Source organism: Corapipo altera, unplaced genomic scaffold (genome assembly GCF_003945725.1).
Source record: "Corapipo altera isolate COAL_440 unplaced genomic scaffold, ASM394572v1 56, whole genome shotgun sequence".
Lineage (NCBI taxonomy): Eukaryota > Metazoa > Chordata > Aves > Passeriformes > Pipridae > Corapipo > Corapipo altera.
In genome coordinates, this window is record NW_020884896.1 from 5,833,632 (window position 1) to 5,904,410 (window position 70,779).

General features: G+C 51.9%; 2 protein-coding genes across 3 annotated transcripts in view; both read right to left on the reverse strand.

Annotated features, from left to right (window-relative positions):
• Window positions 1-24,863: 24,863 nt before the first annotated feature.
• On the reverse strand, window positions 24,864-30,836 carry TLX1 (T cell leukemia homeobox 1). Its single transcript, XM_027648254.1, has 3 exons — window positions 30,368-30,836; window positions 28,556-28,757; window positions 24,864-25,086 (listed from the first exon to the last, which is right to left on the reverse strand). Exons 1-3 carry the CDS (start codon window positions 30,834-30,836, stop codon window positions 24,864-24,866), a joined length of 894 nt encoding a protein of 297 aa, XP_027504055.1.
• Window positions 30,837-68,853: 38,017 nt separating this feature from the next.
• Window positions 68,854-70,779, reverse strand: part of KAZALD1 (Kazal type serine peptidase inhibitor domain 1) — a 6,189-nt gene continuing 4,263 nt past the window's right edge. For both annotated transcript variants that reach the window (XM_027648078.1, XM_027648080.1), the window contains 2 exons: window positions 70,410-70,557; window positions 68,854-70,195 (listed from right to left, as the gene is read on the reverse strand). In XM_027648078.1, coding sequence (XP_027503879.1) covers window positions 70,110-70,195; window positions 70,410-70,557 — 234 coding nt within the window. In that variant the 3' untranslated portion in view covers window positions 68,854-70,109. The remainder of the gene's footprint in view (window positions 70,196-70,409; window positions 70,558-70,779) is intronic.

Sequence of the window (70,779 nt, forward strand, 5' to 3'; positions counted from 1 at the left end):
GTTTGTCAGGGTTGAGCCTGTCCCAGTGGGACCTGTCCCTTCATCTGCCCCCATCCCGGGCCCGGTTTCCCTACGGGAACGTCCCCACTGCTGTGGGAAGGGGCCCAGGCACCCAGGGGAATTGCTCGTAGCCCTGTTGTATGGGTCATACGCAGAGACGGCAGCGGGAGGTATGACGTCATCAGCGCTCACAGTGACTTCATCATCCCTCCCACTAAAGGCAAGTGGCTGTCGAAGCGGAGCCCTCGAGGGGGCTGCCGTCAGCGCCGAGACAAGCGGACCGGGGGGTGTGAGGGGGGGTCCTATCCCTCCCGGCACTGGACGTTCAAGGTGATGCCTTAACTGCGGGGAAGCAAAAGATGCCCGAGGTCTGCCCGCTGCCGCGAGTCCTCCCACGGCAGCGCTCCGGTCCCTGCCCTCGGGCCCTTCCTCGGGCCCTTCCTTCCTCCCGCCTTTGCCCATTGCCCCGCAGCCCCTCCGCAGCTCTGCTCGCGGCGCGCATCGCTGCGCGGGGCCGGACCTGGGACGGGGCGGGGTGCGCGGGGGTGTAAACACGTGTAGGGGCCATACCGGTAACACGTGTGAGGCTGTATCCGTACTCCCACCCTCACAGCTACAGACTGCACACCTTCCCCTCACTTTTTTCCCCCCCATGCTAGCCCAGCGTATCTCGGGGAGGAAGAGCCGGCCGCGCTGCCCGCTCGGCGCAGTGAGAGCAGCCGCACCCGAGGCGGGAGCAGCATCTCTGCACCGCTCGGAGGGGACATCGAGGAGTCGCGCGCCGGCGGGCCCGGCCAGTGTTAAATCAGCCCATTTGGGCTGAGGAAGGGAGAAGCAAACAGGAAGAGGAGAGAAAAATAATTGCATATTTAACGAGCAGCTCGGCGAAAGGTGGTTTTCCCGGGATGGCACGGGCGGCAGGTTGGGTCGTGGGGCCGCCGTGGGGCCGCACATCCACCCGCGTCCGCTGGCTCACACGCAGGAACCACCGTGTGCTGGAGTCGTTATCATTTTTGTTAACTTTTTATCGACTGTTTGCTAGATGGCATGTCACTAAAGTGTATGATTTGAGATGAAAAATTAGACAGATTAACCCGAGGGGAGAGCCTGATTGATTACTAAATAGGATCAATTTGAAAGTTTTAGTCATAACGTTTCTGTAGAGCCCCTTAATACTTCAAACTTCAATTTTACGGGCTATTGAACTAAGCATGTTCCTGACAAAATTGATATATGTATTAATTTGCTTTAACTGTTGATTAATTACTCTCCACTGAAAGAATTATATGGAGCTGTTTGCCTCAGATTTGCATATTAATCAAATTCTAGTTGATAATTCAGTTGGTGCGATGGATTTGGAGATGGGAGGGGGCCGAGGGCAGGGCTTGCAGGAGACAGAGAGAGAGAGAAAAAAAAAAAATATATATCGCTAACCTCTGCTTCCTCCCCAGGTTTTCCATCTCGAGTCCCCTCTCTCCCCACCCCTTTGCTCCCCTCACTGCTTAGCTGCCAGTTAGTGCATTAAAATCAAAGATGCAGAACGCGTTACCCTGGCTATTTGGTGAAAACAGAAATTGCCTGTCCGGTTTTTATGATGTTCTCAGCCTGAGAAGGCTGCACTTTAATGTGTCCTGTCAACATGTCTGGGATTTAAAGGGAAAACGGCACAATTTAGCGCTGGGTAATTAATGACAAAGCGCCCCAGCCGTTAGGATGGCACCGACTCCCCCAGCCCCTCCGAGTGATGCCCGGTCCGGGAGGAGCATCCCTGGCTGCCGGCGCCCAGCCTCGGCGGGATGAGAGGCGCTGTATTTCTTGCTCGGTGTAAGGCAGCGGGCTATAGGACCGCTGTTCTTAAATGGCGAGCAAATTAACAAGAAAATAAAATTAATTGGAGAGGCTCCGGCTCGCTATGCGCTGAGGAAGGATAACGATGTGGGAAGTGGGGAGGTGTCCGGGCGGTTACTTCTCACGGATGGGGTTGCGCCCTGAGCCTGCCCGACCCAGTTCTCCTGCTCCCTCCCTGCGCATCCCGCCCGGTACCGGCCCGGTTCGGGCTGCGACCGGCAGCCGAGAGGGGGCTGCGGACGGACACGGGGACATAAATATTTCCTGGTGTGCGCCCAGCTATACACGCCCGGAGATTCCGCTTCCTCCCACCTCTGCTTCCACCCCACCCCTGCGTCCATCCGTCCATCCTTCCAGCCGGAGCATCCCTGCAACTCTCGCACTCCCTGTCCGAAACTCTGCCTCTTCAGAAGCCTTAAACATCGACACACCCTCCCTGCGGATCGTGATGGTCTGGTTATAGAAACTTTTCCGCCCCCCCAAATATACGGATTCAAAGGGTAACAGTGTAATTAAAACCAGATAATTAATGAGACAATATTCCTACGACTTACATCTTTAATGAACAAAACCCTTCAGGGCCAACGTGCTCTTCCAGGCTCATTAAAGAGAATAAAGTTGTGGAGCTTATGTACTTCCCAGTGTGTTAATAATAAACCAGCAGTGTACGCTTTTTAAAAGCATAAGAGCTGATGCTTTCCACACCTTGAAAGAGCCTCGCAGAGCCTTCTGCGGCGCTTTAAATATTTTTAATGCAAAGTAAGGTACGACGAATGCTACGAATCTCCCTTCCCGTTGTTTTTGACGGTCTACACAGCAAAGCACTCTGCTGATTCCACGCCTTTAAAGCAGACCCAAAATACAGAGAAAGAAGGAAAAAAACCAGCAACTGTATCTTGCAAACTTTCTAGAACTCTTATTCGTTTTCTCTCTCTTTCTCTACCTCTCTCCCTCCTCTCCTCGGTGTTGTTTGGCTTCGGGAACACGCAGCCACCCAGGCACGTACGGAACCCCTTTGTTTATTTCCAAATATATTTAAGAAAATAACAGCCCTGGGTTTAATGCTGAGAATATACAGCCTGTATTTGCTGCGCGCTTCTATACATTTAAGCTTCTTGTTTCCTCCCAGATCCTTCCTGTGGAAGCTCCCGAGGTAATATTTCCATTTTAGTACTTTGCAAGCTTCTAACTCAAATTGTTATTGCTTCACATTTTTAAAGTTTACTTAGCAAAAGGCCCGGATAACGTGAGCTGCTTGCAAGCTCGGAGAGAGACGAAAGGGCCTTGCCTTCAGCTACACTCTGCAAATGTGTAGGGATAGGGGCTTTTAGGGATGAGTTATACAGCAATCAGCTTAGTAAATCTGCATGCAGAAAGGATGCTAATTAGTCTTAATAGTCTACCAATATGCCCCAAGACTGGAGACACAACAACGTAAATCTGCTACCGATAAATATTTTTAATTGTTAAATTTACTGGAAAGAAAAGAGTATTTTTCCGTAGCGAAAGCGGAGGACGCGGCGGGGCCGGGCTGCAGCACGACACGCTTCGCTCCTCGGCGAGGCCGAGGCGGAGGCAGAGCCACCCCGCTCCCCCTGGCAGGGGCCCCGGGCCGCCCCGACCCCCAACGCCTCCCCTGCCACCCCCCCGTAGCCTTGCCCCCCGGGAGGGAGGGGGAGCGCCTGCTTAGATTGTGCTTGGTGAAATTAGTGATGTATCACGTTAATTACCACTGTGATCTTAAAATGGTTGCAGGCCCAAGGAAAATTAATGGAAATCCAAATTCTAATTATGTGGCTGGTGTTAAAGAGTTGAACTAAATACCCAGGAAGGGAAATTGGATGATAATGTGGAAATATGCTACATTTTCTGGCTGCTTGTGGTTATTGCATCATGAAGCCTAATAAACGCATTATCAGAGATACTGCTGGAGGATAATCTTGGGGATATAAATGGGGAGGGGGGTATGGTGGTGCCTGGGATAACTGCAAAAACCAATGAAGAAATTCAGAGATCCGCTAATTTTGCTCCATCCTTGACCGACGAGTGCGGGCCCAGCCCTGTGTGCCGGGGTTTGCAAGGAGAGAGACGGGAGCCCCGAGAGGGGTGGGTATGGGGGGCGTTCCCCGAGTGGGTTTGCAGCAACATCGCCCGGGCCGGTTCCCCCCGTCACACCTCACTTGCAGGTGGGGAAACTGAGGGACGGGGGCACATCCCTCCAGGTTGCACCTCCCCGATCCCTCTGCATCTGCCCCGGAGTCACCCAGCAATCGCATATGGAGAACTAATTAATTAACACAATTAAGCTTTCGGAACCCGGGGCTGAAACCCGGGGGGTTGCAGAGAAAAGCCGGGGGGGACACGACACTGAGTGCGGAAATGTGTGTTGCGTTCGACCCACGCGTGTCCGCGGGGAAGGGGGGAAAAAACACCTTCCCAGGGGCTTAACCCTTCCCTCGCCAGCGGTCTCGGGGTCCTGGGTTTCAGCGCTAAGATCTCAGCCTCATCCATCACCGAGTTAAAAAAAAAAAAATCAAGAGGGAAACCAATACAGACAAACACATCAAGACTCAGGAGTGGCGACCCTTGGAAAAGGCAGGGTCCAACCAGATATGAATCATTTTTCTTTGCATAGTTTAAAGGAATTACTAGTGATATGCACGGCTGTCACTGCAAACTACATTTATGGATTTGCAAGTCATTTCCATAAATCAGCTGCATTGGATCCATCAGAAGAGCAGAGCCCGGCGTCGGTGCGAAGATGATGGAGCTCTCTTTGAACGTATAATGAAGTGTTCCAAGGGCTGCAGTTATTTTTCTGCTTGTTAAGGATTTTTTTTTGAAGGGGGAGGGGGTCCTTTTCGAATTTGATTTTAAATTAAAACGTCGCCAAGAGATGTTTTATTGGTGATCACCCTTATGATAAATTTATGCTTCAATAATTACTTTTCACAGGATATCGATTTCCTCTGGCAAAAGCCTTTCTCCCTCTTCCCCAACCTCTGTCTCCCATTTCCCGAACAAGACAGTGCTCCCCCACCGACTGCCCTGGGGACGGCTCCGCAGGCAGAAACACGGATGGGACAGAGGGAACCGAGTGGCCATGGCAAGGAAGGGGACAATGAGGTGACCAGAGTCATGAGCAGCTTGACGGACAGGGAAGCTCCCGGGGTCCCCCAGGCCCTCCCCAGGTTCAGTGGGCCCATAGACGGTGAGAGAAGCTCCCCCCGACTTGGTGGGGGTCCCTCAGAGGGATGGAGGCAACCTCTGAGGCTGTAGCCAAGCCCCACACTCTGAGTTGTTCTGACTGCTGGGGAGATGGGCTGCTGCTCCACAGCACCCCTTACTTCCACCTCCATCTAAATCCGGGGCAAACCTCGTGGTTAGAGAGTGCAGTCAGTCTGCATACAGCCTGCAAAACAGGTGAGTCCCTGTGCCCCCTTCCTCTGACACAGGAGAGAGTGACTGCTCTGTCCCGCTGTGCCCCACAGAGTTCACACTTGCCTCAGCTGCCTGGGAGCCCCCACGTACCCTCCTGGTACCTGGCCTGGGAGGGAGCACAGAGGGCAGCACATGGCAAAGAGAAGATCTCGCTTCACTGGGGCCATAAAGCCCAGGATTAGAAGTGCTCTGAACGGCGTCCCAACCTGCAAAAACATCCCCTGTCAGGCACCCAGCTGCCCCCTCCACACTATTCACAGCAAGCCCACCCTCAGCAACAGTCCTATTGCTCTTTTCTTGCAGACCCACTAAGCCACTGTTGGGAACATGTTTAGGGGATTCAAGCATGGGCATTCAGGGCATTCAGGGCATTCAGTGCGTTCAAGGCAGAGGGCCCATGATGGGTTCATAGCCCAAAGTAGTTTCAAGGCCACACCAAACCACGACAAGTTTATTGCACAAATGCTCCTCACCTTCAAAAACACTAATATTACAACCAAACTGGAGTTTTCCAAGATGTTGAAATTATCACAATATATCACTCCCAATCTGTCCTTTTCTGACAAAGCCAATATTCCTCTCAGCTCCCCCCTACTCCATTTCACTCCATTTATTATGGAAATAACTTTTCCCTTGGAAGGGACTCACACCTTGCTCAGACAACAGAGCAGCAAGAACAGAAGAGCATAGGGCCAGTCACCACAGAAAATCTGAGCCTGTACCAACTCCCCCAGGGACCCAATCACAGGTTTTCTTCCCTTTACACTATCAACTGGCTGCTATTCTCCTTTCCATTTCAAAAAACAAAAACAAAATAAAAATCAAAAGATCCTTTCCTTAGGAGAAGGAACATGATATTTGGTGGAAAAGTGATGTGACTGTGAACATGAGACTTGCTGGCTGCAGGGAGGGCACTTGTCCCTAAAAGATGACCTGTGCCCAGGAGTTTATGCGTGTTGGCAGCTCACGTCCTATCCCCCACAGTAAAAATTGCAGGTACTGGCATGTGGGTGGATGGATTATCTTGTCTCCTATTTGTTGGGGGGTGGTTATTGTAAAGCAGGGGATAAGAAGGCTGTGAAGCACTGTCCCCACCCGCAAACCCCAGACATCAAACCAAAGCACTCCAGCAGCCGCTCAGGGCAGGGTTACCACTGCCCATGCACCGAGGGCAAGGGGAGCATTAACAGAAAAGCTGTGGTGGGGACCCAGGGCAGCCTGCACACCCCTGACTTGGCTGGACAGGCTTTGCAGTGAGGCCAGAGGTTAGCAGCATGTACCCTGCAGGGGTACAGCCTTGGCCAGGCATGGAGGTCCCTTCCAGCTGCTTGTAGTACTACTGCTTTTGCTGCCACTGAGCAAAGGAATGCTTTGTTTCCTCCGGTGTGTCTCCGATAGGTACTACTTTTTCATGCAGCTGGGGCCGCTCATTGCTCCCCAAAATCCTATACACTGCCAAAGATGGAGCAGCCACAGTACTGACATGGGCACAAACTGGAGAGCTCCAAATCCACCACAGAGCAAAAGCTGGATCCATGAACAGTTGGAGAGGAGACATGGGCTGCCCGGTCCTGCTGCCTCTCTCCTCAGCGCTGCCAAGGGTTGGCCTCTTTGGTAAGATCCAAAGAGCCGCTGTCCTGCTCCAGGTGCCTCCTCGGCAGGGCAGACCGAACTGCAAGACCCCTAGTTCCGGCTGCAATTACGGTGTATTAGCCCAGGCTGCTAATTGTCCTGCCTTCCCGGGGTCCCACTTCGAGGCCACCGCTTCTCCGAGCTCACCTCACCCACACACCCGTGGGCATCCCACCCCTTCCTTGCCCTGGACGGAGGATGAGGGAGCCAGGTCGAGGGGTGCGAGAGGGGTCACTGTCCTGCCCGAGACTCCGGAGCCACCTCCTCGCCCGGCGCTGCCGCCCGGCGCTCAAAGCTTAGGCGAGGGGGACCTCTGCAGGCAGCACCGCCGCCCGGCCCCCCAAACTCAAGAGGGACTCAGCAGGGCGTGCTGCCTCCTGACAAGCATTTTTAGTAAGGGGAAAACTCCTTGCAAAGGTTAAAAGCTGAAAAGAAGAAGGGTTTCATGAGCAAAACCTCCCATGGCATTCCTTCCCCTGTAATGTGAGCAGCTACTTTGCACCTCGCAGAGAAATCAAGTCATATTTTCCCAGGGCTTGGGAAACTACTAATATCAGACTCCATTTGAAGAAGCTCCGTACCAAGAGCTGAGGAAGCAGTATGCTACCACAGCAGTGCAGTCAGAAAGGTGAAACTCATCCCCTGCTTCACAGTGATTTCAGAGAGGATTGCCACAGATCTCAGGGAGAGGAGGGGAGGTCAGGATTAAACATGACCTCACCCATCTCAGAAATAGTGAGGTGGCAGGGAAGCAACACGCAGCTCTTCCTAGTTGATCCTGCGAGCACATCATGTATGACTCTCACTCTCTCTCCTCCCCAATTTAAATGTCTTGTTGCATTTCAGCCAGTATGTGACAAGAGACACAACAAGTAAATTCAGTCCTTGGGTGTTTCAAATACTGCTGCCCTTAGGAGCTGATCTTTGGAGCACTCCCTGCTGCATTTATACAGCTCCGTTGCAGCCAGGGTCACCTCCATCAGAAACTCTCCTGCCTCCTGCTTCATCCCCAGAACCAGCTGCTGAGAGGGCTGCAGAGTCCCTGTGTCACTGCCTGTCAACTGACAGGACTTCACAGCCAGAATGAGCCTTCCCTTGTATATGGCCTGTCCCAAAACCTGCCAGCTGCTTGAGCCAGTGTCATGGGATCCTCTGCGCCCTGTTCTGAGGGTAGTGGAGCTGCCAGCATGAAGTGCTACACCTGTGCTGATGGACAGTCCCCAGGTTATTTTTTGCTCTCACTTTCATGGGCAACGATCACTCCCTAGGTATGAGCTCTGCCTCTGGATCACACAAATGAGCATTATGGCCACTTTACTTCCCATGAAGAGTTTCAGAAAAATAATAACTTGAAGGAAAATATTGCAATTCACGGCAGGATTGCTTTGTTTGTTTTTTTCCTGTGGAAGTATTTAAGCTTTGAGAGTAGAGAGTATCACAAGTCACATTCCTTTATGCTCATGCTGACAGCTCCCCCCACTGTCTTGTACTTGCACATTGTTTTCACAAACACCCTCATCCATGCCAGGGGTGCTTGGTGGGGTGTTAGAGAAGGTGGACCCAGACTCTGCTTGGAGTACAGGGAAAGACCAAGGGGCAATGGACACAAAGAACAACAAACACAAATTGAATCAAGGAAAACAACTAGTTGTAAGAAAAAGAAACTTTCCACATGAAGGGTAGTCAAATACTGGACCAAAGACCTTACTTTGGGGTCACCAATTGTAGAAACATTCAAAGGGTTACTGAACTAAGAAACCTGACCTAGCAGCATTGAGCCTTATTCAGAGAGAGGGCTGGATCAGAGACTTCCTGAGGTCACTGCCAACCTGAATTATGCTATGATTCAACGAAGAAGCAAAAAAATCCCCAGCTGCTGCTCTTGTATCCCCTTCATCCATCAGTGCTTTCCAGCACAGCAAAATGAACTGGAGCAGCCAGGCAACTTCCAAGTCCATCAGCACAAACAACAATATAAAGCTGGTGTCACACAACCTGTAATCAGATGCTATTTCTCATTTCTTAAAAAGATATTATTTTATTATCCACTAATGTTTTTCCCAAATAGTCTCTAATTCAACCACAGCCCTTAATTGTTTGATACTAATAGCTTTCATTTCTCTCACTTCCTTCTCTCTTTTTTTGCCCTGCAGGGGGAATCAGCTATGACACTCATGAGCAAAGTTGCAAAACAGCTTCTGCCCTCATTCCTTGTGCTCTGCCCAGCCCAGGCTACAGACACCATGGCCAAGGGCAGAGGGAATCTGCCCTATTTGATCTATGAACTTTTCAAGGGAAAGCAAAAGGATAATTAGCACTGTCAGATGTAAAGACACAGATAGAAACACCACAATGTGAGAAGAAATAATAATCAACTGATAACTTGGGGCTGCCACCAGGACCACTTATGTTACGTAAATGATGTCTGGAGTGAGACAGTCAGGCCTTGGCTCTGAAGCACCTCACTTTGGATTGGTGACAAGTCTCCTCCTCAAAACTCTTTTGCAATGGGTTTGGTGGTTAGAAAATTGAAGAAGTGGTGATAGACTCCCTGAGGACTTCCCAGCCCTCCTGCCCTCTTTCTGCTGTGCTGCAGCCCTTGATTTTGGTACCTTCTCTAGGTTCCCATCTACAGCAGGAAGGATGATAATTATGTTCCAGAGACACGTCTGGAAAGAAAGGCGTTGGACAAGAAAACTTTGGGGAGGAAAAGGAAGCAGGTATTCCACTACCTGCAGGCATGATTGGAGCCTGTGTGCACAGTATGGGCTAAGCCTTGCTGCTCTCTTAGCTGGCATCCCCAAAGCAAGGCATGAGATCTCAGGCAAATGACTACCTAGGGCTTTGGTTTTTTTACAAGTCTTGACCCTTATCCAAGTTAGGAATCTCCCTTCAAAGGAATAATGCCCCCTCAATAATTTCTCAGCCAGCAATGCAGAAGGCAAATAGCTCATGGCAGCCCCAGAGCTCATGCAGCTCACTCCCTGCATCTCATATTTTTCTTCATCTGCAATGCTTTAAAAAAAAGCAAAACTCTGATGATCTGATTTTGATGAAGTACTCCCTATGATTGCTAATTGTTTTCCCATTAATCTTTGTTTTTGAAAGCAGAGCTGGATTTTAGCTGAAATAGCTCTGAAAGTCTATCAGGGTCAAGAGGTGTGGCTCACTAGGAGCAGGAAGGTGCAGAGGAACAGATGACAGGTATATGCTAACTTTTTGTGCTCTTGGAAAATGTCCCAGCGAAGTTATTTCTCACCTGCCTCTTGTCCCTGCTGCAGACACAGGCTCTGAATATTGTTTGTCCCTGCCTGGCAACAAGAGAGAGCAGCAGCAGCATCTGTTGGCAGTAGAGGGGATGCAACTGGGAGAGATGCCTGCTTACTGTCTCATGGACCTTCTCATTCAGTTTTGTTAGTATAAGCCTAAAATTATCCAGTTCTAATTGATGGGAAGAGCAGAGAGTTTTGAAATCTGTGTCTTAATGAGAAAGTTTATTCTCATTTTCTTAAAGTTGAGGAGCTTCTTGCCCTAGCCAGGGCAGGTGAAGAAAGGTTTCTATGAGAAGAGAGACAAAAGGGTCTGTCAGAAGAGGATTAGCTGGAGCAGAGCCTGCCTCCGAGCAAGATAGAGGGCGAGGCAACCTTGCAAAGCCTGTCTGGGCTATTTTCTAGAGCTCTGGAAAGAAGACTGTAAAGCCAGTAGTGACAGAGGAGAGCTGCGTTCAGAGAGGAAATTAATTTTGCTGTAATGCCTGCTGTTCCCTCTGCTTATGCAGCGATGAACAAGGGCTGCCTCTAGCCCTAAAATCCTAAAATCCCCAGCTGTCCCCATCCCCATGGAGCACGAGCAAGTCAAATGGAGACTTTTCCGTACCAGGAGGGCCCTTACCCTTGCTCTGTGGCCTACTGGGAAGTGTAGTTCAGTGCCTGCATGGCCATTTCGGAGCAGCCTCTGCTCCCTCTGCTTTGCAGAGCCTGAGGTTTGAGAGCAAGGAATTCTGGGGGGCAAGGTTGGGATGGCTCCTTAGGTCCATTTGTTCCTTGCATCTGTTGACCATCCCTCTCTGGAGCGTGGGACCATGATATGTTCACTCTTTGCTGGGGCATCTGAGGGGAAGAGCTGCAGGATGCCCTTTCTGGGATGTTGTTCTGGATCCTCAGCAGAGAAACACAGTCTTGGTAGTGAGGGGCTTGCTAAATCCCACCTCCCAAGCAAACAGGAGACATGGATGGAAATTAGGCATGTAGACAAAGGCTGTCCTGAATAGGGATGAGTGTCCAGGGCTGCTATGGTGTAGGGTCACCCTGAGCTTGTGTTTGAACATCCCACTGAGTCAGGGCCAGTGTCATGGAGCTAACCCAGCCTTCACCAGGGAAGGGCTCATGCCGATATCATCCACAGAAACAAAGTGAGCACAGTACTTCAAACCCTTCATACTGGGCTGGTGAGGGGCAGAGCAAGTAGGGAGTATTTGGGGTTCAAACGACACAGAGAAGCTCAAAAAGCTGCAAGAGAATAGATGGGAAGGAAGGGTTTGGCATCCACAGATGCTGGATGTGACCAGGTATGTAATCATGGCAAACCCAGCAAACTCCCATCATCTGGCCGAAAAAGAGGTGGGTTTTATGCTCTAGAGTCTGGGGCACATCTTGAAGAATGTGAGACTGGATGGATTTCAGGGTAATTCATCCAAAATGGAAAATCTGAACTGTTTGCATTTCTTCCCGTATTTTTTTTTTATTTCCACTAAAGTTTTCTTTCTTTCGGTAAGTAGATATGAGTTGCATCCAGACTGTGCCTCTCCATTTTCCTCCTCAAAATAATAACAGCCTCATTTGCTAAAGGCACTGTAAGGGTATTAAGTGAAAATGAATTAAGTTTAATTCAATTGTTATTTTAGGAGCTTTGCCTCGTCAGGGTTTTGCAAAGCTTCATTCTTCCACTCGCTGGAGACCGGCTTTAACACGCCCCTGCTGAGATGTTGCTGCAAGCCACAAAATCATCACACTGCAAGTTTTACTTAATGCTAAGGGTTGGATTTTATTTTGCTTAAATGTCAGAGTCTGTCTGCCACGCTGCTGGGGGAAAGGGGAGAAGCAGAGACTGATTAGATAAAGTCCATCATACTCAGCTTAGAAATTATGGTGACTGTCTGACTGGTGATTTCTCAGGCAAACCCCCAGTGCTTATTTATCCAGAAAGCACCACATCACTACTCCCCTGCTTCAGAGAAGCTTTACCTGCTCATTGCATCGGGTCTCATCTGGATCTTCTCCATCTGTTGTGGTACACTTTGGACCACCAGCACATGAAGGTGGATGCTGCCAGTGCTGGGAAAAGCTGGCGAAGGATTAGCCTTCACCTGCAGAGCCCTCATCTTACCTGTGCTTTGTTCTTTGGATTGACTTCAAACGCAATGGAATAGCCCCACTGAACACCAGGGCCTGCCCTGGTCAGAAACCATTCCCCATTCCTAGGGAGGCATCACCTCCACCCAAGCCATGGAGAAACTTCAAAAAGGAGAAAAGAGGAGAGAAGGAGAGAAAGCAGTGAGCAAGGGACCTGGACTGTCTTGGGACTGATGACCATGCCTTTGCTTTGTGGGCAGGCAGGTTACTGAGTGCCCTTAACCACAAATTTTCTCCAGATGTCCATGCCCCTGCACAGGGCAGGGGGAGGTGGGAGAATGTGACCCAGAGGGGTAAGAAGAGGGGCTCAGAACTGTAAGATCCAGCACACCTCCTTTCCCTTCCCCCTCTGGTTCCTATAGCAGAGGGGGAGAAGGCAGGACAAGACCCCAAAGATAAATGCCTACACACAGCTGGGTGTCAGCGACAGCAAGCAGGAGGAAGGAGCACTCGGACCAGGGCTCTCCCAGCCCCTAACCTTGCTGAGAGCCAGCTCCCGGGATTTATGGAAGAAAAGCTTGGCAGTGACCTCTGATCCACTCCAGCACCAAGCGTGGACTCGGATGGCGTTACAGCGTGATGTACGGCCAGCGGGTCTGGCGGGCAGTCTCTTGTGAGCGATGGCTTGCGATATTTCTGGAGTTTATACCTAGCTCTCCAGCTCAACGGGCTTTCTGGGTATGATTTGTGCCATGTGTAGCTCTATAAATATTGAGCTCAGAGAATTATATATGGTGACAGCCCTACAGCACTCCCGGTGATATATCCCTGCATTTGTGGTTGTAGGCGAATAATTTTAGTTTGAGTGGTGTGGCAATGAGAACAAGGAGGAAGTAAAATAAAAGGGTAATTTGAGCCCAAGTGAACAGCAGGGAGCATGCGTGAGGCTTGGCTGATCATTCAAAGCCTCTCCCACCAATCACTCAGGGAATTGACGACCAGGATAATTTCCCAAATTAGTTACCTTAAGATAAGGTACCTCAAGATTAAGATAAGTTACCATTTTCCTGAGACAATGTGTTATAGCAGGGCAGGGAAGGAGCAGAGGACAAGGCGGGCACTCCAAGGACAGGGTCAGACCCTCCCTGCCAGGACATTCCTCAGGTTGGAACATGGGGAGAACCTAGGCTTTTATCACCAGCCTCTCGCCACCTGGAAAGCTGCAGCAGAAATGTCCTGGGAAATCATCATGACAAGCAGCTTGCAGGCCAACATGTAGGTGTAGAGAAGGGACCAGGGCTTTTCCCAGATGTAAACACAGATACTGCTTAACCAATTAAGGATTGCTGCAGTCCAGGTGTTGCTTCCTTACCTGTATAGCCCACAGCATTCCCTCCCTCTAGCCAGGAGATGGGCAAAGGGGGCTCAGATCTGGGCAGCCACTTATGCCATTTAGGCAGACATCATCAGGGCCTCAGAACAAACTCCTTAGAGGGATGCAGAAATGACCAGATGCCCAACTCCAGGGGGAAATAGAGGCCAGGTTTCATGTGCCTCATCCCATTCACTATGATGTGCTTCAAGATGTTCAGGTGCTCATATCCATGTCACACAGGTGAGTTCTCCGAACCAGACTGACAGGTTCAGAAAACCCACTTCAGCCCACTAAAATGAATAATTCTAACCAAAGTCGGTGCCCTTGTACAGATAAAAAGACCAGGCTTTCTTGATTGCATCCCTGAACACTTCTTTGCAATGCTGGTGCCTGCTTTGATGGAGCAACTTCATCCTGCTGCAGGGGTAGTGTTCCCTGGGCTCCTATTGCAGGCACATGAGGAGTCTCCCATGAACAACAGCCAGCAGAGCACCAGAGAGCCAGTGGCTTTGCACCAGCATCCCACGGAGGAGACTGTCCTGCTGCTGCTGTTGGAGCCAGCTCAGCTCCATGATCCCATGGCTGATGAGGGATGCAGACAGACAAAGGCACCCTGCAGCACCATCTCACTCATCCTCCAGGTTCCCTACTTGTTAGTACACATCTCTTCCTTTCTATCAGCAGGAAGGGTTGGAGACATCATGCTGAGACCGTCTCTTTAGCCCATTAACAGAAGTTTTATGCCAGAAACAGCCTGATTCTTTAACTACTGAGCCCGCTCTCTTGCACCTCTTGTTGTTTGTGCTGATGATATTTCTCTCCAAGAAATACAGATTGGTCACTGCTGAGCTGCCACTGTCCCCCTTGGTCCTCAGACTGCTCTAGTAATTCATGTGTGAGACTTCATTTTACCCTCACCTGAAGCAGCCAAGTACACCTGTGAGAAGAAATTAGCTGCTTCAGTGACAGAGCTCAGTTGCTTAGGAGATTCCCAGTGCCTCCAGCACAATGGGTAAATGAAGTAGCTCACTCAGCAAGTGTCTTCCCAGAGGAGCATGGCTCAGTGCTCTGCCTCTCCAGCCTTCCTACTAGAACTGAGGACTGTGTCAAGCGGGGCTCACTGGGGCTTTATCTCACAGTATTAATGCTTTCTCCTCACTGCAGGAAACGGTGCACTACAGCAGGTTTGATGTGCATTCCCCTTGCCTCCTTCCTACCAAACTCAGACTGTTTCTGACTCTTCCCAGCTTTTTTTTCCATTTTGTACATTAGTGAGCAGTCTCAGCATCAGCCCAACATCCGGGGAGACCACTCCTTGTCTACCCCAGCTGTGGTTGGAGTGTGGGGTGGAAATGGAACCTGGCTCCTGCTGTGCTCCTGTATGCTTACCTAGCCCCCAAAACAGTCCTTTTCTCCACAACACTGAGAGGTCTTTGTGGGACTAGGAGAGCAGGGTCACCTCTGAGGATCCACTCAGGGCATCTGCCACTCAAGTCTTGTCAGGTGTGAAACTCACCTTTAGATCCCCATCCCAGTCTGGCAGGGACTGCTGTCAGCTCTCTTCTAACCCAGGAAATCCCATGTGGGGCAGGGCCATGAGGAGAACACAGGCAAGGAGGAGAGAGCTCCACCTGATCTTGAGGAGGGCCAAGAGAGTGGCCAAAACTGCACCAGAGAGGACAGAACTTATTAGGCAAAGAAGGGAAAGTTCACAGCTGGCAGACCATCCAGAAGATGTTTATCCCAAATTTCAACATATCACTTTAGATCACATTTTGGCCTCTGCCCTCTGGGCACCATTTCACTATTAAATGCTCCATAGAACAAATGCCAAGTGATGGTGGAACACAAATAATCCCTTCTTGAAGAGAATTATTTTTTTGGTAAATACTGGGGAATAAATGCAGCTTTAAAAAGCAGTAACTTGTTAAACCAACACACACAGACACACAGAAGCAGATCCCATTAAAGTCATTTGATGTGAGCCAGGGAGAAGTGCCTCTAAATCACATAATTATTTTAAGAGACAAAGACACATTTGCTTAAACTGGTTCAAATCACCTTTGGGGAGGAAGGAGAGAGGGTTTTTGTCTGCACCATTAAGTGCTTTGATTTCCTGCAGCTCACCCCAGACTCTTGTTTTAATAGCATTAAACATATGAATATGTGATAATAAAATACAGGTGGTTTCCTTGAGCTTTATTGACTTTGTATGCCATGAAGAGAAAAATCATTGCTTCCTTATTTATCTCCTTTAGCATTTCATGGGTTTATATTTTTTCTCTTTTGATTAATGCAAGCAGTCTCTTGGCTGTCCTCGAGAGCTGCTGCAGCTGCCTGCTTTGATCAAAGCTCATCCCTCAGTGCTTAAAAATCCCAGCTGCTTGCCCCGACTTACTGCATCCCATGAGCCATGAGGTAGGGGTGCATAGCCAGGAGAGGGATGGAGCCAGATCTCCATGCCCTGCTGGAGTCATGGAGTCTGGGGCCTCACCTTTGTCTTCTTGGTGTGGCTGCAGCCCCCCAGGCAGTGGCCTGGCACAATTCACACACACCATCCTGACACTGTCCAGTGCACCCAGACATTGTGTAACTTATCCATCACATGAAGCATCAGCAGATGGGATATCCCATGGAAAGTCTTACTTTCTAATCCCAGTGGGAAATACTGAATTCAGGGGAATCCACCCCTTGAATTTCTCAGGGCTGGCTTTATCCAATAAAAAAGCATGTAGATGTGGTTCTTATGGACAAGGTTTAGTGGTGGAGCTGGTAGTGTTATATTAATGGTTTGACTATATGACCTTTGAGGTCTTTTCCAACCTTAATTATTCTATGAGCCCCTTCATGGACAGGCTGTATCCCGAAGGACGAGCTCGGGACTGGGCTTCGCTGCCTCTCATCCTGAGTGCTCCCGGTCTGAGGCACTCTCCGGTTAGCCTGGAGCTTGGCGGCCCGTGGGCATCCCCACCCGTGGCGGTGGGCGGGAGGACCGGCGTGTGGCCGGTGCCGGTGGGGACATGTGGAGCGGGCGCCAGGCGCTCCCTGGCCCCTAGATGGAGCTCGGTGCCCACCGATCGCTCCCGGTCGGCCCAAGGGCTGTAGCTGCGCCGTGGGCAGGGATGATCCCCTCCAGCGCAGCACACGGGCGAGCAGAAGGGCAGGGTGTCCATCTCGGTCCCGCCTATCTAATTCGCCCATGGATACTGATCTCTGGCCGGAGAGGTGGCCACCGGCACAGTGTTTCACATTTGCAGCTCTGGCCAGCTCTGTGGGTCACAGTGCACGAGGGTCATCCATGAAGGGGCAGTGCCATGCATTTTGGGGAGAACACCCATAGCTTTGACCTCTGTTTGCCTCAAGGCACTTGTGCTAGGGGTTATCTTGCCCTAGACTCCATCATGTGGGGGAAACCAGATAGCCAAGAGTTCCTCTCCATCTGCTGCAGGTCCATCTGCCTGAGGTCCCCTAGCTCCCACCCAGAAAACATCCATAGGCCCTTAAAATAATAGCAAATTAGGGGAGGTTGCTGGGGCTGAAAGGGGAGTGAAGCACAAGGAAGGAAAGAAGGACCATGGGGCCAGTGCCACACAAGGCAGCATCTATAGCAGTGCTAGGCAATATTCACCCAGTTCCCCTCACCCCATGTCTCGTGTGCGGGGCTCTCCACTTCCCATATCAAACCAGAGTCACTTTGGGTCAAGCTGTCAGCCACAGTCGGGGTTTCCTCCAGGAAGGTGACCGAGGCTGGAGTTAGGACTTGCCTTCTGCAATCCCACTTGTTGGCAGGCATGGAGGAGAAAACAGCTCCTGAGACACAGATGTTCAGCAACAGGACACCACTCCTCACTCCTCGCCTCTTTTGGCAGCGTCTGTGGCCACAAGGGCTCTCAGGAAATCCTTTCTGCTGTATAACATTACAGGTGTGTCTCTGCCTGTCTCCTCGGTTTCTCTGCCACAGCCGTGGTGTGTTTCCCCAGGGGCTGGCACACACACATGCACCCTGGGATCCCAGCATAGGATCTGCATTTCCTCACTTGACTGCTGCAAGTCTAGCTTCTGCCTGTGGTGTGTGAGTTGGCTCTGCTCAGATCCTCGGATCCTGAAAGACTCTCAGATCCTCGGATCCTGAAAGACTCTCAGATCCTCAAAGGACCAGGTCTGGAGGGAAACTGCATGGGAGCAGTGGTGGGTCCACCAAAAAATGTCTGATACCTTGCTCCATGGAGAGCACACTCCACTCTGTGTCCCACCTCCCACCTCTGGATGTGGTGGTATGAGCCATAGCCAAGGTTGGTTTCAGACCTGTCATAACAACTGATAAGGTTTAAATGTTTGTTTTCACTCCATCCCACAATGAAAGACAGATCTTTTCAAGCATTTCTGTGCGAATGGGGGGGTGGTGGGAAATAACCCTGCCACAGCTCTCTCATTTGCCTCTGTGAATGTCTATGTCAGTGAGCAGGGTGCCTGGGACACAACCCTCTGCGGTTGCAGGTGTTCCTCCAATGGCAGGGGAGCACAGCCTGGCAGTGGCAGAAACCCAACAGTGCTGTAAAATGCATAAAAAACTTTCTGGAGCTTAATCTTGGAAAGAGGGAAGTGCCCTGGATACAGCTCAGCAACTACTGTGTGACTCTGTCACTACGGGATGCTGTAGATAGGACCTACATTTCAGCAGCAGTCCCATGATGTGACATCTCCAGATCTGGCATGCCACTGGCACAGGGCCAGGTAGGCTGGGTATAGTCCTGGCTGGGGAACAACCCTCCTCTGCCCAACCCAGGTTTCCACTGGACCAGGAGCCCAAGACCCAGGTGCCTCTCACCACTTACCCTCAAACCCCACTGGCCTGCCGAGAGTTGGTGCCTTTTTCATACAACTCTCAAAAGAGCATCCTACCAGAACTTCATGGCTCCCCAGGACCTGCTAGCCTTTATCCACTTCTCCCCCAGCCTGACTGTGGAGGACATTCCCTTCTCCCCAGGCTCTCAGGGCTCTCCTGCGAAAACAGCTGGGAAAGCTCTTACCTCTGAGAGAGGGAGAGCTGTGCAGAGGCCTGGCCACAACTCAGTGCACTTGTGATCGCTTCCTCACCACAACCCTGAGCAAACCTCATTTCCACCTATACCTTTTTTTTTTCCCCTTTGCCACCTTACATAGGTCAAGCCCTGACTTCCAGCACATTTACATCCAACATACCTGGTAGCTAAGGCTCAGTCTAACTCCTGCTGAGCACTGGCATCACAAACTAGATGCATTCTAGATGAAAACCCAGAGAGGAAGAGCCTGGTAAGCCCTGGCACATGTCTAAAAGCTGAGTATTGACAACAGCAGGTACCAACCACCAAACATTCCAAAAATTTCCGCTTGCTGAGACAGGAAGTACCCTGGGAAACGAAGCTTTTCTTCATGTTTTCATCTATCTCCGCCTTTGTACCGCTTCCCAACTGTAGTTAAAAAAAGTATATATTGATTGATACCTTTTAATCACTGCTTTGTTATTTTTAGGCAGTTGGAGTCTAGGAAAGACAGACACTTAACCGCAGCTCTCAGACCAGCGGGTTCACATTCTTTTCAGGCAATGAGAAAACGGGTTTTCTCAAGCTTTGCTTGTTCCTACTCAAAAATCAGAGCAGGGACTCCCCATTTCTGCTCATTCCATTTTTGCCTCAGAAGTAGAAAGGAAAAGGGCGGCTGAGCTGAGGGTAAGTACTGAACTTCCAGCACCGAGGAAGTGCAGAGCAGGGGTTTGCAGCTCTCTGCAATAGGGGATCACACACCTTCAGTGTGCAGGGTTTTGGCTGCAGGCTGCTGTGTGACCTGGAGTCTGAGAGCTGCCAGACCTGGCCCCATGCTTACCACAACTAGATGTAACAACAAAAAAACCCAAAAAACCAAACCAAACCAACAAAAACCCAAACAAACAAACAAAACAAAACCACAAACAAATAAAACAAACAAACAAACAAAAAATATGCCAGAGGGAAGACAAAAATTAATTTCTAGACTTGGAAAAATCAAGGTTTTTCCAGTGCTTTCAGAAAAGAAACCTAACACAACTCTTTGAATACAGTTTTAGTTTTTACTTGTATAAATTTATAGAATTAATTTAAAACTATCAATAATAAAGAGTTTCTGACTAATGGAAAGGAACAGGGGCAAAAAACCTTTGTCCTAATTGTGGGCAAGCACTGACACATCAAATAAATTTCCTACTGTAATGGAGACAATGATAATAACAATAATTAAAAAAAAATCAAAGTCCCAGCTAGCTGCACAAACAAAAGATCTCAAAAAAACAGACAATCTGGTTTGACTCCAGCAGAGATTTGTTGTGATAATCTAAAGCTTGGTGTGCTTTTTTCTTCCCTTAATACTTATTTTTTTAAAAAATAAATCTAACCTTTTTCACAAATTAAGACCTTTTCATTTAGAAAATTTCCACCTGGGATAATTTGATAATTCCAAATGTTATTTCACAAATGTTTTTCAAACAAGTGGCCATCAAAGCTGACTGTTGCACAAAAAAATCAGTGTCACTCAGCCAGTCTGCTTCTGGTAGGGGAGAAAAAAAAGATTAATTCAAAAAATTCCAGCTGTCCCAGAACCCCAGAGAGGGATGGCTTTTTACTGTAACCCAAACAGTTTTCAGCAAAGCCATTTTCAGTTTTGTCAGTAAATTGGTTTGGGTTTTCTACCCCATTTAGCCCCCCAGTGTGTGTAAGCTGGCCTTGGCTGCCTCCCACAGGGATGGGCTCCCACTGCCCCCGTGCTGAGGCACCAGCCCCAGTTTTAAGCTTTCTTTTGGTGTGTTGGTTAATCGGGAGCACATTCAAAAATACTGATCAAGTCCCAGTGAGATAATTAAAATGATCCTATATATGGTGTTCCTGGGGTCAGAGCCTCCTTTCATTACCATTTATAGAAACCATGTTAGAGGACACATACACTCGCCTGGGTCTTCCTCCAGCAAATGCTACAAAGAGGTGACTTTCACTGATGCTGCTGCAGGAAAAATAACTTTAAATATATAAAAAATGCCCCATAGATGGGATAATGCAGCCCAAGAAAAGCTATATGTGGTCTTTACAAGTTTGGGGCAGGGACCAAACACGCTGGCCTGCACCCAGGAAAAAGCACAAATACAGGCTCTGCTCAAGGCACAAGGCTCCAGCAAAGACCCTTCAGCCTTTCCCTGGGCCATCCCTCAGCAGAGATAAACCAACTGATCCTCATTTGGATGACTCATGTGCTCAACTAATTGACTAAATGGGGGCCATACCTCTGGTTCCCTCCTGCCTACATAGTTTGCTGAGCTGGGACCAAACCCAGACAACCGCAGCCCATACAGCTGGGCTTCGTCTCTTCCAGCTCCACACAGATGTTTAATGCTCTGCTTGTTCTTGCAAAGACTGCTTTTTCTCCCCCTGGATTTTGCCTTCAAAAGCTCGCACATCCATAGCCAACCCAACATGAATGATAGCTCTTAATCCCTGGCAGTGTTGCGGGTGACAGAGGCGTGGATGACCACAGTGCACTTCCCTACGATGCCCACAGCTCTCAGCTGCAGGCATCACACAGGCTTTTCCCCTTCAGACCAAGGTCACTCTATCTTGATCCATATTTCCTAGATACAGACAAACAGTGGAAAAACATTTCTCCCTGACTGCCATTTCACGTTTGGGATTTGCTTTATTTTGAGAGCAAGAGAAGGGGGAAATGACTTTCAAGGCATCTTAATGCAATTTTATTCCTGTTCCCAAACAAGTATAATACAAAAAATTAAATCAGCCTTCAGTGTGGTATGGATGGCCCCAGGATATGGCTGAGGTGATGTCAGCCTACAAAACATAACATTACATGTCAGTGTTTCATGTCATTACTTATTGATTTAATTCCACCATATTTCAGGCAACTTTTATTGTCTAGGTACAGATCATCATACTAATAACTGGAAGCACATATGCAGATATCAAAAACACCTCCTGCCACTAAACCAATTTGAAAAATGAATCCAACAGAAATATTTTAAGAGAAACCTCCTCCAGAAAAAATCGTTCCAGGGACAAGAAAGACCAGGCAACTATTTTTCTGGTTCCAGTGTTACATATAATGTCATTTCATACCAAGATTTCTTTTTTCTTTTGGTCTCGTTTTTTTTTTAATTGGGAAAGATTGATAAGAAAAGGAGGAAGTCAACAGTTTTAAGAACAAGGTGTAGCTAGTCTACCTAAACACATGCCCTTGAATGTGCATTATCATACATTTGACTTTGCTGGGGAACATTTTGGATTATGAACTGAATAATGTGGATATTATAAAATGGCTGTCTTGGAATTAAATTTTACAATATTGATGTGTCATAATAATAAAATAGAAAACACTTTTAATATCAACAGTGAGTTTTATCATCCTTTTTTATTATTATTTTGTGGTTAGCATTTTTCCTCTGCAGAAAGCCTGAAAACAAAAGTGCACACTGCAATGAACTGTAAACCATTAAAAATTTGTACACAGCAATGCCTCCTAAAGGAGTAAGCCCTAACCCCAGCATTACCTTTGTAGATGAAGTTAGGCATATGTTAAATAATCAGCTTAATCAGTATCTAAAAATCTGTCTGTAGCATAAAACAAAATTCAAACAAAAGACTTCTCTGAAATTTATGCTGGGAAAAAATACAAATTATTTTATTTTAGTAGTTTTCTGGGGGTAATCAATATCTTTTAAAGATACCTCCAAAAATGCCTGTTCTCTGTAGTTACTTATTTTACTGTGTTTTATCTTTTTTTATAGTTTTTTTCTTTTTTGGCTTCTTGTCTCTCCATTGCTGCAAATGCTTCTCTGTGTTTGCTAGCACACAGGACTGCAGAGTGGGAAAATTGTGCAGCATGATAAATTCTTAGCCCACTACAGTAGTAGATTTTAGATAAAGCAGACTATTCATACGCTCCCTTAACAAATTCTGAGAAACGCTGTGCTGCACCCAGAGGACTCAGCTTCCAGGAGCACTATCAACCACCAGGTATCAAAGGCTTGGGGTATTTCGTCACAGATGTCTCACAGGCAGCCTGGACCCCAGGACCACATCAGGGAGTCCCTGCCACTCATGGCTTGCGACCCTTTTCAGTCCTATCCTGCAACATCCTTTACTCAGTAATTCCCAGTGCTGGAAGGAAACAACAGGCTGAAGTCAGTCCAGCTTTCCTGGCCACTGGGCTTGGAGTCTCCCCCAAGGAAGCTGATGAGAGTTTTCCCACCAGTTTGATTTTCCTCTGAGAAAGGCTTGCCAAGCTGGGAATGATGTCCTGCAGCAAGGCTGAGCATAAATGGAAAACAGTGTCCCTAGAATAATTCCCTGCAAGATTGTCTCCAGAATGTACTCTTGCACATTTCTTTATATTGAAATCCCCCTTTCCATATACATATCCATATTTCAGACATGAATGTCTCTAGACCCCCCTCAGCCCAGGTGAGACCTCACTCCAAGGTCTTATTCAAGATATTATTCCACATGAGTTTAAGGCCAAGAACCCTGCGCAGTCTCTGCCACCCCCAGCAAGCCTCCCAGAAGGGCTTCAATTAAAGCACATGCTAAATGCACTGCTGGGTTGAAGCCTGAAAATGTTTACAGGATCAGGGTTTAAAACACAGCATATTATATCTGGAGCCTCCAAAGCCAATTAGACCCGAGCAAAGTCAAATGGAAACACTAACTCTATTTTCATTAAAAAAAAAAAAAAAAAACAACTGCACAGGCTTCAGCAGTAGTTGTGATATGCTGTCTCCTCTTGCAGAACTAATAGACAGGGAACAGCAAGGCTTTAAATGATTTATTCAGTACCCTGGAAATTTTTTATTTTCTTTTTCGTTTCCACATAAATTACACAAGCACTTTATAAAGTGAATACACGTAAAACACCTTGTAAGTGCATAACTTAAAAAACTAAAACAAAACAAAACAAAAAAAAACCCGGAAAAAAACAGCGCCCAAACCAAACAAACCAATGCCTTTAAAAATTTCACTGAAAATAGGTTTTCTGGTTGCTTGTTTGTACTAACTGCTTAAACTGGCAGTGCTGTTTTAGATTATAAGTAACTGGAAAATATATACTGTATATATATATACCTATATATTCCTGGCATTTGCTAGAAGTGCTTTGTTTAATTGTGTCTCATTCTCTTGGTACAATTAAAAGAACAACTAAGTTAAACAGCTGAGAGTGAAATCGATTTTTTGCTATCAGAAACTGCCTTCTAAAGGAAAACAGGTAAAATAAAACACTGGACAACATTTTGGAAATTATATGGAAATAATCCATGGAAAGAAACTGCATTACCCCCGCAAAATGCCACCCAGGTCTTCTCATTATTAAAATACACTGATGGGCACACAGTCCGTGGCAGCCAGAGACAATTTGGGCTCTTCATACAATTGAGATATCACATTTACCATCCTCAGGAGTCTGTCAGATCCTTCTCTTGTTCCCCCCTTGCAAGAAAAAATTAATGAAAAAGGGGAGGAGAGACAGCGAGGTGAGATCTGAAGGGTTCCCATCTGGCACAAGCAGAAATTGCTGCTGTTTCCTCCATTTGTTGCATCCCCGAACGTCTCCACTGTAGACAACCCGAGAAGGCTCAGAGCAGAGCAGTGCTTTCCAGGGAGCCTTCTCCTTTTGTTTTAAGCCATCAGTCCAATGTGTGTATATATATGTGTGTGTGTATATATATATATACTTTTTTTATATATATACACACACATACACACACATATGAACATACAAGGGTGACCTCAGGCTTTGTACTGCCACCAGTAGAATCCAAAGGAAGTTTTCCTCTCCCCTAGCTGGGTGAACGCCGGCGGCGGCTGTGTCTGTCAGGGCTGGGCTTTTGTCTGGCAGCACGTCAGCAAGTTCAGGGTCGACACTGGAGACTTTCAAGAGAACAAAAGGGTTGGGGGGAGGTGAGATAGTACTGCTGCTCCAGCAACCCCACGGCTGGGAAGAGATTTTGTGGTGGCTTCCCTTCCTTTCAGTCCTTCTGGTGGGTTTCCCCAGCTGGACAAGTGGGTTGCACATGTGGCTGGATGACAGGGGGGTGCCAGCCTTCCCTGGGGAGAAACAGAGTGACTACATGTCCCATCAAGGATGCCATGTGTCCCTGTGGAGACAGCCCTGCTAGTAGAAGGTGTACGTGCCACTGGTGGCCACCAGGCTTATTCACAAGCGGAGGCGACAGTGGTGACACTGGTGATCTTGGTGGAGTCGTCAGACCAAGGCTGGAGGTTCTGGAGGGCGAAGAGAGAGGAGTTGTGGACACAGATAGGGTCTGCTTGGATGGGCTGGTTGATGGTTTTTTGGAAGGCCTCCTGCTGCAACTGCATGAGGATGCGGTTTGCTTGCTGCCGCTCAGCCTCCCGCTCCTCCGCTGTCTGCCTCCTAGGAGAGAGGGAGCGTTAGAGGTGCCGGGGAAGAAAAGGAGGGGTATTTTCCAAGAGAATAACTTGTGCTGGGTGCTCAGGACTCGGGGGTGGGGGTAAGGAAAAGAAGATCCCTAGCCATGGCGTGGCCCTACATCCCCTGCACAAACTGCGAGTAAATCCCATAATCTGGGGACTCGGTCTATCTTACTGGCCTCAAAAAAAATTGCTCTGATGCAAGAGAGCTGGGAGCTCTCTCTAGATTATTCTCTGTCCACGGCAAAAAAAACCAAGCAGAGACAAAACATGGAAAGGGTCACACAACAGCATTGCAAAAGCTGCAATCCCCTGCAAACATGCCCTGGGACCAACAGCGAGAACCAAGCATACAGTGTCCCAGTGAGGAGCATGGAGCAGGATGAGGCAGAACAGTGATTGGCAGTGCCACACAGCTGGGAGATGGGCAGCATCACCTTGGGCATCTCCTTCCAGCAGCCAGGTCTGCCACCTCATCCGCTGAGCTGTAGTGACCAGCTATTGAAAGTCTGGATGAAGGCAAAAACACGCCCACGGCAGGCACGACAAAAATCAGCAAGATGTCAGCTAAACACTAGAAACACATTTTTTAGCAGTGAGAAAAATCAAAGCACAAAATATACCACATGGACAGGGTGAAGGACAATATTTTTAAGAACAATTTGGACATGTGTCTGCCTGGAATGACACCAGCAGAGTTGATCCTGCTGAGGAAGGGGGGTTAGGGGGCCAGCAGGGGTTCTTTCCAGTGTTGATAGGGTCCTGGTTCTGGGCTACCTGGGAGGCAAAAACAGGATAGGTAGAAATGGCCTGAATGCACTTATAGCCACAACAAAAATCCCACTCCCACTTGTTTGGATGGCAGATCAGTCTGGAGTCTGCAGCCTGCAACCACCTTCGAACATCACCTGGCACCGCCATTGATACTGCTGGGAAAACCCGGGAGCAACTCACAGTGCTGGTCTCAGGATGATTCCCAAATCATGCCCTCCCCCCCTCACACCCCCAGGCCCAGCTGACACTCTCCCAGCAGCTTCAGTGGACTTATGACACAGGAAATGGCAGTTTTTAATTTAGCAACTCAGGGGGGATGTGAGATGTCTCATTCTCTTTGGCTGCGAGGATTGGAAGTGGCAGCTCTGATCTCCATAGTGACATCTTAGAGCACAGGGCAGGGGGCCCCTGGCTCCCAGTGGGGAAGCAGGCCAGGGCTGGATGCCAGCGATGGGCCTCTGGGCACCCAAGCCTCCAGGTGTGTGGCCACTGCTCCCGCCTGGGAGCAGGTAGTTCGGGGCTCAGTCTCTATTTTAATCACTGTGTCAACATCTCATGTGAGACATCCCGGGGAGAGGAGACTCAAAGCAGCACCAGCCATCCCCATGCAACCCCACAGCAGTTCTATCCCTGCTTCAATGAATATTTAATGACTCCCTGCACAATGAAGAGATTCTCAGGGAGGAGGGAGGGAGCCCCACATCCAGGGTGGTCAGGAGAACTGTGGCTGTAAGCACCTGGCTCCCAAGCATCTCCCTGCTGCAAGCAGCTGGCCTAGTCATGCATTCATTCCAGGCTGGGATTTGCAGGTTCAAATCTGCCTGGAAGTAACTGTGTATAAAACAAGAGCACAAATCTGAGGAGGGGATCACACAGCCACCTTGCTCCAGCAGAGACATCTAGGCAAGAGGCAAGGGCAAGACTCTTCCTGCTCAGTCTGCAGTTAAGCAGTTAAATCCATCAGAGGGTTTAAACCAACTCTCTTTTCTCAGTTACTTCCTGCTGTTGAGTTCAGGTTGAGTCCGTAGTGGCTCCTTTCAGCACCCGGTGCTCCAGGCACTGCTCAGAGCCCACTACCCAGCACAGGGGCCTGGGGCAGTGAGCTGGGTGTGCTATCACCCAGGGGCACCCACACCTCCACTGCAGCACCCAACGCGCACAGATGCATACAAACAAAGTTTACATGCCTGGGTCTCTCTGGCTCAGGCCGGTTATGACTCTCCCATGTCCAACACTGTAGCTGAGGTCTGGCTACAGCCTTCCCCTTAGGCAGAACCAGGATTTTGTTTTTCTTTACCCAGCTATTTTTTCGTAAAACATGTGAACAGGTTTATATCCTCTGCTCCTCTGCCAAAGGAGGCTGAATTTAGCCAACAGATGCAAAGAGTATTGACAGATGGATTTGCCTCACTTCCTTAGGAAACCTGGTTAGAAGACATAGCTGACCCTGTTTTGAAGGCCACGGCAGGACTATTCCTCCTCCAGTGTACTGCTCCTGGCCAACAGAGATCACTCCAGTCAGACTTCCTAACACCTGGGAAACTACTCTTCCATGGCCTCTCTAGGGAAGGACTCACTGGGGTTGGGGATTCACACACATACTTGGTTTCAAATTCCCTGTCCCCCGTTTCCTTCCCAATCCCAGAATCCTCACTGTCCTATTAAGTCTCAGGGAGACGCCAAGAAAGCCCTTTTCCCCCATTTTGAAGAAGCTGTTGCCTGTGTGCACTCCAGCACCCAGTGTGCAGTACCCAGCAACACCCCCTTTCTCTGTTCGAGCTTGCCCTCGCCCAGCACCCCGCCGTGGGCTGCCTGCACCCAGGGCAGGGTACGTTCTCAGGGCTGGAGTGCCTTCCCCGGGGACATCCCAGGAAGGTGCAGCTTGGGAGGGGCAGGGTTACGGCCACTGAGCCCGGGAGGGTCCGCGTGAGCCCAGCCTCCTCTTCCTCTCCAGCTTTACCACCACACCCGGCAGCAGAACAAAAAGAAAGCGTTTGGGCAAGGAGGCGCCACGAAGAATGAAATTTTCATCCCCCGGGGATAAAAATCTCCACACTACACAGAGCCTGGTACTCCAGCAGCCCCGGGCTGGGGACTCCCACATGCCGCTGCCAGGGAAAGAGGCACGGAACACACTGCACCCACTGGTGAAAACTGGTGCAACTGAGTGCACCCACCGCACTGCAAACACCTCCATGCACGTGTGTGTGCACACACATTCACGCATGCTGCATACGTGCACACCTCGCTCGCAGATCCGGTGTGCTCATACCCGCACACTGCACACGCACAGCCTGCCCTGCAGCGCACTCACACCCCCGTGCACTTTCACACACACACACTGTACGTGGGCACACCTGGGCGCTCGTGGCCTTCATGCAAAAGTGTTCACACTCACTGTGCAGTTACACACACGTGCCCTGCTCGCACACACACCCGCTGGTGTGCACACACACACTACACGTACACCCCACCCGCACGTTCATAGCCACAGATGCTGCGCACACCCGGCTGTGCACGCACATGCACGTGTACACGCACTTTCACATCCACACACACACACAGGGCTTGCAAGCCCATGTGAGGCCACCACTGCCCCTCTAGAGCTGGTGGCAGCCAGGCCTGCTCACCCCGGGCTGCCCCAGCACCCCAGTCCACCAAGACCCCCAGTCCCTCACCTCCACTTGGTGCGCCGGTTCTGGAACCAGGTCTTCACTTGGGCGTCTGTCATCTTGAGGGCCTTGGCAAGGGCAGCGCGCTCGGCCGAGGCCAGGTATTTCTGCCGATGGAAGCGCTTCTCCAGCTCGCAAATCTGCAGGCGGGTGAAGGAGGTGCGCGGCTTCTTCTTCTTGGGGGGCGTGCGGTTCTGGTAGGGGTGACCTATACGGCGTGTTACAGTGAAGGGTGAGAGGGCCACTGGGGGGGACACGGGAGGAGGGGGGATGAGAGGTAAAGAAGCAAGCAGCGACACATCAGCAGAGGGGCTCCGGCTCCGGGTGCTGGGCTGGGGACACCCACCCCCCGCTGCGAAGCCGCCGCTTCCCCGCACGGGCTGCAAAAATTCGGCGGCGGCCCCGGCGCCTTCCCTGGGTGCTGCGGGCACCCGCCGGGCACCGCTCGGCTCCGGCGGCGAGGAATGCGGCCGCTTGCCCAGCGAAGCGCCTGGCGGAGAGCGGGGGGTCAGCAGCGACAGGCGGTCCTGGCGCCGGGACGGGGCTCCGCGCTCCGTGCCAACCGGGCTCGGGCTAATTTCGTTTGGGTGCGGCGGTAACCCGCCGGCCCCGGCGCCTCGTACGCGGAAAGTAACGTCCCGGGAGTTCCTGTTCGTTGTTTTGTTTGGTTTGTTGTTGTTGTTGTTGTTTTAAATAAATGTATACGGTTTGGTTTTTTTCCCCTAACCCTATGAAAAATAATTAGTGAAAAGTTGCGTTGTGTCTCAGCCAGGAAGAGGCTGCGTGAAATCCAGCCCGGTGCCTGCCAGGGGAACGGCCCGTTCGTCCGCCCGCGGCCGCGCCTGAACCCAGCGCCATCGGGTCGAAATTAAACGGGAATTTTCAAAAATCGGGCCTCGGTTTCCGCCCTCGGGAAGAGGGGCCGATTGGGGCGCTGATTTTTCCCCGTTGCAATTTCGTTGGGGGTTTTTTTGTGTGTGTCTTTATTTATTTTCGTTGTTCGAGTGTTTTGCTTTGTTAGCGCCGAAAGACAAGCCCGACTACACCTGGAAAAGGCGGCGAGTCCGGGAAGCGGCTCTAGCCCGAACCCAGCTCTGCTCGGGACTGCATAGAGTCCCTTTTGGTAGGGGAAAAGGCTGGCCGAAACCCGCAGCGGGGGAAAACCAGACGGGTTACGGTGCGCACCGGGCCGGCCTTCCCGGGCGGGCGAGAGCCGGGGTCGCCGGCCGCAACGTGCCTTCCAAAAAACTCCTGGTTTTAAAGGAAAGTTTCCCTGGCTGTTAGCTCGGTGGCAGGGAGCCGGCAGCCGTGGCCGGGACTCACGGGAGGTGGTGTGCCGAGTTTGCCATCCCTTTTCCTTTGCCCGCCTTTTCCCAGCCGCATCACGAAAGAAACAACAAAAAAAACCCAAAACAAAACACAAAAAACTGAATTTAAAAATAATTTAAAAAAATACACCAAACCTAACCAATAGAAAAATACACAAGCCAAAAAACCAACCAAACAAATAAAACAAACGCCCAACCACACACACAATCAAACCAACCAAAAAATCAAGGCAAACAAACAAAAAGAAACACAACGCATTTAGTGGGGACTGAATGCGCCTGATTTCCCACACCGTCTTGCTTCTGGCCTCCTCCGGGACCGACTTCCCAGGACCATCCAGGCCGCTTTCTCCACCCGGCCAGAGAGATCCCCGGCCGGATCCTGCGTGCCCCGGTGAGCACCGGCTGCCGCGCCGAGGCCGGGCGGCGGGGAACGGAGCGGAACGGTGGGTGCAGGGAGGGAAGGGGGTGTCCCGGTGTCCCGACTCACCTGTGAACCTGTCTTTTGTGTACCGCCTGTTGCTCTCCATCCAGGGAAAGGTGAGACCCGTGAGACTGTTCATGCCGTTCACCGCCGGGACGGCGGCGGAGAGAGGCTGGTGGACGCCGCCGGCCACGGGGCGATGGGCCGGGACGCGGATCACCCCCCCGGCCGAGCTCAAGGTGTTGCCGTTCATGCTCACCGCCATGTTCACGTTGTAGGAGCCGGGCAGGCCGCCCATGCTGCAGGAGGTGCCGCTGTAGGCGCCGGCCGCGCCGCCGCTCGCCCCGTAGCCACCCGTGACCGTGTTATAGGCGCTGCCCACGATGCAGCCCAGCCCGTAGTCCGCCGAGTCCTGCAGCCGCGGGTGCGACACCATGCAGCTGCCCGGCTCCGACGTGTTGAGAATCTGGTCGATGCCGAAGCTGATGGGCTCGGCTTGGCCTTGGTGCAGGTGGTGAGCGCCGAGGTGCTCCATGCCGCCGCCCGGGAGCCGGACCTCCGCCCCGGGCACGGCAGCACAGCCCCGCAGCGCCCCGAAACCGGCAACGGGGCCGCGCACAGCCGGGACACGCCGGCTACGAGCTCAGTCCCATAGCACGACGGTCGCACACCTCAGGAAACCCCAGCAGAGCCACGCACGGCCGGGACACGGCAGCCACACGCTCAGCACGAAGACCCACCAGCAGAGCCATGCGCAACCCAGGCACGAGAGCGAAACAACCCCGCAGCCCAGGACACGGCAGCCGTGCCCAGCGAGGCACAGGACCTACACACTGGAGACACAACCACGCCACACACACCCACTACCCAACAGCTTCCAGGAGCGGAGACACGATATCCCCACCCACGCACACTGGTCCCGTTCCGATAAGACCCAGCGCCGCCAGGAACTAAGACACAACCACCTCACTCCAGGAGCCACTCACCCAAGACACACACACACGAGGGTGCCCCGGGGACCCCTCGCCGCGGCGGGCGGTGGGGAGCCGGGAGCCCCGCGGAGCGGAGCAGAGCAGAGCGCGGCGGAGCGCGAGTGCGATCGTCCACCGCCCCGCTTGCCCATCAATCACCCTACCCAGGGCCTACTGCTGCAGGCCCTCACTCTCCATTGGCTGGATGCTGAAAGCAGCCCAGTGAATGACAGCAGAGAAGAGCACACAAGAAAAGGAGTTTCTTCTTCCCCAGCTTAGCCCCCCCCGTACCCCCACCCCCCGCAAAAAAAAAAATAAATCACCGTCCGGTCTGGCCTTATAAAGTGAGCACTGGGTGCGCGCAGGGCACTGAGGGGCGAATGAGTGGCAAATACCGGGTGACAGAGTGGGAACGTCTGGTCCCAGAGTTTGTGGCTGTAGGCTGCTGGGAAGAGGGGTCTTGGCAGCTAGGCCCCGCCAGGGAATCAGGTGTGGGCCGTGATCCCCGTGGGCTGCAGCTTGTCCCGAGCAAGGGCTGAAGCTGGGGGATCTTATCCTGGTGGGGTCCCAGACCCACTGTGCCCCTTTGTTCTGAAAGGTTCTCAATTTCAAAAGTCAGCACCTCTCAAAAAGGCGCGGAGGAGGAGGGGGCTCTCCCATCCCCAGATCCCGGAGCGGAAGCGTTCAGTAGGGCACCCCACGGGCGGCCAGACCCGTGGAAGGGGTATGATGGGAGAAGGCGATGGGCTGGTGCACACCTCCCCCAGAGAGCCGGGGCGGGGCTCATTCCCCCGGGACGATGGCCGGCCCCAGCTGTTCCCCACGGGGCAGCGTCGCACACCGCGGCGGGGCGAGGGCTGATGGGGCACCCGCTGCTGCCGGGCCCGCCGTCTGCCACTGCCGTTCCTTCCCGCGCCTGCCCGCGGGAGATGAGTGTTTTCGTAAAAAAAATCCCAACCAAAACAAACCAAAATGAAAAAAAAGTAAATAAATAAAACCCAAAACAAAACAAAGAAAAAAACCCAGAAAGTTATTTAAAATGCTTTATACAAAATGAAAATGAAGGTCGGTATCGCAATTTGCTGCAAAACTTGTTGTGGCCCTTGTCCGTCGGTGAGTGCTGCGCGCAGCCGGGCAGAGGGCAGAGCCGCCGGTGGGGCAGAGGCACGGCCACCTCCTTCCTCCCGTCCCCCCGCCGCTGCCGACCGGCGCTGCCCAGCGCAACCCAGCGGCCCCGACCGCGGCGCCGAGGTTTTGCCGTTGGTTTGTGCTCTGCCCACCCCGTCCTCCCCGCTCCTGGCTGGGACGGGCCCTCCAGGCCCCCTCCTCTCCGACTGGGCCAAAGGCTGCCCTTTATGTCTTAAACGTGCCTGTGATTCAATGCCCACGGGAGGCCGTGGAGATCCCAGAAGACAGCCAGTTTTGGGCTATCCCCCATGCAAAACCAATGTGCTGGCATAGAAAGAGTTGTGCCCATGCACACAGGTACACCTCCTCACCCCCCGCCAGACATATCCCATCCAAATCCTCACACACACACACCCACTCACACAGTCCACACTCTCAAAGATGCACAAGTTCACACATACCCTCATGAGCCCACAGGCACCCATGCTCACAGTCCCATATATTTGCACTCACACACACCTACATTTGTGCATACTTATTCAGACATCCCCCCATACCCACAGACAGTTAAAACCCTCCCTGCACCCATGCAAATTCAGACGTGTTCTTGTCCACACCTTCAGAACTGTGTGTTTTCACACACTCGCATTCACTCCCACAACACACAATAATACACCCTGGTATCTGTGCATTCAGATGCCCCCAGACACACACACACACTGACACACCAGTGCTTGTGGCTTCCTACCATCCTTACGCCAGCCACAACCCTGTGTGACACCCCAAGCCCCATCACTATCACTGCACCACCACCACAGCCCCACATCAGGAAGACTGTGCAGACAGTAGGCAGTAGCAGCAGCAACCCACAGCCACCCTCCTGCTCCATGCCAGGCCGGTGCCCAGCCAGCCTGCCCCCCATCCGTCCCCCCCTGCACCGCCCAGCCCTGCCTGCCCACTGGGGTCGGGTTTCCCCCCCTCCCCATACCTGCCTCAGTTCTTGACTTCTGAACTCTTCAGGGAACTCACTGGCGCCAGCTCCATCAACCAAAGTCCTTGTGGTTAGGAGGAGCTGGGAGAGGAGGGAGGGAGCAAGGGCTGGGGCCAGCCAGGGCCAGGAGGCTGCCCTCGGGCAGGAGGCCGCCTCGTCCCCCAGGGCTGCAGCTGCCTTTGCCCTTCTCCAGTACCTGCCTAGGCTTCTTCTCCAACCCCTTCCCAGAGGGGAGAGGTGGGGCAGAGCCTGCTCACCAGCCCTATGTCAGGCTGTCTCCACAGGGAAGCAATAAAGCATGCCACACCAGTCCTGCACAGTGCCACAGAGTCCCCTGACAGTGAGCTCTGACATACAGAGGGATCCAGATCTGCTGCCAAGACTCTAGTAAATAACACAGCTCTCCAATACTACTTGCACATCCCAAAGGCCCCACTCGGCACTGGGCAAAGCCTTTGGCCTCCCCTGTGCCAGAGATCCCCCAGGCTGAGCAGATGTGGAGGCTCCCAGAGGGACTGGCCCTGAGAAATTACAAGGTTGTCACCAGGGAGCCAGGTTGGATAGTGAGGGTCACAGCCTCTAGCTGCTGAGCCCAAGGTAGGTGCTTTTGGGCAATAAACCTGCCAGGAGACAGACTACAGGTAAGTCAGAACTTCCTCTGCACAGCACCCAGTGAGGACAAAAGAGAAGGGCAGGCAGGGCTGGGTCCTGACTGGGATTCAAAACTTCTATAAGTCAATAGGAATTATGAATGGGTTTAGAATGATGCACAGTCCCAGGATTTAATCCACACACAAGCCACAGACCTCACCTGCATCCTTGGGAAAGCCACACAGCTCCTGGCATGGGAAGTTTGGGCACTGCATGTCTAAGCTCCAGGATAATACCCAGTTCAGATGTTCCAGTTCAAATTGCTCCTGGCCTCGGTTTCCCCTTGGGCTCTCTGGGGCTGTGGCCTGAGCAGTACTGTAAAGCACAAGGCTCTGGAAATGTCCTGCCTCATTAGGGCTGGCAATTAATATATAGCTTTTCACAGAATATTCTGAATTGGAGGGGACCCACAGGGATCATCAATCCCCACTCATAAGTGAATGGCCCATACAGGGAGCAAACCCACAACCTTGGCTTTTTTTGCAACATGCTTTAACTGAGCTAATCTCAGGGTCAACTCCCTAATTCTGGGGCTAAAGAGGCAGTGCTGCAAGCTCACACACTAAAACACATCAGGGCCAGTCTTGGTGCTTTCAGGTTCGCATCCCAACAGGAGAATTTACGAGGGTCAGCATCCACTGTGAGGTGCACCCAATGATCCTACAAATGGATCTCTCGAGTGGGGGGCAGAGGTATTCCAGCCCAGTTGGCTCTTTCTGGATTCCCAGCCAGTATACTCCCACCTGCTGAGGGCTGGGTTTGTCTGTCTTTGGTAGGGCTTTGAATGTCAGGCCCTGCAAAAAATAATTCAGATATCATACTCTAGGCAGAGCTTGGGGAGATAGACATTCACAAGTGTTTGCCCAAAAAGCTGTTTAGGGCAGTAGAGTTTCTTTGGACAGAGAAATCCTTTTTTTACAGGAAACACCAACAAGCTGCATCAGACCTCTTTGGACTTGGACGAAAGCCTCCAGTGCAGGAGCTGACACGTGCACTAAGTTGCTGCAAAATCAGTACACTGAGGAAGCCCAGTGCTCTTGGTCTCTACTTCTCCAGAGCATCTCACCTCCTTCAAGTATCCATGGCCACTTATATATTCCAGCCAGACCTGAAACTTTTGCCCCCTTTCACCTGCCCTGAGCTGCTGCTGCTGAAACAAGCTCGTTTCCGAAGTGGTGGTTCAGTCCTGCCCAGCTGAAGGTTGGGGGCCCAGTATATCCATGCTAGGAAATGGTAATTGAGACAGGGGCTCTTCCTGATGCATAAGGCTCCCCTCTCTCTCCCCAGGAAGGCCCAGGGATCTTTTCTCGGGTTCTCTCATTGATCGGGTGCATCTGCCTCCTGCTAGCAGACAGGAGCAGCCCAGCCAGGGCCTGACCTCCACCCTCCACTCCCCTTTTCTTCTGCCTTACTGGCTTGCCACAGTTCCCCTTGGCCCCTGAGCTCCTTTACAGCTCGGGGCTCCCAGGAGCTCGGCATCGCAAGCTGCCTCCCTGCCTCGCAGCTGCTGGCCGGGACACTGCTGCGAAATACAAGCCCTCCTGAGGGGACCCGGGGACAAAAGTGGTGTGCCTGGGACCTTGGCAAGATCCCAGCAAAGCCCATCGGGCTCGCTCCGAAAACTGCACTTCGAGCGGTGCTTTTCGGAACGTGTAAAATCCTCCCACATTGCTGAGAGTGAACGAGTCTGCCGCGGGCAGGTGCGCGGTGAGAAACACCCCCTCAGCAGATGGGTGCACCCCGACTCCTTCCTTCCCTCTCTCCTTAGTTCGTTGGGCTCGTGGCTCCCCCAGCTCGGGTGTTACCCACCATTCCACACGTCCATCGCCTCCCGCAGCTCTCCCGTCCCGGCTCGGCCCCTGTGAAATCAATTATAGCAAAGGCGCCGGTGCCCACGCGAGGCCGTGCGGGCCTGGGTTGCTCACGGAGCTGGCCGGAGAGCTCCGGGGCCAAGCGCACCCTGTCGGGCGTCCCTCGACTCTCCCTTGACCGAGGGAGGGGGTCGCGCTCTCCGCTGCCGTCGGGGTTCTGCCTCTCAGCGCTGCCGCCCCACTAATTTATGCCACAAGTGTCGCGACAGACGCCGACAGCGAAGCAAGGCGACCCCCGCCCCAACCAGCCGGGCTCCCGCGGAGGTGCGAGTTTCCCAACGGGAAATCTCGTTTCCCGCAGTTCCCACCGAGCCCGAGCCCGCACGGACAGCGGCGGCTTTTCCCCGGCTCGGAGTCCGCGGGAAAGGTGGCCCGCGCTTCCTGCGCGTTTAAAGCAATTAACACAATTTGGGAATTTTTAATTGCTCTATAAAGCACGTTGTAAATAATTATTCCCAGCTCTGTTGATCCCTCGAATACGCACTGACAGTTGTAATTTATGGCTTTGGAAACGTGGCCCCGTGCATTCAGCATAACTCCTTATTACAGTAATGACTTAGCGCCGCTGCACTTAATGAGTATAAAGTGCCCGGCGCAGCGGGAGCCGCAGCATCGCACGAACTTCGCCCGCAACAATATTTCTCCCCTTTATGGTTACAAACGACCGAGGGGCTATGAGTTAATACGGCGGGGAAGGAGCGGCGGGGCCGGGGAGCAGGGCCGGCTCCGCGCTCTGTCAACGACATCTCCCGGGGCAGTAGTTATCTACTAAAAATAAGTATTTAGAGCAGTCTGCAAACTACCCCCCTCGTCTCCCTGTAGCCGCTGGCTTCCTGCAGAAAAGAGCTTCAGGAGAGGGAAGAACACGGTCATCGCACCTGCGGGCGCACGCAACGCGGGTGCCGTGGAATCCCAAAGTGATCTGCACCCGCCGATTGCCTCCCACCTCCCGTTGTCCCGGGACTGACCAGCTCCATGCAACAGGCCGGAGGTCTCTCGTCCTTACCGGCCCTCCCCAGTCGGAGGTACCCGCGGGAGGGGAGGGAAGGGGGTTGGTGGTCGATGGGGCCTGCGGTGCCCGGCGGCACCCCATGAATATTCAATGTCGCCGGTTGCCGGAGGAGCATCTGCCAATAAATTATTGGTCCTGCGGCACCAGCCCCTCTCTCCACCGTGTAGAAATGCGTGTAATCCCATTAGCCCCGTCCTCTTGGCCACCCGCCCCGAACCAGCGCCGCTAATGAACGGCGTCTGGCCGCCACCCCCGAGGGCATCGACGGCAGTGGGGGACACCGGGGGCTCTGCCCCGTTATTAACTCACAGTTTAATTAAACTTTCCGTGACAGCAAGAAGCAGACGTGGGCTGGTCACCCGCGTCCCTTCATCATCTACCCCTGGTCTCCCCCGCTCTGATAAACGTTGGCACCTGCGACAGCCAGGCCTGTCGCGACACAGAGGATGGCAGTCGTGACACAGCCCCGATCCTGCGACTCCCCCGTGCCCATGGGGTCTGCTCGCCGCCCTCGGCCGCGGCTGCCGGCAGCTGCCTTGTTTGTTCGCTCGCCGGGGGAGCGAGGACCGCTTTGTCTCCCGCCCGCCCCGAGCCCTAGGCCTTTTCCGCATCACACAAAGTCCTGCTTTGTCAACAGATTTTGTCTCTCCCTTCCCCGACTCCCCCATTCCTAAAAGCCGCCCTCGGGGGCAGGAGCGCAAGCAGCTTCCAACGCCGGGCGGGCGGGGAGCAGCCCACCCTGCCGGCTCCGCTAACAGAGTAGCTTTCACTAATGAACGAGAAGATCCAATAAGAATGGTCTTAATTATTGCAAACATTGATACGGGCTTATCTATGAAAACCTCAAAACCCTTCTCTGTAAATCCTCCCGTTTGTTTGTTTACTCCCCCCCCTCCCCTCCCAGAGCTCAATTAGCACGCAAAAAGCAAATACAAATTATGGCAGAACCGATGGGTAAACTTAAGTCTAATTTGCTGCTGTTTGCATTAGCCTTTGGAGAGGAGGGCCGGGCAGGGGGGCAGCCCCCTCCCACCCCAAGGCAGCTGCCGTACAGGTAGGTGGCTGCGTGGACGAGCCTTTGCCGTGCCCACGGGTCCCTTCGGTCCCCGAAGTCAAGGGACTCCGGCGGGTTCAGGCGCTTTTCCTTATTTACATCTGTCTTTTTACAAGTTACTCATATATGGATTGAAATATCTGTAAATAAATATAAAAGAAAAATATTTTTGTACCTACAAAAGACACTGACAAATTCCAGAGCTATAGATTATGACTTATAGTCATTATTGACGTAAGGATTTTTCCCTGACATGTGCATACTGTATATAAGCGAAATTAACGGTTATGAAGTTTTGTGCCATTTATTTTATGACATTTTGAAACGTAACTTTTGGACCTAACACTTAGTAGGAGAAATTTTTCTAGCAAACGACCACCCTGTTCATCATTTAACTAATTTTTCTCCTCAACTCATTGCTAACGTTTAAGAATACATCCAGATTCTGTCAGGACACTAACAAAACTCGCTACATGTCGTTTGCAGTACAGGAGATGCGGAGGAACAGGATATTTGGTATTAACCGTGACATAAAACTGGGGAAGTGATCTAGAAATAGCAAATCATCAGGATTTCCAAACCGTAATCCTCCCCTCGTGGCACAGCTCGGTCCCCACGGACTAAAACACCAAGCGAGCTCCGCCCGGGGACCGATGCGCCGGGGATGGGCACCTCAGGGGATTATCTGGATTTCAATACGATGGGACATTGATGCAAAGAGCAGTCTCCACGCTTGTAAATTTAATCAATTTATTGCATTTCCCACTATTGTGTTAATTGTATTTTCCACCCGTAATTCGTTGTAATAGCCAATGCTGCAGCCTCGCGATTCGCCAAGCGAGGACGGGGAGAAGGCAGAGCCAGCTCCATCCCAAAGGTTTTGCGGATGACGTTTCTAACCACCCATGTGGAATCCCGAAAACAGCTTAGAGAAGCACGACAGAAAACAAATAGATTAAACACGTTGTGTAAACATAATCCGGGGAGAAAAGCAGGTGACACCAGTTCCGTGCACATCACCAGCGGCTTTGAATTGCCAGTGCCGACAGGGTCGGGATTTGGGGAAAGGCACTATTTCCTATCACTGCTCTCTCCACGACTTTCCGGAGCGGGAGCTTGTGGGACCCCAAGAGAGGCCACAATGCCTCGCCGGAAAGTCAGGAACACGGACACTGGTGGTACGGAGGAACGTGGGTGGTGGTAGGTGGGGAAATGAGCTTTGAATTCTGGGTACAAATATTTCAACGTTCCGAGAGAATGGAGCTATCCGAGGCATTACAGAATCTTCCAAGACAGCTCTCTCCTTTCCCTGCAGCATGCCCTGAGAAACAGGGGCATCTTCCAGCAGCTCATCCCGTGCCGCAAATTTCCCCCAAAACTGGAAGTGTCAGGAGCTGAGGCTTCAGAGGTGGGGGGAAAGGTGCACACACAGACCTGAGCTCCTAGGGTCGGGATGCTGTACGCAGGGTAAAACTCTGCTCCTCGGCTCCTGATCTCGTGCTGTGAGGTCCGACACAGAAATGCGGGCTGGTTGGGGGGATTTCAGTCCTAGGAGAAATCCTGATCCACCTTCCTGTTTAGCGGCAGCATGCTTGGAGCCGAGCCCCGAGTACAGCATCACCGGAGAGCCTCGCAGGTGCAACTAAGAGTAAGCGATAACGAAAGGCAGCGAGCGAGCTCGCAGCAGGATTTGCAGAGAGATGCCAGGAGAGCACTGGGGTCCGACACAGCTCAATGCAAAACCCGGATTCATTCCCCAGCCTCGCTCAGTTCCCGGAGCAGCTCAGTGGCAGAGCTGAAGTTTAGACAGAGCACTGAACCCGCTGGAAAGGAAACAGCAGTTCTGACATCCCCTTCATCCCCCCCAGGGTATTTCCCCCACTTTTTCCCAGGACTTTTACTGCTCGGAGGAGATGAGTCAAGACACTTCCTTCTCCCCTTTCATAAATATTGCATCTCCCAAATGCAATTATCAAGGGTGAAGCGACACAAGTGTTTGCTAAATAAGATTATGTGCTAATGTATTTTATGCCTGTGCTGTGACACCAGACAATCCCCCTATTAATAACAGCTCAATGAGATGTGGAAGTTCTTAACAGGGTGCTTTGAGGGATTGGGTTTGTTTAGTTTTTTGGTTTTGGTTTTTGGGGGGTTTTTGGTTTTTTTTTGCACCAAGGGGAAAGCAAGCACAGTACCGTGGCATCAGTTGCAGGAGAGAAAGAACAATTTCTGGGATAACTGAAATAGCAAGTGGAGCTGTGAGTAGTCCAGAGGGCTGTGCTTGTGCTGTAGGTAACACACAGACCAGTTGACTGCTAACAGGGTGTAAATCACTCACAGCCCTTCATAATGCGACAGGCCTAGGGAGATTTGTGCACATGACCAGGATCCTGTAAATTAATTAGTGCCTGACTATCAGTATTTGGGGATCCTGTGGGCTCATCAGAAGTGCTCTGTTGAAGCCCACATCTCGAGCTGTTAATAACAGGCAGACCCTCACCTCTCTCCCTGGCCAAGACAAAACCAAAACAAGAAAAGCAATAACAAAAACCATCCCTTGGTTCCACTTCCCTCAGTTGGAATACCTCAGTCAAAATATTCCCATCAAAGCTCTCTGCTGATCTCCAGCTCTCATCTTTATCTGTTTGTCTTTTCCTCTCTCCTGTGGCCATGTCCATCTGCCAGGTCCTATTGACCCATCCATCCGTTGTGGTCTTCTGCCTCTATCATATAACTCTCAGCCATGTGTCCATTTGCATATGGTGAAAAGTAACTGGGAATGTTGGCTGCCCAGCTTCAGACATTTAGATGTGACTCCTTTTTAGGAAGTCCTTTGAAAACTCTGTACTGCACAGCCCAAGCTTTTCCAGCAGTCCCTGCTCCCAGCACTCCATGGGTTAACATAAAAGCACCAGTTCCCGGGTCGATCCACCTGCAGGGCACAGCAGCCCCACAATATCTTTGCAGGACACTGGGATACATAGCAAATTGCTTGAGCTGAGCTGCCCACAGGGCATCAGGAAAGTGTGAGCAGCCCCAAGCATCAAAGTCAGGGATTTCTCTCTAGCCTTTTCCTGCTCAGCCCTTGAACTGACACAGCATCCCTCTCAGAGCTACTGGCCAGAGCTTGGTCCTCTGGGTGGCAGGGTCATCATCCCCGTGTTGATACAGACAGAGTGATACAAGAGTCCTCTGCCTTCTTTGATGCTTCCAGGGCAAATTCCTCCAGAGTCTGAAAAGTTTGGTTCTCTATTTCACATTAGCACTAGTTTGCAGCTGCCCTCTGGCCTCTGGGGTTGAAGGTCAATCCTTTATTTACTTAGTCTCTCACTTAGTTCATCTGCAGCCCTTTCAGTGCTTTGGATAACAGACACAAAGTGGGCTGCTAACCTGCTCCCTGGGCAGTAACCTGCACTCCCCGACTCCTATCCCATGGAGAAGTGTGTTGCCTTCTCTGGGCAATACCAGTACTGCAAAGCAGGCTGGGCAGGCAGCAGCTCTTTCCTACACAGGGGCAAGATCCGATTCAGCATGGAATGAAATGAGGGACATGCACACTTCCAAGTACTGGCACACCCAGGTTAAAAATCATGAATGGCATGGGAAAATTATACCCCTGACATTATTTCTGGCCTGGCAGTTCCTGCTTGCTGGTGCCTCTAGAGCTGGTCACACAAGTCCTTTGCTGCCCTGTAGAACAGCATTGTCCTTGGACAGTATTGGTGCCATTGCCCTCTCAGAGCGACTCAGGTCCTGTCCTGAGCCCATCAGATGCTGCTGCACCTGCGAGAGCTTTGACAGTCAAAGCCAGAGCCCCGTGCTGAGCTGGGGAATGTGCCAGCTCCATGCTCCATGCCCAGCACAAACAGCCAACTTCCCCATGCAAGTACCCTTTCTGCTATTAGAACATGCCCAGGATAAGAGAGCCTCGTAGATCCCAACCAAGCCCTGGACCCCCTTAGGTGGCTAATGGGTGGACTCAGAGACAGAAAATTTCCCCAAAGCAGAGAGGTACAACTCTGTAGGTCAGCCACAGCTCCCTAGATGCAGCTGGCCACAAAACCAGCAAGTTTCAAACCTTGTCCATTGGCATGAGTCCAGAGAGTGGCATTTTCCCCATCCTGTCCCACCTGGGGACAGCCATCCTGAGTATCTCTCTCCTCATGCAGAGTGCTGCAGCTCACTGAAGCCTTCCCTCAGCTCCCTGTTATCTGCAAGTAACATCAAACCAATCAATAGTAGCAAAAAAACTGTATGAATAACTAAATAGCTATCAATTAATTTCTATTGAATATTATTCGTATTAAAAGGGTAAATTAAAGTGCTTCTCAAGCACACCCACACATGTGCTGAGTTTAGGCTCTGAAGAAGCAGATGAGGGATCTTGACTCTCTCAGAGGAGACCATGCACCAGATGTCTGCACAGGAGCTGGAGTACAGTCCTGTCCCATCCTCTCCAAGAGCAAGGGGCTGGTGGTGTGGCTACAGGCACTGCTGACTGCAGGGAGTGGAGTTAGTTTCCAAGGGTCAGCCAAAAGCAGACACAAAAGGGATTTCCTTGAAGGCTCCAGGCGCTGGGAGGGAAATGTGCCCTTTGCCTGGGTGCCCCAGGCTGGGTGTTTATTCAGGTTCTGCAGAACAATGCTGCAGCCGGAAAAACAAGTCTCCCACCCAAGGCCCGGTGGGAGGGGCTGTGTATGTCCCCCCAGGTTTGTCCCCAGGGTAGATGAGCGGTGCCTTGGCTCACAGCCATGCTGCTCCTGTTTGTCACCACAGGGGCTTTTTTCTTTTTTTAAATCTTTAGGTTTCCGTGCTCTCGCAGTCCTTTAGAGGACGGGAAGTAGCAGCTTCTTTGAGAGGAGGCTGGGGATTTGGGGAGTTTCGGGCTGGGAGGGAGCACAAGCTCATCTGTCCTGACCTCCCACTGCAGCCCTGTCCCACAGCATCCTCTGGCTGCAGCAGTGCTGGCTGTAACCCGTCACACGCTCCTGGGAGCCCAGCTGCACACAGTGTACCTCTGGACCAGGGAGATCACCCCTGTAGAACACCTAAACCCCCACTCTAGGGACCCCAGCAAGCCCCAAAGTTTGCTGCGGCGAGATGAGGAGAAGGAAGAGTGACCGCAGCCTGTGCTGTGGTCTGTGGTTCAGCCCATCTAGACTTCCAGAGGACAGAGGCTTCCCAGGACACCTGCAACCCAGGGATGGGGGGGTTTCAAGAGAGCACTAAGCTAAGCTCTAGCATCCCCTGCACAGCCAGCTTTTGCTGGGCAGCTGCAAGAAATCAGCCAAATGGGAGCAGTGCCCCTGCTGAGGGTTATAGAGCCAAGGCTGAGCCGTGCCCAGCATTTAGCAGGACTAAACTCTCACAGTGCGGTTGGGGATGTTGCAAGGAAGTGCTCTGAGTGCTCCTTGTGTTCCCTGAGTGAGATGTGTACCCACTTCAATTGCATTACAGGACGTGACAAGCCAATCCCTGCCAGGAAATTAATGAGCCCCAAACACCTTGCCCATCCATCACCATCCCAATCAGCTACTTAATGCACTACCCATTCTGGCCACATACTCAGCACTGCTGGTCACTGAGATCCTGGAAACTTCGCTTTCCGGGGACCTAATGCTGCTGCCAGGCTGGCAAGGGACCCAGACCATCATTGGGCCAGCATATCCACACTGCAGCAATGGCTGTGGGCTGATACCTCTCTCCAGGCTGCTGTGTCTGACCAGTGCCTGTTTTACCTGCCTGTTGCCCATAGGAACCCCTGAGGCCATCATGGTCCTGAGACCTGGGCCCTGGGGAAATGCCCTGACTACCAGCAAACCCAAACCTCGTATTCAGTGGTGATTGGGGTAGGTTAACACAGAGCTAAAAATGAGCACTGAGAACCTGGAAGGCTAGAGGAATGTCTCCTCACTGAATCAGATCAAGGATTTGGTGAAAAAATTTGAAGGAAAATGAATGAAAGTGGTTCATCATATGTCCCAGGGTTGCATTTCCAAGACCAAAGGCACAAAAGGGCACTTGCAAAGTGCTGGTGAGTGGTAAGTTTTCAAATTCCATGATAAAAGGAGCTGGAAAGTCAAATGGATGAAGGCATTTCCAGCTCCTGAGGGCTGGATGTGTTCTCCAGGGTCTGGCCCTGGTGTGCTGCTGTACAAAACCTGATATTTAACGTGCTCACAGCCTTGCAGAAGTTTTTATGAGACACTGGTGCACCACAATGCATTTGCTCATGCTTGAAGCTTGTAGGATGGATCCTCTGAAGCTGCTGATGGGTTTTGGGGCAGTGATGCTGAATGCCTGATGGTTAGCAGCACAGCAGTGGTGAGACGACAGCTCCCTGGGCTTGTGCCAGGTGAGCAGCCATCCTGCTTGGCACTGCATAATCCCGCTCACGTACCCTGCTACCTGCACCTCTGGTGCTGGAGAGGGGCAGAGGGGTGCTGGAAGCGGGGGGAGATGAGGGTATCCACCTCCCCAGAAGGAGATGCCCTGGAGGAGAGGTCTCCACGAGGTGCCTGGATGGGGCCCTGGGGAAGAGGATCAGGTTGGTAGCTGTTTCTCTCCTGCAGCAATTGAACTGGGGGAGCAGCACAGCTCTGAGACCCCAAAACTTCCCCAGCAAGGTCTGGCGACAGCAGACACAGGGAATGAAGCAGTTTGCATGGCAGGCAAGGCCAAGCAAAGCCGCTGTATGTCTTCAAAGGATAGGGGCATCCACAATGTCCTTTTGTGCTTCCCCAGCATGTGGAGAGTCCAAGCAGGAGGCAGGGGGTTGGGTCCTGAGGATAGGGATGTCTGCAAATGCTTTCTAATGAGCTGCTTCTGTCCCTGAAAAATAGAATCTCATTAAATTAGCTTTCAAGTAGTACGCGAAATTCCCACGTTGTGCTTGTGCTTCACTTTGTCTCCATTGGATAATTATGAAAAATACAGCTTTCCAAGAGTGTCACTTGCTTTTCTTCAGCTTAAAAATTTCTTTTCTGCCTTGCTCTCCAGGCAGTATTTTTTACTTCATCTCAATTGTGGAAAAAAAAATAATTAAAATTTCTGGTAAGAAAAGAAAACAGAGATAGGAACTTTCCAACTTCAAACTTCCTCACCAACAAAATAAGGACCAAGTGCAACATTTTTTCCTTGCTATCTTTGTCCCTCTTGAAAAATTTCAAATGTAAAAGAGCCACCAAAACACAAAAATTCAGTAGTTTCCTCTCTGAGCTGATGGAGATCTCTCTAGAGGAAATGTGTCTGATAAGGCAAAGTGAACCCGCCTCCCCTGCTTTATCTCAAGCAGTGTCAGACGGGTATTTCTAGCAGGATCTCTTCTGGACACTCAGAGCATCAAATTACTCTCTCATCCTGTACTCCTCCACTGAACTGAACTCCACTCCTCTGAACTGTTTCAGAGCTCCCAGACTGGCTCTCACTGGAGACACCAGGCAGCGATAATGCAGCGGGATGTGGTCAGTGGCCAAAGGGATGGGCTCTCGCCACTGGCAGACAAATGTACATCTCCATCCTTCAACCCTCTTCGCTGGAGAGAGCTGGGGGTGTCCCAGGAGCTGTCACCTGTGCCACACAGGGTGGCTACAACTGTGTTGTTTTATCGGGGGGGGTTTCAGTCTTAGGAAAGCTGCTTTTGTGCCTCAGTTTCCCTGCTAAGTGTTGCAAGCAGCCACCTCACTGCAGCCTTTCCTAAAGAAAGCATGGACCAGAAGCATCTGCATTTCCTGGGATTAGAGGCATCTCCATTCACCCTTAAATCCAAAGCCAGCAGCCCTTACTTCTGACTCCACACAGGGCCATGCAGGGAACTGAACCTCTGAAAGTATCCAGGTCCCAAAACATCCCATGGCTCAGACCGGACATGTGCCGCCAGCCTGGCTGGGGCACAGCTGGCAGTGGTGAGAGAAGGGCCAGTCACATCCTCACCCCAGCTGGGTCTGTATTCTGCATGCCAGGGTTTGCTGTTAATGTTCCCACTTGCCCCTTGGCTGCCACCACTGGTGGATCAACCCACACCTCCGTCCACCTTGTCTCTCGGGGCTTTACATCCAGGTGCCACAATAGGAATACCCATCCTTGTTGTGGAGAGAGGGCCAAAAGGAGTCCAGCCTGGAAACCCTGACCTAAAATTAGGCCAATTACCCATTAATTGATGCTGCTCGCTCCCCAGTGATTAATTGTCAAGAAAAACCACGTCACGTTTTTCAAGCCCAGACTCCAGCGCAATGACACCACGGGTCCTTTATCAGCCCTGGGGCAGCCACGGCACCAGCCTGTCTGAGCCAGCCAGGTACCTCCACATCCCAGGGCTTGTTTGTTTTGGTGTAAGCCTGAGTGTAATTGGGGCTAAAGAAAAATACCCACAGCAAAACAAATGCGGCGCCAATGATGGACACAGCCCTGCAGCCAGCACAAAGACAGATGGGAGGAGAGCCTGTCCCGAGAAGCCCAGGTGGAGAAGCCCAAAGAGTTCAGCACACGGCTGTCAACTGTGCAATTAATTTCCAGTGGCCCCTGTGAGAGTGAAGACCCCAGCAAAGCACCTCCCCAACCTGGATGTGCCCAGGAGCAGAGGGAGAACCCCACTGAATCTCGCTCTACCCTCCCAGCTGGGTGAGTGGGGCCACCCATGCCAGCCATGGGACTTTCTCGTGGCTTTTCTTGACCCAGTTTCCCCCAGCATCATCCTGAATAATTCGTGTACAAGACAGAGAAAAGGATAAATCACAAGCAGTGATTAACACGAGTTATTTTACATGCTGGGAAGATCTATCGGCCTGGCTCCATCAGGTTGCAGTGATTAACTGCTCCTGTGGACAGAAGCCCTCACATTCGATTGCAGATGTTGGGGGGCTCCTGGGCAGCAAGAAATCAGAGACAAAACTGACTGGGGAGACCCCAAGCCACTGTAAGACATTTTAAGTGGATCCAACCCATATTAACCTTTATCAGGTTTAATGGGGTTCAGACAGGTTAAGAAACCAAACACACACAAAAATCAGGCATCATCTGACATCCCCATGCATTTATGTTTTAGTGCAAAGCCATCAAAGCTGGTTCTTAGGTCACGTCCATCACACAAGTCTGCAGGTTTGTCAGACGAGCCCTCTGATGCCCTGGGAGCAGACTAGCTTGGGCTGCAGAAATAATTTTAAAAATAAATTAAAAAAAATGCAACATCTGGCTTGATTACCATTAGATAACTAACAATTCATTAACATTAATTAACAAACTGAATGTTATTTTACTTCCTTGATAACACCTGACTCTGAAAGCCCTTTTTTCACCCTGTCCAGCACTGCTGCTTGTGACACACTTACTTCCAGGCTGGCCTGGGAGCTTTGCCCTTTTGGGGCAGGCTTCCCCCTGTGCTCTGTGAGTACCACCTGGTTTGTTTCCAACAACCAACAACCTAACATTTGCTGGAGGGTCCAAAGAGTGGGGGTTTGTAGCCAAGCCCTTACCAAGCTCACAGGTATCAGATGTGACGTGGTTTGAATCCAGCTCCTGGGCTGACTCTGCACAGAGACTATTTTTCACTGTTTGATATTCCTGTTGTAGTCATACTGTACTCCTTCCTCTTGTGTTATGGACCTCAATAACAAAATGCCTGGCTTTTTTTCAGTTCTAGATCTTATTAATCAATGCAACAACAAAGTTAGGACCAGGAAAGCCACCACTAAGCCATATCCACATGGCTGTAACTACATATTTTAGAGCCTTGATCACATCAGACCCGCAGCACCCATTGAAAAGAAGGGGACAGTCCGTGGTCACTGACTGCTTGGCAGCAAAAACCCTGCCCTGTTCACTGGCATGTCCAACTCCAGTTCTCCCTGAAGCCTGGTCGGGCCCTTGTTTCCTACAGCACAGCACACTGATCTTCCAGGGAGGAGTTATATTAGCCCAAGCCATTAACACAGAAAGTTATTAGTAGGCTCTTGGGCAGAGTCTATTTCCATATTCATTTGGCTAATTAAATGTAAATCACTGCTCAAGATTACCCTCACAAAGGATCCTAAGCCCCATTAGTTAGCCTGTATTCACAAGGGAGAAAAGGTGTCACCTCTGTACAGAGGTGATTCACAGTTGCACAGGACATGCCCAGTCTGCCATGGCAAGGGGTGGCTCTGTCACCCATGGGTGACACAAGGGGTTGATTTGAGTTATTTAAGCTCCAAGGAACAGGTACCACTTCTTCCTACACACAGGGTTGTTTAAAGCAGTGACATCTGGCCATGGCTCTCCCCGGTGGCAGGGCTTGAAAGATGTTCTGTGAACATCCTGGCCATGATCAATATTTGGAGCCTGCTGGCCCTGGCTGCCCTCCCCAGGGCTTGGTAGAGCATATGGGTGTTTCGAAGCCACCGGCTAGTGTTGCAGCAGCTTTTAAGATGTCACTGATCTCCTCATGGGGACTCTCTGCCAGTCACATAGGCTGAAGTGGCAGGGGCATCCAGGAACCTCTGCAGGGTCACACGACCAGCCTGGACCTCATGCCTGTGTTGATATCCAGCACATCACATGGCAGTGCTTCAAAATCGCAAAAAAAAAGGATTTTCTGCTCCAGACTGAGTGGCTGCAGGTGGGGGGTAGGAGGGACAGAGATGGACGCCCTGAGAAGTGGCTTGGAGATGTTTCCCTGTGGTCAAGGCACTCACAGAAGGGACATGGTCTCTCCATGAGCACTGGAATCCTGCCTCTGTTTACCATGTCCTCCGTGTTTGGGTCAGAGCATCACCACAAACAGCAGCATGGCTGGATCTGGTTTCACTCCTTCTCTCAAAGCAAACAAACACAGAGTTACCTGCTGTGTCAGCCTGGGGAGCACCAGGGCAGGCGGGCAGGCTTCATCCTCCCATGGACGCTGCATGCAGCCAGTCCTGAGCTGGGTTGGGTGCACCCGCCATGTCCCCATACTCAGCCTGGGCACCAGCTCCTCCTTACACCTCACTGGCAGGAGAAGCCAGCCCATTTCTTCCTGTGACCAGGGGTCTCAGGGCTGCCATGCTGCTCACATGAGGATGAAGCCACCCTTTATGTAGTAGAGGCAGAACAGAAGTCAATGTCATGCATGGGTTTGGCAGGGCTGCCCAGAGACCCACGTGTACGGCACTGCATCCACAGAGTGATCAAGGGATGGGCAGAGAGGGACAGAGCCGAGCTGAAAAACCAAGAGCAGGGGCAAGTGTAGGCATCTGGGCTGGGGGTCAGTGCTGGGGAGAGCTGCCATGCAGTGGTGGGAGGGGAGCCAGTCCAGCCCCACTACCTGGTGTCTGCTTTTCAGCACCTGCAGCAAAATCCACCTGCCACTCAAAATAACCGCACATCCGCCTGCCCTGCAGGCCTACTCTGGCTGCATGTTCCAGCTGGTTGCAGATGGATGGACTGGGAGCAGGCCAGGAGCAGACTGAGTTGCTGGGTGCTGGGGGGACTTTGTCCTTCTTTGGGGCAGCTCGCAGGCAGAGCAAACCTGGGGTACTGATGTACTGCTGGGGGACAGGGCCACAAAGGAAGGCAGGTCCTTACTTGCTGCCTCCAGACCCATCTCACATGTGGCAGCAGCTGGGGCCAGCACAGCTGAGAGTCCCCAGATATTCTCACTGCCTATATTCTCGCTGAGAGTCCCCAGATATTCTCACTGGCAATAGCTGTTTGCTGTAGACAGAGCTGCAGCATCACATTCATCCTCTGAATTCCTTGTTTATTTGGCACATGCTGCCCAGCTCCCTGGAATCCAGCTAAGTGCTGGTAGCTGGCAGCATCAACCAAGCCAAGCACACACTTACAGGGAGCCCTGCAAGGTGGGGAAAGCAGGGAATGGTGTCTCCAGGAGTTCAGGGAGGGCATGCCATGGGCAGCCTATGCCACACTGCCTGCAGTCACATGAGCAGGGAAGGAACAGGAGGTTTACTCTCTGTTGCCTCCAGGTACCGTACAGCCCCTTACCCCACAGCCGGACTGATCCTGCCTCTGCCAACTCACAGCCCCACCTGTCCCTGCTGCCTCCTCTTATCAGCCACTGAAATCCCACCTGTTTTCCCTGCCATTTGTAGCAGCAGCCCTGTCTGTATTAACCCCTGACCCCACTGAGCTGCTCTTTTCTTCTTTCGGCAATTGTGTTTATGAAGAGCTTGGAGACTGTCTTTTTTTCTCTGTGCCAGAGCTCAGCCATCCTGTCTCCAGCCCAGGATGCCTCATAGCCTTTCCCAGCTTGGAGAGTCCGCAATGGCTATAGCCTGGCACAGGGATGCTGCTCCTGCCAAGCCAGCCTCTGAGCCAGGGCAGTCCTGGCATCCCTGAAAAGTATGGCAAAAACTGGTGCTTACATTCTTCTGGGAGATCTTCGGAAGACGTTTCCCCTCTTTCTGTGGTCCCCCTCCCCACCAAGTTTGTATTGGACCACCACCTTATTTGGTACTGACAGGGAAGGTCCCAGCCTCACACCTCCCAGGCCTGAGTGACTTGTGCTCTCAGCTGTCCCAGTTCCAGCTAGAGAAGGCAGACCTGCCTGGGACCTTGGGAGCAGGGACAGAAGAGTGGTTAGGGGTGAAGGCCAAGGGCAAAAAGGTGTGGGGTGGAGGAGCTTCTGTAAATCCTCACCAAGCGAGCCCACCCCAGACTTGGTGGATTTCCCTTCACTCTCCTCCCCTCACTCACCCTTCCTTAATTATTCTTAATGGGCAAGCTCATAAGAGCTTCTATTAACTTTATTACCAGATCAATTAGTGCTTTGTTTGCCCCCCCTCCTCCTTTCCCCGTGTTAATAATACCATCAAATATGAAGACAGCATCCGCACTGGTACCCACCAACCTGGAGAAGGTGCTAGGAAACACAGTCTAATCTGAGCTCCAGATGCTTTGTTGGGCACTTCTGAGATCGATGGATCCTCCCCAAGATGTGGCCCAGTGAGGAGAGGAGGGAGCCAGGGAGGAAGAAGATTAATTGGAGAAGACGTTGGCACTGAACAGCTCCAAAATCTGCTGGCATGAGCTGAGCAGGAGCGGTTTGGCACCAGGACGAAGCCCTCTTGCCTGCAGCCCTGTGAGCTGGCAGGGTCGGCACAGCCGGCAGAGGATACAGGTGTTTGCTGGTGAATCTGGTGGAGGGAGCCGTGGCATCAATTAGGGTACCACAGGATGGCAGGAATGGGGCCATGGGGACAGGAAATGGGGGAATGGCTGCAACTACTTGCTCTGAGCAGGGGGAAGAGGACACCTGCCCAGCACCTCTGTTCTGCTTTATGGGGGACATGAAGGAGGATGTGGACACCCCTGGGGCACACAGCATCCACCCCCACATCTCCTTCAGAGAGGGAGAGACACAGAGGATTGAGTGCTGGTGCCGAGCACATCACCCAGCAATCCTTACTCAAACTCTGTCCCCTTTTCGGGACCTACCCCAAGCACCTTGGAGCTGAGTGCCCCCATCAGCCCTTGACACAACCCTTGCACAAACACATGTGCTGGATGCAGAGATGAAGGAGCTGGCTGCAAGCTGCAGCCATGCTGGGTGCCCTGTCTCCCAGCGGGGCCGTCACAGCCTGACTGACAGCCCCTGAAGGGAATATGCAGGAAAACTGTGGGAGTGAAAGGATTTTGAAATGTTTGACCAGGGTATCTTGCATGGAAAGCTACTCCTCTTGCAGAGACACCAGCTCCCACCAAAGAGCATTTCTCAGAGACCCCTCAGCTGCCCACGCAATTTGTTCCAGCCTGAAAGGACCCACTTGAACATCCCAGAAAGGCCACAGCGTTCCCAGCAGCCTGAGCCATGTGTCCTGCTTGTGTCACACTGACAGCTTGCAGCTTTGGCCCTTGGAAAGTACTGTAGGACCACTGCAAAATTCCAGCCTGCCTGGACGTGGGGCAGTATGGCTCTTAGCCAAAGGGGGGCTCAGCAAGGGCTCTCTCATCCCTCAGCCAGACGGGACAACCAGAAGGGCTGCAGTATAGGGATGGCTCCTACCTGAGCCCTTTCAGTAAACAAGCACTCACACTCGGTTGGGGTCTGCACAGCCACCAGCCACTAGGAGTAGGGCTCTGCAGAGCCAGCTCCCAGTCCCCATGCATTTGGGCTATGCTGAGCATTCAGCACCGATGCAAACTAGTTCATCTGTCCAGGTCCCCTTCCAGCTCCTGGAGGATGCCAGTTGGGGCACTGTGTGCTTGGCCTGGCAAAGAAATATCAACAGCTTTTGGTGGCTGCCAGCAGTGACTTCTGTGTGGAGACATTACTTGTTGACTACATCCCCTGAGAAGATGTCCCCAGCCTGCGAGGAGTTAGCAGGGGATGGCGTCCTGTTCTCCTCATATAAGGAGCTCCATCCCACTGCCTCCTAATGTCATGGTGGTTGCTATGAACTGCCAGCAACTGGGTGCCTATAATGATCCCTGTGGGACGGGAACTGGTAGTCTCCCAGACACACTGCAGTGCTGTCTGCTGGCTGAGTGCCCCAAATTCTTGCTTCTTCTGTCATCCTTCCAGTTGTCCCAAGTTTAGCTCCCTCTGGAAACAACCCATTCCTGGTTCCCTGGCTAGTCTTGTCCCTGCTCTCACCTGCAAGGCTCCTTCTCTCTGTGAAGCTGATTTAACGCTCTTTAGACTCCCACCTCTGAGCCTGTAGGATCTGCCCAGTCCACCTGTGAGTCTGGACCTGATGAGGTCTCTCCCAGCACCTGGCCAGCACAGGGGTCTCCAACTCATACAGGTAGAACTCTCCTCCATTGCCAGTGGGGTTGTCACTCCCAAGACTCAGAGCAAGTAGGGAGCTACCCAGCTTCCACCTCTGCTAATCTGCTTGCAACTCATTCCCAAGGAAGACCTCCAAAGAGAGCTCTTGGCATTCATCTGCTATGGGCTCTGTAGACTCAGCTCCAAAAAGCTCCAGTCTGCAGCTGATCCAGGGTGGAACAGTGGCTCTATGAAACTACAGGTACACATGGGGACTGTGCATGCCTGGGGCTGAGCATCACAAGCCTGGGGCCCATCCCAGCCAGGCAGCTGGTGGGCAAGAATAACACCACCACCACTGGAAAGTGGAGGAAACCCAGCCTGAGTCTTCTCAGTATCCAGCAAGAAACCCAGTTCAAAAAGTGGTGGTAAAGCCTTCTAACTTCATGTCCAAGGGCTTCCCCTTTGCATGTCAAGGTGGCGGGTGCACTAGGGGCAGAACGATGCTCACTTGAATGGGGCTATTGCTGCAGGTGATGGAGGAGGAGAGAGCAAAGAGCCACTACCCCCCACTCTCCCCCCCTCAGCCCTTCCAAAATAAACAGGCCTGGGAAATAACAGTCAATGTGATAGGAATTAAAAAGGCTTCTGCGTGTGTGCGTGTGTATGTGTGTGCGAGTCCTGCCAGGTTAATACTGCTGCCTATTCGCCTGACAGCTCCAAGATTGATTACCCGCCTCAGCACTCTTTATAACTTGATCAGTCGAATTAATCTCTGGCTGCGGGCCCATCTGATGCCAGGCATCACAAATTTAATTTGGAGGTGTATGGGATCTTTTATTCCTCCCTCCCTCCCTCCTTCCCCCACCCTAATCCCTGTCCCTGTCCCTTTTTTCTCGGCTCATCAACACACATGATACTTCTGCTGCTGTAAGGATGACCTGGGCTGTCAAAGCTTCCTTGGGGCTGCAGGGAATAACATCAGCAGGTAAACCCATGTTACCCACAGGAAAAAAATTTTAAAAAACCCCTAAAAACAAAACCTAAAAACCCAAATCCAACCATCAGACCAGAGGCCAAAGCCGACACTAAGTAAGACATATTAATGTACTAAAGACTTAATGAAGTTGAGGGGGGGTGTGGAGGGGAAAGTGCTTACTTTATTAGTTTATGGCCGATTAATGGGAACGGTCATTACAATGATGGAGATGGATTGCTCCCATCAAACACAACCACCAGCTCCTTTCAGAAGGTAGAGGGGTGCTGGTATTAGTGCCTTGCTGCTCATCTGGGGTTTGGGAAGTGGGGTGCTGCAGAAGGAGGGGAGATGGGCTTAGGTAGGGCAGGGGCCTGCAGGGACAACAGGGAGGTTTTGGAAGAAGCCATGAGCTGGAAACTAAATGAATGAGGTGTTCAGGTTTCCTCCTCTTTGGAGGAAAGATCCTTCAGAGGAAAGGAAAGGGCTGAGTGAAGAGGCAAGGAGATCCCGTGCCACCAAGCAGCCTGTAGGTAATTTCAGGGCCCCGAACGTGTGTTGACCTTCTATGCTGAGGGGGACACAGCATCTCAGATGCATTAATACCCAGCTCCCAGCAAAGGAGGGCATAGGATAGACAGACGGACCAGAAGCTTGGGAGCTCAGCTCCATGTGTGGTAAGCAGCTCTCACCTCCTGCCCCTCCTGGGCTCTGTGCAGAGACCCCCATGTGGACTCTGCGGGACCAGACTCTGTCCAGGATGTAGGAACCAGTTTGGTTCACTGCAGAACACAGTTAAATAGTTGCTCAGAGCCCAGGTGCCCTGTGGCGATGACCTGGAGGTCCCCAGACACTTCATGATAATCAGAATTATCCAATATCTCTGCAGCCGCTAATTGGTGGTTACCCTTTAGCTCCCTGGGGCAGGGCAGTAATTCTCATCCCTGTGAGCCATGCTACAAGAGCCATTTACTAGCACCAGGGCATAAATGCAGCAGGAAAACACTCACAACTTGCATCCATTTGAGACAGCCTTTGATTCTTCCTGTACAGTGTTTGCAGATCCTTTCATTCACATCACACCAACCGTGGAGGGTGATTTACTTTTTTACCTTTAGTGGCCAGAATATTCAGAGGGATTACAGGAATTGGGAATCAAGAGAGAACATCTTAGACATTTGTGCAAACTTTGCTATTTGTCTGGAAAGCAAAGGTCTGTTGAGCTTCACATATGGGTGAAAGGAACAGAGAGAAACATCTCTTGTCTTTTCCTTGGATGCCAGGGTCCCAGAGCACAGCCATGACATGGTCTGGCAGCCTCCTGACCTGTCTGCCCAGACACTATGTGACAGAGGTTGCAATGCATCTGCCAAACCCTTAGAAGAAGCAAACATGCACGCAAGGCAGCTGCCTTCCCCGTGCAGCCTCAGCAGTGGCTGTTCTAGCTGATGTTATACCTGAGCTCTGACCAGCCTGGAGAGATGTCTGTTCCTTCACCCACTCCCCATAGCTCTGCTCTCACAGGATGAGGCTTTTATCTGTTGGTTGGGACCAGCTTGATGAACACACTGTTTTGTGGGCTCACCAAGATCTTGGAGATGGGCTTTGCCCTGCAAGCTTACTGTTCAATCAACCACCAGGAGCAATGCAAGGGTGTGGTGGAGCACAGCAGGACTACAGGTTTCCATTGCTTCAGATCCTCTTCTAACCCAGCAGCTCCTTGTCTGCATGTGTTACCTGGTGCTTCAGCCAGTTTCCCATATGATTGCTGGACAAAATCTAAGATGGCTTGATCCCCAGAGCTTGGTGCAGCAAGTCTGGCCTGCAATTTGATGTTGTGAAGGGACTGGGCTCATCCAGCAGCTCACTTGCCATCCCCACTGGCAGTCGGGTGCAGCAGTCGCACGCCCGGCATTGAGCAGTGCTGCAACTCTCCAGCATCCACGTGGACTCTCAGCCTTTCATCATTCCCAAGTGATGAATAACCACCCTAATGAATGGAGGGAAATTGGATTAGTGCTGAACACCCATGTGCTTAAACTGTGCCTGATTAAACCCCCATCTGTGCAGGCAAAGGCCGAGTCTTCCTGCTTCTCAAAAGGCAGGGAGCTGGCAGCACTTGTGCGTGGCCTCATCTGCAGTCTGTTTGGACATTTCAGGTGCTCAGGAGCATTTTCCCCCTTTACCCCTGGCAAACTACCCCCTGAAGGCTGAGATGGAAAGTTTGGGGCTGGTTTTCTTCAATGCATTGACCTGTTCCCAATGGATGCTTTTACAGCTAGAAAGAGGAATATTTATGAGACTTCTGAGTTATCTCTGGGCTTGCTACCAGGTTCCTGCCTCAGCTGGGAAAAATCAGTCTCATCCTCCTTGCCTCAGTTTCCACATTTCCAACTGATATGAACAGCATTTTCTCACATCCAAAGACTGTGTTTTCTTTAAAGCAGAGACTGTCTTCCACTAGGAATGTGCCCCAAATGGCAGAAGCTACCTCTGTCTTTCTTGATGGCTTTTCATAGACCTCTTAGAAACAGCCTGAGGACACCTATGGGGCTGACAGTTCTTAAAGCATGTGTGCCAGTACTTGGAGTGAGAAATCTCCCAGGACCAAGGATGCAAATAGAGAACTCCGGGTTAGGAGAGATGCCAGGATCCTCTGCAGTTGCCTCAGAAATTACTCAGACCAGATCATAGCAACCTGCCTACAAACACTGACAGCTCTAACTTGTCTTCGTTTAAAGAATCCCTATGACAAAAGCATATGGAAAAGGATGCCAGTTTGCTCTGCAGACCCCAAGAGCAGGCTACGCCACCTCTGATCTTGGTGGATGGGCTTATTTCAGCCCCTCTCACTGCTAAAAAAACTGAAAAACAGAATGGATCTTAATTTTACATGTTTTTATCTTAGTTGGAACTTGGATACAGATTTGTGTTTTCCCTTACTCAGTTTCATGATCCAGTCCTTCAGCACTTGGTGATTTCCCCTCACAAAGGGACCAAGGGCCCTCACATTCATTTTGACAAATTCAATCCACCAGACCCTACAAGGCTCAGAATCCTGTGGTAGCTCTTCCCTGTGCCAGTTCCAGTGGCACCTCCATCCTCCCGTCTAGGAGATGGCACTGACTCATGGACCCTCCAGTCCAGGAGGCTCACAGCCCTTGGATGGCTGCCCCTTGCTGCAAACCAGGGGGGCATCAGTGGGACCTGATGCCAGGTTTCCACCTGCTCACAGTCCTGGTTGCTTAAGACTGTTTTTGGGGAGGAACAGCTGCTGCAACTCATGTCATGGGCAAACAGGACATGCCAATGCTATCCCAAAGACACATCCCAAGGAGTCCTTTCTGCTCACCTCCCCTCACAGAGGACCTTTCATGTCCAGAACACTGAAAGACACTGCACAACAGCACATCCCATATCAGGATCTGGACCTACACCTGGTCCCCAGCTCTGACTAGTGCTGCCCCATCCTTCCCCAGCCTCTGCGTGCCCACATGGAGGACCAGGAATTTGATACATCACCAGCCTGACCGTGTGCCACTTTGGATCAGGACAACCCAGGGTTTGACTGCCAAATGCTTTTGGCACTGATTTTCTCTAGCTCTCCTATGAGGTGAGGTTGCAACATCTGCTGAACAAAAATCAGCATGTAATGAAACGTGGTCGCTGCTCCGATTGACAGCCCAGCAATCCTGCAGAAGAACCAAGACAGACACCAACTCCTAGCTGGCTTTTCCTGATTTCCGTGCAGGGTCAGGCTGTGTTTGTCCCTGGGCTCCACTGGGTTTACAAGAATAACTGTTGTCTTTGCATCTCGTGCTTCTTGGCCACTGATGCTGCTTTAATTGCTGGGCTCCTTTGCTACCAGGCCCTAATCAGGCAGGTGCATAGCTGACATTTGTCAGCTGTGCAGTGTCACTGCTGTCCCAGCATTGCTGAGAGGTGGCTGTGGAGCCACCCAACCCCAAGAGTGCCAGCACAGGGACCCACAGGCAGCCAGGGCAGGAGGCTGCAGGGACCCAGGGGGATGTTCAGTACTGTCCCTTGCCAAGATGGCATTAAAGCCCAGCACAGCACCACAAGGGAGCCCAAAAGATCCCAGCCCCTATTCTCACTTCATAGCCCCATCAAGGAAACTTTCCAGTCCAGGACAAGGTTGCCACCAAGGATCTGTCACAGGCAGTGGAAGCTCAGGCTCTGTAACACCTGGGATCCTGCCCTAGATCTCAGGCACATCATGGCAGCTCCTCCTGGGACTGGGACTACCTATCCTGGATGACACACTAGCTCTTCTTCTGCACCCACATGAAAAACTTGTATATTCCACCCCCACAAAAAACAACTTCAACCCCTAAATCCACCTTGTACCCACCACGCACCCCAAGGACTGCACCATGAAAACCCCAGCTCAGTCTGCCTGCCAACACCCCAAAATGAGTTTTCCCCTCAGCTTCACCAGCGAGGGTGGTGGGGAGACCCTGTCAACGCACCCAGTGGAGAAAGGCTGCGGGTGCCAGCGGCTCTTCAACTGTAATGAAAGTCTCCGGTATCCCAGCCCAGCCAAATCACCTCCTACAGACACAGCACGGTGCTGGAGTAGCAATAAAAGTGTCAGGGATGTCTCCTAGTGCATCAGCAGACTGCAGCATTTCGGGAGCGGCCTGCACAGAGGTTAATTATTGCTTCCCTCTCTTCCCCTCTCGCTCCCAGTTTAAGATAGATCTGACTGTCAGGAGGGGTGACAGATGAAGACAAAGCACAGGTACGGCTCCCATGAACTCTGCGCCTGCCTGTATCATCCTAGAGCAGCTGGGAGCACGTGGAGTGGAGCTAGGGGGAGGGAGAGGAGGGAGCGAGGAGGAGGAGGGAGAGTTGAGAAAGCAGCAACCATACCAGGGCTGGAATGGATCTGCTGCGGGGGACGTGGGGTTGCTGGACTGGGAGAAGAGAAATTACAGCTTCTTTCACCCCAGTCTTATGGAAGAAGGATTTTATTTTTCCCTCCTTGCCTCTTCATACAGCTTCAAAACTCCATTTGAGATTGGCAGAGATCTTTATCTAAATATCCTGAGGAGCATGAGAAAGAGCACACGGTCAGCTCCCATCACTGCAAGCACAAACACGTATTTGAGCATCTCCCCCTTGAGATTTAATGTAAGAAAGTCTGGGATCAGGGTCCCAGCTCTGCCACCATCACAGATCTCTGAAGTCCCATTCCTTAAAGCAGCCTCTGGCTGGAACAACACTCAGATCTTTTGGGTGGAAGAAGATTTGCAGACAGGGTTATGAGCAGTCCCCAGCAGAGAGACATCTCTGAGCATCCCTTTTCCATGTGCAGCAAGTGGTGACTTGTCCTTCCCTTTCCTTCCAGGCCAGTGGCTTTAGTGCTAACAGTCATTGCCATTAAAATCTTGTTTAGGCCACTGGAGGTTAAAGAGATGACCATGACCTTTCTGTTTCCCAGGACATGTCCTTCTCCCTCTCTCCAGAGCAGCTGGCCTACTTTGACCACCTTTGTCCTCCCAGTGACCAGAGCCCCTGCCCAGGAAGTACCCAGCCTTGCTGCCCCCAGCAGGGACAGGACACAGCTGCCTTCAAAGTATCTCTCTCCATTTTCAAGCCAGATGGGGAAAATCAGTTTCTATGCAGCAGACAGGAGAACATCAGACTCTCCCAGGAAAAGCCAGCTGCTTTGCCTCCCAGGCAGTTTTTTTAATAGTTCAGGGATGCTGTAACAGGGTAGCACATGCCCTGCTGTTGCTGGTTTTCCCCACTGCCCCCCCATACAAATTCCCTAGGCATTGGGAGCAGTGGCCATCATCTTCTGTTCCAAGAAGATTTGAAGGGATTCGTCAGGACGGCGGATTCATGACCCTTCTCCTGATGCCCCCTGCAATCTGGTTTAGTTCTCACCCATGTGCTGGGGTGAGATGCCAAGACATCTTCAGGGAGGTTGCAGGCTGGAAACCACAAGCCTGGGAGATGCACAGAGCAGCACCGAGGTCTCCATCTCCTGCTTTCCCCTTGCTCCTGAGTGCAGACCCTGCAGCCAGTTCAGAGAGGTAGAGCAATCCCCAGCACCCAGGGGTGAGAAAAGGCACCCAGAATGAGAAATTACCCTGTTTCCATTCACAAAAAGGGTTTGGATTTTATCCATGCCATTAGCTGATGGATGAGAAACACAAGCACTGGAAATTTTCATCCCTATGGAAAGGTCTTCAAGCCTGACCCTAAGGGGAAGGTCTGCCTTGAGCCGTTCCCGAACAGTGCCTTTCCTTTCCAGGCTTTCCGGCTGTTTTAGCCTTGCTTGATACCATTTAGCTGCAGTTACTGAAGGAAACATCACTTCAAATTAAACCAACGGGGAGCACTTCAGCTGGACAGCTTTGAAGTAGGAGGTTTTGATAAAAATCTGTATTTCCTCCCCGTCTTGATCTTTTTTTCTTCCTCCTCTCCTCTCCGAATGCTGAGCTTTGGTGCAGCTGCTCCCGCACAGCCACTGGAAAGGCTGCAACTCCCCTTCCAGGGACTTGTCCCCTCACTCAGCCAAACAGCCTCTCCCACAGGATGATGGGCTCAGGTACCAGCAGCTGAACCCAAGTTCAGTCTCTCCATGCCACCCAGTGGATTTAAAGCAAAACCACCCAGAGGTCCTTTCTCCCTCCAAGTGTGCTCTGAACAGGCCAGCTCCCTGCTGCTGGGATAGTGCAGAGCCCAGAAGATATTTTTAAGCACTTCAGTTCCTAGAGGAAAGGAGCAGCAAAACTATCCCAACCCACTGCCAGCCCGCCCTGTGGTTTATACACTAAGGTTGTCACCATGAAACCAGAGTAGGACAGCCTCTTCAGAGACAGAAGTCTTCTGCCTCATTTATACCATGGGAATAAACGAGAAGATATTTTTAAGGTGCCATTTAGTTACCCTGTGCCTTCCAGACAGCTCCTATCTCCCTAGGATGCTTCCATCTCCCCAGTTGCTTTCCCAAGCCCTTTTGAGCCCTGGTGCTCAGCCCTGAGCAGGCTGGACCATCAGTGCACCAAGCAAGCCCACAGTGCTGACCTTGGATGAAGTCTCATCTCCCACCTACTCCTTGGCAGCCCTCCTGCAGGGCAGCAGGAGCACCCAGGATGCAGGCGGCATGTGTGCCTGCTGGGGAGGATGTATAGTGAAGGCTGAAGAGCTCAGAGCACATCCCTCCCCATGTGACAGCTAAACGAGCCGAGACAATTAAATGTGCCATTTGATGGCTGCCTGGCGGAGCCAGAGTCTCTCTCTCTTTTAATAAAAGGTCTCTTTTCCAAGTCGCTCAGGCTGCAGCGAGGGCTGCAGCTTGTGAAGTGTGAGAGCCCTTCACATTTAATTAAACAGCCCATCCACGCCTGCCTCTTGTTGGCAGAGCTCACGCGCTGCCAGAGATGCCCTGGCACCTTGCTCCCACTGCAGCTCTCACTGGGTGAAACCTCTGCCACCTTCCATCTTCACTCCCAGGACGGACAGAGCTGTGTCCCAGCTTGCCTGGCCTGCATGATTCCACCCTAAACTGGGCTAAAATATCAGTGCCCAGAAGTACTTAGCCCTTGTAGAGCTGATAACCTCCTTGATGTGAGCCGGGCTCTCCAGAGGGGCTGAGACTCAGCATCTCACTGCATGCTTACTACAGAAATGAGGTGCCACTGGAGTACTCCAGGGTGTGAGACAGCCAGGGATAGGGAAGCCCTCGGTGGATTCAGCCCCATGGTGGATCATACCACTACTCCACATCTCTGACCTGCAGCTACAGAGGCCACCCCGCAGCTGAGATGCCACGGCCACGGCCTCCCTGAGCCCTGTGCGCAGTTAGCGCAGGCTTCCGCCTGTCACCAGCTCTGGTCCTCATCAGCAGATGAGGGGAAATGCCCTGCCCTTGCCCAGGGCAGATAAGAGAGATGGATAATGGTGGGGGTAGAGGGGAGGCCAGCATTTGGGTAGCTTGGTTGACTTTTCAGAGAGCACTTGTTTTGCTGAGACCTGTAGTTTAACCCTTCCTTCCCCAAGGCCAGGGCATGCTGGCAGTGGGAGAGAGCTGGAGCTTGGGACAACTCCTGAGGACACCATCCTAATGTGCTCAGTGCTTTTGGATCTCTCCCCATGTTTAAAGTGAACCCTGTTGAGCTGGAATCATTCGTCTCTAGCTCCTCCATCCTTGGGCAGGGAAGGCAGCATCCTCCCTCCCAAAATGCTTGCAGAGGAATTGCCGCTCCCATCCTAGAACCACAGCATCCTGGTGGCTGATGGTTTGTTATCTGCAGACATGAAGGACTTCAATCCACTGGCTGCAGCTGTACTTGCAGGACATGCCAGACCAGGGTTCCCTGGGCCTTCTCGGTCCCACTGACACCACCCAAGGTGCAAAACCAGACTTTTTTTCTGTTTTATCCTCCCTATCTGAGCTCTTCTCCAGCAAATGTCCTGGAGAGATGCAGCACAGCCACTCCAGCCCTTCACCACATATAGCAACATATGGCTGCAAAGTGGGAAAGGTGGATGGGAATGGGAGATGTGAGTTGCTGCTTCTCCCTCTCCTCCCAGCCATAGCTGGGAGAGGGAGGTTATTAAAGAGGAGGGTTTAGGCTATGCTTTTGGACATTCAACCGGGTGAGTATTTGGGGTTCTCACTAGTAGCCCAAAGTTGTTCTCCCATGCTCCCCTCCCACATTCTCAAGCTGGTCGAGCTCAGGGAGCTGGGGAAGCTGCAGATGGGTATGAGCACTCCCCAACCCTCCAGGGCTCAGGGGCTGCTCTGCAGAGACCCCATCACTCACACATTCAGGCCTGCCAAGCCAAAGGCACAGTAATTGCAAGCCAGATACCCCCACACTTCCGAAGCAGTGCGCTCCGGCAGGGACCAGGCACAGGGGCTCCCATTTCCGCCTGCCTCTGGCTGTTACAGAGCAGAGAAGTGACAGAGAGCAGCCCCGGGGCAGAAAGGGCTGCGAGGAGAGACAGCAACCAGCGCTCTGATAAGGCAAGTCCCTGCTGAGCACCTCCTTGCCTCTGAGATAACATGCCCCAGGCGCTCTCTGACGGATACCTGTGCTCTCTGCAGGTTGTGCCCTCACACAGTCTATTGCCTGCTTCAGCTCATCCCACTGTCCCTCCAGTGGGGAGCACTGGGGAACTCCAGCCTCATGCAGAGGGGAAAGCCCAGCCCAAGGGAAGCAGGTTCAGGACATCAGATGAGCAGACAGGCAGAGAGATAACCAGGGTCACCTCCACACCATCCCCACAGACCACCAAGGGTGGGTCTTTCCCCCAGCTGACCATAGGTGAAGGTCAAAAAGTAACCTGCAACGCAAGGAGATTCCATTGTGAGGGCCCTCCAGCCCTCCTTGAGCTGGTGCTGCTCCTGGTGGATCTGCACAGGGATCATCACCTCAAGGGGACAGGCAAGACACCGTGTCCCTCCACTGGATCTAGGTTCCCACTCACAGTCTCAGACCTTCATCTCTTACAAGGGACAACAAAAAAAAAATCATAATTTCTGATGCTTTTAATGGAAACAAAGTTATGCAAGACTGATACTGTTCACACTGATAGCAGTGGTCATGGATAGAGTCATGTCAGCAACTCTTGGGCTTTTAAAGCCAGCAGCAATGGAGCTTTCAGCAAACATAGCTGAGAAAAACAAAACAATCTCAAAGTCTTTTACAGGCTCCAGCAGGCACCAGGGCTGGCAGAACTGGAGGGTGTTACCATGCATCAATCCCACCGTAAACCCTCTGCTGTCAACACCAGCTAAAGAGCCTACAAAAGCTGCCCCACGCATAGCCCTGCCAGCACTTCAGCCAAACTGGAGGACACAGGCTGCCTGCATGGCCTTATCTGGCTGGAAAGCCCTCCTTAAGATAGGAGACTGCTTGCTCTGCTGCAAGGAGCTGCAGGTGCCCTGGAGCCCCTGGGTGTCCTTTAACTGGAATGGGATAAAGGTCCCCATCTCCCACAGCCTTGGCAGAGAAGGGACTATCTGTTGTCTAATATAACACAAGCAGAGCTTTCATCCAGGAAACTGCTCCTCCTTGAGGTCATTCCCCCAAAACAGAGCATGGGGCAATCATACAAACCCCATTTTCATGCAGAAACAGCACGGGCAGTCCCTACACCACTTCTCACATCTCTTCCAGCTGCTGTGCTGATCTCTGCAGGAATGGGTACTGGAGTTTGCCAGGATCCTTCCCAAACAGACAGGGCACTGCCAGGATGCAAGATCAAGGAGAGGAGGCAAAAAAAGCCACATCCCTAGGGGAAGTGACAACATTCAAGTGTCCAGGGAAGCCTACAGCAGGTTCAGTGAGAAAGCAGCATCCTGCTCCTGCTAGGTGATGAATATGGAATGCTGCAACCTCCTTCACCCCTCACCCATACACAGAGGTGCCTCCAGACGTAGCTGGACCACTTTCATCCCTCAGCAAAGCCACCTCTCTCATGAGTTCCCACTTTCCACCAGCCCTTGAGCAAATCCATGTCTTGAAAGGCCAGCCATGCAGCCCAGCAGGCAGCACACACACTGCAGGGCCAGCTACCAGCTGCTCCCCATGCCTTGCAGCACCTCACCTTACACAGCCTCACTATCCCCAGGAGGGTCAGCTGTCCCCTCTACCTGCCTTTAAAGGCAGCCCAGGGGTGGTAAGGGCAGAGCAGGATGGGGCTGCCCAGGTGGAGCTGAGTTAGGAAGGGTTGTGGGTGCGAAAGTTTTGAGGAGAGGGACTAAACCTGAGGCTTTAATCTGCCATTGCAAATACGCTGCGATGCCAGGGCAGAGCTCTTCCCTGGATGGCTGGGAAGCTGTATGGGATGCAGCATTTCACACCTTACCCTTGTCCATGTAATGATCCCCATTTCCCCTCAGTCTGGCTCACATCTCCATGCGCTGCCTGGGGTTCCTGCAGTCCCTGCTTGAGGGGCGTGTGGAAAAGCAAACACGGCTCTGCGTGCCCCTGCAGCAAGCTTGGCCAACCTCCCCCCACAGCAAGCACCCCGCCACTTACTGTGACTGATACAGGGAACCTGGTGCTTTTATTAAACTCTTTCCTTCCTGTTTTAAGCTTAATAATAAATTGCATGTCACATTATGGCTGTGTTTATTAAAACCCATTGGCGTGGGCTCTGCTCCGCTCTGCAACAGCATTTGAATTATTGAAAGCAACCCCCCATGGAGACCTATTTGCTGCAAATGCAGGAGGATTTATTTCCATTTTGTTTATCAGGTGGCATAAGTGCTGGGTGGAGGCAGGGAAGCTGTCTTGCTGTTTTTATTTTCTCCCTGAGCCACTACAGCAGGGTGAAGAGGTGCTGTGCAGAGAGCACAAGGGAAAATACCACCCTCCCACAGGGATGGGGACAGGCTGGGGACAGGTTGGGGACAGAAGTCCTGTGGGTAGCTACCGCTCTGCCATGAAGGTCTCTGGCTCTGGGTGAGCTCCTCACACTTGGTTGCTCCTTTGCAGAGCAAGATTGCAGTTTACCCCTTTGCAGAGCAAGATTGCAGTGCTGCCAGCTTCCATCCAGGTATGACCAGTGATCAGCTCAGGCTGGACAAGCCTCTGCCAGAAGCCATTGATCTCCCATGGGAGATGCCCATGGCACAGAGGGACTGTCAGGGTGGCCACAAGGGGTGTTGACCCTTCTGCAAGCCTAGTTCAAAGCAGACACCCAAGGACTGCAGCTGAACATCTCCAGGCTCTGCCCCATCACAGCTGTGCCTGCTGAAGTTACCCAAAGCCAGTGTCAAGAGGATGCTCTGGCTCTGGTGATCATCCCAAGAGAGAGTTTCATACTGCAGTGGCATCACCCCTCCCAGTAATGCAGAGATGCTGCTGGGGCAGGGCAGGGCATGGATCAGGCAGGGCTGGATTTGGGTGGTTGGGGTGCTCCAGGGGTGCCCAAGGCCCCACATACCTTTGCTGGCTGCCCAGCACGGTGACAGGGCTCGGCGTGGCCGGTGGCTTTGCCAGGAGATGGCACTGTTTAACGGCTAATCACAGTGGTGGCCCAAATCTGGACTCTGGGATGGAGGCTTGGATGTACCACAGGAAGTGTGACCAGCAGGTCGAGGGAGGTGATTCTACCCCTCTACTCTGCTCTTACAAGATCCCAGCTGAAGTGCTGCGTCCAGCTCTGCAGCTCTCAACATAAGAAGGACGTGGACCTTTTGGAGTGAGTCCAGAGGAGGGCCATGAAGATGCTCAGAGGACTGGAAACATGCTGAGAGAGTTGGGCCTGTCCAGCCTGGAGAAGTCTCCAGGAAGACCTTGGAGCACTTTCCAGTACCTAAAGGGGCTACAAGAAATCTGGAGAGGGACTTTTTGACACAGGCATGTAGTGACAGGACAAGGGGGAATGGTTTTAAGCTGAAAGAGAGTAGGTTTAGATTAGGTATTGAGAAGAATCACAGAATCACACAATATTCTGAGTTGTAAGGTACCCACGAGCAACATCAGGTCCAAGTTTGGCCCTGCACAGCACATGCCCAAGAATCACACCATGTGCCTGGAAATTCTTTCCTGTGAGAGTTGTGAGGCACTAGCAACAGGTTGCCCGGAGAATCTGTGGACTCCCCATTCCTGGAAGTGTTCAAGACCAATCTGGATGGGGCCCTGAGCAACCTGGTCTAGTGGAAGGTGTCCCTGCCCATGGCAGGGGGGTTGGAACTAGATGATAAGGTCCCTTACAACCCAAACCATTCTATTATTCTGTGTGCCTCCTGCCCAGGCCCAGACAGGGGCAGGTCTTAGCACCCCCAAGGAAAGGGAAGGACAAGACAGCCTGTGTTTGCTACTGGAGTATATTTACCTGCCAAACTTGGTGGAGTTTCCCTGCAGACCACAAAACCCTGTGACTGCTCAGTTCCTTCTTCCAGGTGAGTGCTGGGCAACACTGAGGGGGTGTAAAGATAATGAAGGCACCAGGTGTGTCAGGTCGTCCATCTCTGGGTCAGCCACCAACCATCTTCTGGCCCATGGTGGTTTCTGGAGTGATCTGGAGTCCTGGATGGCATCCCTGCACTGAAGGCTGGAGTGGTGGGAAGTGCTGAAGCTTCACCAGCCTGGAGCAGGGGCTGGGTGCAACCCAACTGCAGCTTTGGGGCAGAAAGCAGCTGTTTTGGAGGCTGGGAGGGCTGTTTTACCTGAATTTCCCCCAAGCACCCAGAGCTGTGAATCCACAATGGGGGCGGCCAAAATGCTTGATGGTGGCAGGGCAGTTTTTAATCACACGGTTTTGGCTCCATTAATGTGTGTCTTCAGGGTCTTTCAGGTGCTGGCAGGATAAGCTCCTCTTTCTTTGTACACAGGCTCACAGTGACCTGTGGTGCCCTGGGAGGTACCCACAACCTGCTTATCCCAGGAGGTGCCTGTGTGGGTGTGTGCTCTGATCCTGTGGCCATGGTAGCACTTCCCAGTCCACCTGACCTTGTCCCTGGGCTGAGTGCAGGCACTGGGCTGGCAGGAGCCACTCAGCCCCCTCTGTCCCCAGAAAGCAACCACCCCAAAAATTGGCCTGCAAAGGAATTTGGTGCTGCATCCTGTTGAGGCACACTCTCTGTCCCCACATGGACACTAGGTTTGGTCAGGTCCACAGGACCCTCCACATTCCTGGAGCTGAGGACAGCATCTGCAGAGCCTGGTCAGACACCCTTGCTGGGGCAGGGGCTGCAGGAAACATTTGAGCAGACAGCAGCAGAGGTGACCAAACGTTCTAGAGCCAACAAATAACCTCAATTAAGCTCTGTGGCAGTGACCGATTCCAGCCGTGCAGCAATATTGGCTCCTTTAATTTTTAAGTGGCTGGAAATGGCAAGACTGGAAGCTGGGATGAGGGGACACCAGCCCCCTCTCTGCCCCTGGAGCCACTTTGCTGCACCTCATCCTGGGGGGAGCAGAGCCCAGATACTGGCTGAGCTCCAGCCTGCCAGTCAGACAGCCCTTTCCCAGACTGGGATCTGAGGAAACAGGGAGACACAGCCCCTGGTTTGGTTAATTTTGGCCAAGGGCTCTTGCTCAAGTTTCCCCCTCTCTCAGTCACCACATCCCTGTTGCCCTTCCTGCAGGAGCCAACAGCATTCCCTGCCAGGGACAAGGTGTGAAGCTGAGAATGGCAAGGACTGAGAACAAAATGCAGATGCCCATGCATGGCATCATCCTGCAGAGCATATGGAGAGCCGGGATGGGGGCACGGCCCATATGACACTCCCCAGCCAGCCCACTGCTGCATCCACACCCTGCACGACCTGGATTTGTGCCGACACGGACAGGGTGAGCCTGGCCCTGAGGAGGGTTGGCATGGCAGCCTTGGCCAGGGGCCAGCCCCAGGCACCGGCGGGGAGCCCAGTGAGCAGCTCGTGCCTGCTGAAGCTCTGGGACGCTCTCAGATTTCCCCATGGCAGCCTCAGCCTGAGCATGGCCCACTTCCACCAGCTGATTTGTGTGCGAAACAGGGAGGAGATCAGGATGGGTAAAACTGGCCCAGCTTCTCCAAAAGCAGATTTTACACCCAAAAAAAGCAAAATAAAAATAAATGGCACATTAGTGCCCCTGGTCCTTCCTGAACAGCCTCCAGCTCTGACATAGCAGCCCCAGGAGGATGCTGTTACATTGTTAGAGGGAAGGCAAAACTGAGACATGGGCAGCTTTTGCATTTCCCCAGCTGAAAAAGGATTTGCTACCAGAGAGGGCAGGCACTCCAGCAGGGAGGGGAGCAATACTGACGGCTGTGCCCTGTCAAGCTGTGGTGCAGGGGCCAGGGCTGGCCCAGCCTCACTATCTGCAGGAATTTTTACTCTGCTGCCAACTCCAGACAAATCCCTTTTATTTGCTTGTTCAGGTTTCAGTGCTGTAATTGAGTCGTCTGAGCCAGCTCTCAAGAGAAAGAGGAAGAAAAGAAAAGAAAAAACAAGTGAAGGAGAGTAGTGCAGTGCCCTAGCCACCAGCCTCATTGCATCCTGCCTGCTCCTGCCTGGGGACTGGCCAACTCCTTCCTCATGGGATCTGGCTTCCTGCCTCAGCCCACAGCTCTGGACCTCCATGGAGTGGGGACTGAGTAACTGGGAGTGCTTTGGTCCATATGGAGGTTTTGAGCCCCAGAAGTCCTGTATGTGCTGCTGGTTTGGGGAGAAAAGCATCCCTTGAGTGTGAGCTCAGCCCCAGAATGCCCGTGGAAGGGGTCCTGACAGCCCTTTCTGGGCACAGAGCAGCACAGTGCAGCTCTGAGCTTCCTTCTCATGCTTCCCACAAATGAAAGTTTGCTCTAAATCACCAGCTCTGGGAGGTAGGTGGGATATTTTTTTTTTAAAGATAGCATTTCCAGTAGAAACTGGTGCCTCCCTGTCCTTCCCCACCTAGGCACAGAGCTGCTCCATACTGACAGGACTGTGGTCACCTTGATGGAGGCCCCAGTGTCACAGAGCCTAGGACCCCAAGATGAAAGCAGTAGAATAGGATCCAAACTGACGGGGGTACAATTACATGGCTTGATGCATCCCCACTGCACAGGAGATGGCACCCCCATCCCCATGTGGGGTGAGAAGGGCAGGACCCACACCAGGACCAGCTGTGAGCACCAGAATGGGCAGGAGGGCTCCTTGCCTCAAGTACCCCCGCAATGGACAAGGTAGCATCTGCAGTGTTTGCACCTTCCCTCACCCCCATAATCATCCCTGTGGATGTAGGACAGCCAACTGGCCTCTTGGCTTTGACCTACGTGTATATTTTAAATAACATTAACTGAAACGGCAAAGAAAAGAGCTTCATGGAAGGGAAAGCATGAAGTCAGTCAAAAAAGGCCAAAGTGTTTCTGACCACAAGGGTAGTTGGGCTGGAGAAAAGACAGCACTGAAATCCACAAGTGTCTGGTTTCCTCAAATCACTACTTTTCTGGTTAAAAACAAAACAGAAGAGAAGGATATTTTGGCAGCAGGTTCCTTAAATCCTGGGGAGAAGCTGGGCTGTCTCTGTGCTCAAGGAATACAGAACAGACGTGGGGGTGACACACTGGATACCACAGCCAGGTCCTTAACCCTCTGCTCCAGCTTCCCCAAAAATCCTTTTTACAGGGCAGTGATGCCCCTGCCTTGCCCTCACTCTCCCAAAGGGAGCTGTCTCCACCCCCAGCACCAAGTCGTCATCACACACGGCACAGCTGTCCCCGCAGTGTCCCAACTGCCACCGTGTCTCCACTCAGTGCCAGAGGACAGACCCACCCTGCTCCAGGCAGAGCTGTCCCTGGCCCCAGCCCTGTGCTACCAACCAGCCAGTATCCCCTCCCCAAGCACCCTGAAATGATGTGTCACCCTATCCCCCACCCTAAAAAACAGGCTGGTGTGCCAGGATTGTTTGAGAAGAAGTTTTGGGCTAGAGGGTGCTTGTTCCAGAGATGTCCCCAATACACAGGAACCATGACTGTGGGTAAGGTGATCCCTGCAGCCAGACATCCTGTCTCTGGGCTAGTAGTAGTCCTCCTCACTGTCCCCGTAGTCCTCGGGTGTCACATGGGCCTTCGGCAGGGAAAAGCTTGTCAGGTTGAGTTGGTCTGAAACAGCAGCATGGAGACAATGTGACATTGCCGCCCTACAGTACCTGTCCCCTTCCCGACAAGGACCAGAGCCAAACCATGCATAGCAGCTTGCTGGGGCAGCCCCAGCACAGCCCTGTGCTCCAACAGCTCCTGCTGTACTGCTGCACTCAGCCCAGACATCCCTTCCCTCGTCCCCATAAGAGCATGGGGACAAGGACACGGTGCTCACCTGGCGTGAAGACAGTCAGGCTGGCAACTGCCACCACCTCCCCGACGCTGTTCCTGGCGAAGCAGCGGTATGTGCCCTCATCCGTCACCCGCACACCCTGAATCTGGAGCCAGCCTGTCACTTCATATTTCTGAGGGCCACCTCTGAACTGCAAGAAGGAGGGATTTCGGTGAGCTCTTGTGGCAGAAACAAGGGGGCATCTGTGCCACAGAGTCCTGAGTCCCCTGTTTTGGCAGGCAGTGAGGTCCCAGGATTGCTCTGGCAGCAACCATGCTATTTTCTGTTTATCCACAGGAATAAATAGGCTTTTCCTGACCCAGCTGGGCTGCAGCTGTGTTTGCAGGCTGTTATTATGGTGCAGTGGCCAGGA

Bases quoted from the DNA above. Each gene is read 5' to 3' on its own strand.
- TLX1 (XM_027648254.1), bottom strand. From the start codon at position 30,836: ATGGAGCACCTCGGCGCTCACCACCTGCACCAAGGCCAAGCCGAGCCC. The intron at 28,758-30,367 runs GTGAGTCGGGAC...CACGCCGTATAG, and splicing joins CACAAAAGACAGGTTCACAG to GTCACCCCTACCAGAACCGC. The intron at 25,087-28,555 runs GTGAGGGACTGG...CCTCTCTCCTAG, and splicing joins AACCGGCGCACCAAGTGGAG to GAGGCAGACAGCGGAGGAGC.